At 39.2% G+C, this 53,352-nt stretch overlaps 3 protein-coding genes across 5 annotated transcripts; 1 reads left to right on the forward strand and 2 right to left on the reverse strand.

Moving 5' to 3' along the window:
- Positions 1 to 493: 493 nt before the first annotated feature.
- LOC147311967 (signal transducer and activator of transcription 1-like) lies at positions 494 to 10,567 on the reverse strand. Its single transcript, XM_086267631.1, has 24 exons — positions 10,438 to 10,567; positions 9,487 to 9,614; positions 9,159 to 9,303; positions 8,970 to 9,065; positions 8,476 to 8,553; positions 8,305 to 8,383; positions 7,668 to 7,756; positions 6,653 to 6,804; positions 6,385 to 6,549; positions 6,198 to 6,290; positions 5,605 to 5,664; positions 5,441 to 5,470; positions 5,265 to 5,352; positions 5,112 to 5,153; positions 4,843 to 4,926; positions 4,623 to 4,724; positions 4,397 to 4,532; positions 3,694 to 3,746; positions 3,531 to 3,607; positions 3,270 to 3,409; positions 2,920 to 3,090; positions 2,649 to 2,706; positions 2,485 to 2,557; positions 494 to 1,551 (listed from the first exon to the last, which is right to left on the reverse strand). The coding sequence occupies exons 2-24, from the start codon at positions 9,612 to 9,614 to the stop codon at positions 1,402 to 1,404; spliced, it is 2,289 nt and encodes a 762-aa protein (XP_086123757.1). The 5' UTR covers positions 10,438 to 10,567; the 3' UTR covers positions 494 to 1,401.
- Positions 10,568 to 11,302: 735 nt separating this feature from the next.
- On the reverse strand, positions 11,303 to 33,538 carry LOC147311968 (signal transducer and activator of transcription 4-like). 2 transcript variants are annotated; one of them, XM_086267634.1, is made up of 24 exons: positions 33,402 to 33,538; positions 33,115 to 33,299; positions 30,038 to 30,173; positions 26,056 to 26,154; positions 24,518 to 24,610; positions 24,353 to 24,431; positions 24,179 to 24,264; positions 23,912 to 24,063; positions 22,556 to 22,714; positions 21,486 to 21,578; positions 21,340 to 21,399; positions 21,210 to 21,230; positions 19,794 to 19,884; positions 19,634 to 19,678; positions 18,845 to 18,928; positions 18,658 to 18,756; positions 17,944 to 18,079; positions 15,796 to 15,848; positions 15,511 to 15,605; positions 14,562 to 14,698; positions 14,192 to 14,383; positions 14,040 to 14,085; positions 13,837 to 13,942; positions 11,303 to 13,098 (listed from the first exon to the last, which is right to left on the reverse strand). In XM_086267634.1, the coding sequence occupies exons 2-24, from the start codon at positions 33,240 to 33,242 to the stop codon at positions 13,075 to 13,077; spliced, it is 2,214 nt and encodes a 737-aa protein (XP_086123760.1). In that variant the 5' UTR covers positions 33,243 to 33,299; positions 33,402 to 33,538; the 3' UTR covers positions 11,303 to 13,074. The 2 variants fall into 2 exon arrangements, with proteins under 2 accessions (XP_086123760.1, XP_086123759.1); XM_086267633.1 differs by having other exon boundaries at positions 19,794 to 19,887.
- A 1,865-nt stretch (positions 33,539 to 35,403) lies between these two features.
- Positions 35,404 to 52,662, forward strand: wdr75 (WD repeat domain 75). 2 transcript variants are annotated; one of them, XM_086266837.1, is made up of 21 exons: positions 35,404 to 35,537; positions 35,801 to 35,930; positions 38,799 to 38,864; positions 39,379 to 39,478; positions 39,894 to 40,018; positions 40,795 to 40,865; positions 41,284 to 41,400; positions 41,511 to 41,599; positions 42,114 to 42,272; positions 42,512 to 42,571; positions 43,954 to 44,069; positions 44,149 to 44,324; positions 44,434 to 44,600; positions 44,806 to 44,986; positions 47,003 to 47,094; positions 47,290 to 47,385; positions 48,340 to 48,509; positions 49,512 to 49,571; positions 51,033 to 51,179; positions 51,292 to 51,383; positions 52,095 to 52,662. In XM_086266837.1, the coding sequence occupies exons 1-21, from the start codon at positions 35,452 to 35,454 to the stop codon at positions 52,306 to 52,308; spliced, it is 2,514 nt and encodes an 837-aa protein (XP_086122963.1). In that variant the 5' UTR covers positions 35,404 to 35,451; the 3' UTR covers positions 52,309 to 52,662. The 2 variants fall into 2 exon arrangements, with proteins under 2 accessions (XP_086122963.1, XP_086122964.1); XM_086266838.1 differs by having other exon boundaries at positions 44,434 to 44,591.
- Positions 52,663 to 53,352: the final 690 nt, after the last annotated feature.

Here is a 53,352-nt window from a genome sequence, read left to right on the forward strand (position 1 = left end):
TCTAGAGATATGGTTTGGCCTAGTTAAACAAAGTAAGTTGGAAAGGGAGGTTAAGATGTTAAACTGGGCTGCCTATGTTGTTGGTGATATACTGAGTGCTCACGACCCAGGATTCAGGAAGTGGGAACAAAAAGGAATAACAGCGATTTGTACAGTAATGAAAGATGGCCATTTGATGAGTTTTCAAGATTTAAAAGATCGGTATAGTCTAGAGAAAACCAATTTTTACCGGTACCTGCAACTCAGAGACTACTTTTCAAAGGAAATACGAAGTTCGCGTACGTCTTATGGCATCCTGAATTGTATAATTAAATCATACAGGGGCCTCCAATTCAAGGAGATTTCTGTACTATATAAAAATCTAAGAGAGAACACGGCAACATCAACTGAATACATAAAAAAGAAATGGGAGCAGGAAATAAAAACTGATATCTCAACTGAGGAATGGTTAGGTATGTGTGAAACCCAGAACACAACGACTAACTCAAGATGCTGGAGAGAATTTGGGTGGAAACACCTTACTCGATTCTTTATTACACCAAAAATCAAAAGTAAACAGACTCAAGACAGTTTGCCATGCTGGAGAAGATGTGGTAACATGGAAGCACATCATACGCACGTGTTTTGGGAGTGCCTGAAACTGCATAATTTTTGGAAGAACGTGAGTCTTGTAATAGGCAATATCTTGGGCTACCAATTACCACACAATTTTAAAACTGTATATCTTGGGAATATTAGAGAGTATGTTCTGTACGACGACTTGTATTTGACAAAAATCCTATTGATAGCTGCAAAGAAAGCTATAACAAGAAACTGGTACAAACTGGCTCCGCCTTCATCACGAGACTGGTTAAATATTGTTGGAGAAATCTATGCAATGGAAAAAATGACTTACATTCTCAGATTAAAGGAAGATATTTTCGTTGCTAAGTGGGAGAAGTGGACATTGTATGGCACCAAGGAAAATTAATGAACGAACAAAACATTTAAGGTCTATGACTCTGTATATCTATTGATGCATGCCTGTATAAAAGTACATATATAAGCTGGAGTATGTATGCTGCTGAGCAAAGGCAGGCATGCATACGGTAGTTGATTAGAATTGGCACCCACACCTTCTGTTCGCTTTAGTTCTGTTTTGTTTTGACTGTGTGCTTGCATGGTTATTTCTCCTGTAATGCAAAACATGTCTATGTTTAAACTGTGACAAAACTATCAATAAAAATTACAGTGTCAAAAAAAAAAAAAACTAAATATACCAAATATACAGCACAGTAAGAAAAACAGAATGTGAATACAAACTTTGAATTAAAATCTCATACACATTGATTGTTGCTATTTTTACAGTACAGCTTTTCTTTTCCAGCAAAGTGCAGCGTGTGATCAGCAATCCAGCAGATTTTAGCTGAAACTAAACTGATCGACAAAGAGGTTTTCAGGCGATGATGTCTGTAACGAAGCTAAAGTTGGGCAGATGTCCAGCTGAGATTCCCAGGACACGACTGGAGCAGGCGAGTCGACAATAAAAGAGAGGAATTCACTCAAGCTGGCCTGCAGTGAAACACAGAAGGTTTAGTTTAAGTTAGCTGCAGCAGGAAAGGGATAGGGTTTAAACCTGGAGATACTCAGAAGGTGATGCATGTGATGTGATGCATTCGATGTGTTGTGATTTACTTGCAACAGAGAGAGAACATTTAGGCTACGTTCACACTGCAGGCAAAAGCGCATCAAATCCGACTTTTCTGACCCTATGCGACCCATATCCGATCATGGTATGACAGTTTGAACAGCACAAATCCTCTCTAAAACAGCAATAAGGATCATTATTAGGCCATATGTAAATAACAAAATAACTTTATAACTTAAAGCAAAATTGGGAAACGTAAAGTCCGAAACAAGTCTTTATATTAAGGCCATCAGTCAAACAATACTGTTTGGTCTGGGTCTAAACAGAGCGCGTCGTGTGTGACGTCTTCTTTTACGCATGCGGGCCGCTTTGAGGGCCGTGAACGGTTCACACTAGAGCGTGTTTGCTGTCACATTTTATTTTTAGTGTGAACAACCAGACAAAAAAAAAAAAAATCGGATTTGATCAAAAAAAAAAATCGGAATTGAGCATTAAGACCTGCAGTGTGAATGTAGCCTTAGTCTCCTTTAAACATATTTTTTTCTTGTGGTCTTTTATGCAAATAAAAGAAATGGCTGTTTGAACACGGCACAAAGCGGGCTCATTAAAGACAACCTGTAAATTTTGAAATTATCACTGGAGGTACAGATACAGTGTTGGTGAGGGAAAATTACTGTGTGATCGTTGGGATCTTCTGTCGTACGTCACTTTTAGTATTCATGTTTTCAACAGGCTACAGCTAAATGGTAAATAAGCTGTTCTTAAACCAGATCTTTAACGAGATCCAGATCCCAACGAATTAAGTCTATTTAAAAGGGCTGCGGGAAAATAAACCTAAAAAGAAATAATAAACCTACACTTCTTTCCAGGTCATTGTCCATTTCCATCATGTGGATCTCATTGGGTGGAGAAGGAGGTGGCGTAGGATCGCTGTACAAAAACAAACAAAAAAAAGATTGTAATAATGAATAAAAATTAAATTCAGACACACTGCAGAAGCATTTTTGTTACTGTTACTTACTTTGATATAAAAGAAGGTATTCTGCGGTGATATCCATCCCCTGAAGGTTCTGATGTTTCTGGGTGGACAGATAGGATTGAGCTCATTACACAGAAAGTAAACTGGATCATCTCAACATTATTTGAAATGGTAAACACTTTATGACAGAGTTTATCTTTATCTTATGACAGAGTACCAGACAAAATTTATATTCACTGTTTTCTACAGGATTTTTATTTATTTATTTATTTAGTTGTAATTTTCATGGAGGAAGTGATGTGAGAGGTGATACCGGGGGATTTGTAGCGTCCGAAGGCGGTGTCTTTGGGGATGTCGGGGTAAAGATAGACCAGGGGATTTCTGCTTCGCTGGGATGCCAGACTGTAGCGGTAAATGATATCTGGCAGAGGTAACACCAACAGCTCTTTCTTGGTGTATGGCTGTACTGCATGCACATGAGGCTCTACAGGGGGAAAAACACATATCAATACAAAGCAGGACAAACCACTGCAGTCAGCAAACACACAATTTAAGGTAAATATACTTTATAGTGAATACATAATTATAACTATTCTATTTCCTCCAGCAGAGTTATTTAAATTGTCCTCAGTGGGCTCAGTGAAGACAGACTCAGAAACATACCATCGTTGGAGTGGTCGACCCAGCTGAAGGTGACGGCGCCGTCTCTGCTGCTCTCACTGAACCGGATCAGAAAAGTACCGGCCTTTTTTTCCTGCAGCAGGAGGCGTGTCCTCTCCCTGCTCACGAACCCCATGATGGATCTGAAAGTCGCACACAGGAAACGCCACACCCTTCCACATTAGCACATCATCCGTATATGACTGTAATACAACTTTAAGAAATGTTGCTAATCTAAGTTTGGATGTCAGTGTGAAGTCGTACCCATCACGCCAAAGATCCACCAAGTGTTTCTTGATTAAATCGAGGATGCCATCGATCCAGATCCAGGCATTTTCGTTCTGCCTCACAGGAAAACAAAGAGTCAAGCCCCTGTGTGCTTGCTGTCAGACTCAAGGAAACTACAGGAACTTATCTTAAGACCCACCTTGGAGAAGCTGCTCCAGAACACAGGATCATCATCATCTGCAGCAGCACCAACTGTTACATTTAAAAAAAAACAAAAACAAACAAACAAACAAACACATTACCATAAAGTGTTTTATAGTATTTATAAATTTTAATATTAGATAGTATAGTACATGCGTAATCATTGCACTATTTGTTTGTTTGTTTTTACCTGTGCACATATTTTTTATTCTTCATGTGCACGTTCAAATGTTTGCACATCAGGGCTAAGCTACTTTGTATTTTGTGCTAAGCCAACTATGTACTCTGCTTTTTACTGTATGCTACAAGCTAATAATGTATTTTCCATGCTAATCTATGCTAACAATCTGCTTTGCATGCTAATTGTATCATTTCAGTAAAAATAATAGTGATTTCCAAAATGCGAAAAACTATTTTTGTACTGGTCAGTACTGATTTTATATAAAAATATACATTTTTTAAACATGCAAGTAAATATTTTTTTTACTTTGATCCTTAGTGATATTGTTTTTCAAAACCAAAAAATATACAGAAACGTCAGGCTTTTAAGACTACACACAATATGCAAGATATATCTTTATATACACAGCTTAATAACTAAAATGAGCTCTAAAATTAACTCCCATCAACAACGCAAATGAAATATAAATGTCTTTTTAAAAAGTAATTGCAAAAAATTAGCTTAGATTTTATTTACTTACCCATAATTTTGTCTCTTAGCATGAAGAGCTGCATTTCATCGAGCCCTCGTTTGCCAACGGTCAAAAACTGCCAGCTCAGCACCTGTGACAGCTGCTCCCAGGTGAGAGGAGGAGGATTCAGGAACAGTGACAGGTCCTAAAGGGAAAAGTCACAGAACCACAATGAAGTTTCCTGACTTGTCTTAACAGATGTTACTAGTGTTTGTTGGCTGTGACAAAATTTTACCCAAGGTTCACTGGTGGACACCATGTTCCACCACATGATGGAGGCCCAGGCATTGGGGACTTGATTCGTGCTGGAGATGACGACCACGGGCAAGGAGCTGGCCTGGACCGACAGCAGAGGAGGAAACCAGTCAATAAAAGTACAAACCCTCCACCACAGCAACCATTTTTAAAGATCAGGACTAGAGAACGCCATCAAAGCTGAAGTTCATGCTGCTTACCTCGATGTTGCACGTTTGTCCTGCGTACTGAAACTCTGTCACAAACTTGATGATGTGCAGCTCTTCAGTGACTACCAGATGGTTCTAAGGGAAAAGAAAGAAAGTAACATGAGTAAGGCAGCAGCTCACGTCTCTAGTATTTACCTCTGCTTACCCTCAAGATTTTCCATCAAGATTTATAGGACTACATACTACTGAAACGTGTACAGTATAGTAATGCTCATAAATGCTCATGTGAAAAAAGACAATTTAAAATAAACTTCTCTTACCGCAGATGAGCTTTTGCTTCTTGATTTTCTTTCCTTGAGCGACTGAAAAAATATAATTTTTTTATAAGAAACTACAAGCTGTACTGTATAAAAGAACATATGAATGCACAATGGTTAAACATAAAGCTTTGTTAACGTTGAGGATTTTCATACCATGTGCCCAAATTCTGCCATCAAGCCTCCATCTGTGTCCTCGTCCAACACCTTACAGTCGTCTCTGTTGAAATCAAAGAGACGGAACCTGCGACAAGTACAAAAAGCATCAGTACTCATTTATTACAGAAATATAAACTTTCATAAATGTATATTTCAGATTTTAGTCTACCTACCCTTTCACTGTCTTGGCTTCTGCAACATCCCTTATTTTGGTGGGGAGAAAAAAGACAAAAGGTTTAAAATTTAAAAAAGGTCTTTTTAAAATAAAAGTTCAAAAAATAAATATTTCCATCTGAACTCTATGCCACTCTTTCAGACCAGCTTTTCTTTCACTTACTTGTCAAATACAGGTTTGACTCTGAACCTGCATTTGAATTCAGGGATGTTTGCCAGGAACCTGAAAAGAGAAAAGACATTTCTTTATGTTTTTTTTAGTTTAGCACTGGTTATTTTGGGCCCAGTAAACACGTAAAAAGGTCTAAGTAAGCTCATAAACTGCTTTCAGTCAAAATGTCTCATCTCAAAACGTAGCTGCTAACTCCTGTGCTTGTTAAGAAACAGTTTGTCTGTAAGAATAATTAGCAGGTAAAAGGAAAGTATACCTAATGAGGTCCATCTGAGACCTCAGAGAGAAAACTGCAGTCAAAATAAGATGAACGTCAGTTTAATAAAGAAATGTTTTAGTTTTGGGGATCAGACCTGACCCTAAACTGTGTAAAGGCCACAGAAAACTGTGGGCAATATAAAGTTTTCACTGATTTTCACATTTGACCCCGTTTTCCCCCAACATTAAACTGCTAACAAACAGACAGACAAACAAAAGGAACTGATTACATACTCCCATTACATTGAAGCGGTGAGTGACATGAAGTCCCAGCTGACATTTGGGTTTCTCAGACATACACGTGTATAAAGTCAGTGCATGCTTACCTCACTGTGATACTGAACTGCACCCCGGTCTTCAGTATCAGAGGACGCTGTGGAAATTTCTGCATGACGGGCTGTTTCTCCACCACCAGAGCGCTGCAATGCCAGACCACAACAGAACATGTCACTATTCATACTGTTGGTGCATCAGTGTGTGTGTGTCTATACATGTAAAAAAAGAGTGACTCACTTTGTGACTAGTTTTATTAACAAGGACAGCCCAAATTTCTCCATTTCTGGGATTGAAGTAGGGAGGCAGAAGGCAGGGTCAGTGCTGCTGTATTTGCTGTTCTGGTCTTGAAGTTTCTTCAGCTGTTCGCAGACTCCTAGCAGCACTTCGGCGACAGTCGAAAACCTGCACACAGAATAAAACAGGCACAAGTGCTGAGTGTAAAAAGTCAGAGGAAAAACAGATTCTCTTAGACATGCAAAGGTGAGCAGAACAAATGAGCTCTAACCACTTGTCCAGGTGGTCCAGACTGGTGTCATCTTGACTTCCAATGCAGGCCAACTGCTGCCTGCGCTTCCACTCTGGCAGCTCCACATCAGTGAGAGTCGCCACAACCTTTTCTGTCTGCTTTAAAATGTTAACCAACTGATGCAGCACAATCTGCAAGACAAAAAAAGAAAAGATTCATATGTGCGCATAAGAGAGGGAAGAGGTTTCACCATCTGACCAGTGCAGACATGATCTCTCACAGCCCGCAATAAAATCTGAACACAGCAAAATAACAGTTAAGGAAAGGTTACCCACCGTAACCCAAGGTTCTATGAGTATAACTCTGAGAGCTGTCATCTATGTTGCTGTTGGCTGTATCAGCTTATATGACTTATTTGCATTTCAAATGGCAACGTCTGAAAGGGGAAGACTGCTACGCAAAGTTGACTTAGTCCTACTGCCTATAGGTTGCTGGTTTGTTCAACCAATCAGTGCAAGGCATTTCCACCTATGTTTTTGCTCAAAAATATTTCCCCAGAAAAACAATGTTGCATTTAGTCATGATTTGGCAAGCTGCCAACATCAACATGACGCCGTGACAACATTGCTCCATGGTCACAATGCAGCAGTAACGTTACAGTACAGTGTAAATGCGATGTCACATTTATGCTGTAAAAACATTTACAATTACAGTTTTGTAATGTTACTGCGACCTAGTTTTACATTTCATGCTAGGATTAGGTAATTATGTATTATGTAATTTGAAACATGAAGTAGAACAGACCAATAGCAAATAATAGATGTTTCTACTAAACTGCCCCAACCAGTTTGTTTCTAGATTTCTATGCAAACAATCATGAAAGAAATCTATGACATGAACATTTTCTATGAAGCTTTCATAATAATTGCACAAAATATCAAAATGAATGTGGTTTATCCATTTAGACTAGTTGTTGTAGAGACCCACCCTTTGGCACATCCCAGCACACCCACTCACTTCACCAGATGCACCATATTATTATTATTTATCATACCTCCTTTCTTTGTGTTATGGAGACTGCATGTTTCTGACATGCCTGATCAACAATATGTTGGGACTGGGTCATATCAGTGTGCTCCTCCACTGGAAAAGGAAGACAAGACACTTGTGTCAAAAACAACTGAGTGACAAACCAGACCTGCCAATCCTGCCAAGCAACTCCTGGGCTGACAAATGGGACTGAACTAGTGGCCACTTGAGGTTGACTCTGACAGTGAGTCAGAGTCCCCATAGACTCCCATATTAAAATGCCCAAATTTACGCCACAACATCACCTTGTTTTCAGCCTGTTACAAAAAACAGGTTTAATCTTTGCAGATACTTCCCTCCTTCCCTACTTTGAAGGGCATGGCCAGTTTGACAGGTGACAGAGGCATCGGTAACTGTCAGATGTCTGCTGGGCTTCCGCTCAAATAACTTGAGTCACTGCAGTGTTTGTGCCTTTTTAACGATGGGCAAGGGCTGTGTTGAGTTACGGCCTCAGTTTTGATTAGTGAAATTTCTAGGATTTTATTACTAATCACACTGCTAAAATTAATAATTTAATGTCGTCCACACTTCAAAAACCAGTAGGTAATGGCATGGCGACTATGTCCATCTTTTATATACAGTATGTGGTCGTGCTATCGTACCTTTATTTTGCCAGGCCATCAGAATATAGTCCAGTTTTTCATTCAGACCCTCCAGTGTCTTGATTTCCTTCTTGGTCTCCTACATTAGAGTAAAAGTGCATTGGTTTAAAAACCAAGAGGAAAACATTTATCCTTCTTGGAAGGCTGAAAATAAAATCCCAGTAATCTTACCAAAGTCTGTTGCTTCAGTTCATTGACTTTGTCGTCCAACTCGCTCCAGCTTTGTTGCATGCTTGAATTATTGCAACTCTGACAAAAACAAGAAGGTTCTGTCACATGTTTGCAATTATTATCAAATATTTATTTATAATTAAAATTTATATTTACTTTTCCTTTCCTCTGGTTGTGATCACAGTTTCGCTCTAACGTGTTGCCATATTTGCTTTGCTATGACTCACAATGCTACGTTTTCTGTTAGCATGAGCAATTTTTACAGTTCCACCTACTCACTGGTCCGGGAAAATGTATTTCTGCCGTTAATTGTAACTCTCTCTATAAGCAACCCAGGCACATGTTTACAGTTAGTGTGCATCAAAGTTATGATTCTACTAAAATCTTTTCATATCTACTTTTGGTTAACTGCAGTGACCTTGGGACAGACCTGTCTGTGTAAATATGACTTAGGAATGAAACCAGGCTCTTCATTAGAACAGCATTTAACTGACCTGAGGCTGAGAGACCGAAGCCAGAATTTGCTTTTCCTCCTTCAGGCATTCAGACAGAATTAGGGCCAATTTCAGCGGCTCACCCTCGAAATGCCCCTAAGGAGCAGAAAGAACCACGCAAATCATTACTGGAAGTGCATTTTCAAATAATAAAATTTTTTTCTGCACAGAGCATCATATCTGTTCTACCAGCAGGTAGTCCTTCATCCTGGAAAAATCTGGCCCCTGCAGAATATTGTTCTCCTGAACAGAACGATACCACTGCTCTTCTAGAAACACCAGGAGAGCCTGGAAACAGGTTCTGGCTCTGTGCTCGTCCACAGCTGCCGAATCCCTAATGCAGAGAAACAGAAGATTTAACTACAGGACTGCATCTGTTTGCATGTGCTGAAAAACAATTTACGATTTCACAATCTTCCTTACATCATACTGTACAACTTACTATATTATTAAGTTAAAGCTCTTTAATCTTAGACCATAACTATTTTCCCTGCTCCTGCATCCAGCCCCGTCTTACCAGTCCTGGTTCTCGATCCAGGTGCTCAGATAGTGGCGAATCTCTTTGGGAAATCTTCTCTCGTACAGCTGGCAGACCCGGCTCTGGAGTGCAGAGTCCAGTTTCAGAAGGGCCTGCCACTGAGCCATCTGCAGTCACAAAGACACGAACCTCTTTTTACGAGTTCAGGGCCTCTGATTGGTCCACAGATGTGATAGGAGTCTTTACCGTTATTTTCCTCCATTTTATTAACAGAAATACATCTTACGCTAGAGTAATTTAAGATAAAGTTTTATATAGATTAAAAATCTGTTTTTACGTGTGGCCTGGCCAAGAGGGCAGCCATGACTATAACCATATATAATCATACAAATATGACTGACGCTCACTGAAAATGTGTACCGCCAATCGTCAGATCACATGCTGTAACAAGTGAATAACAAGTGCAGTTTCAAAAGTGATCACACTGACAGTTTTCTTAGTCCTTAAAAGCTGACTTAAACTCCCATGCAGTTATATTTATCTTATTTATCAGCCAAAGGGAATGTCTGTGGACACAGAGAACGTGGAAATCTCAAAATAATTCGAATAAGCACAGCACCAAAGTGAGGTGTGAGTAATGATGACCTGATTAGTTTTATGTGTTTATGTAATGCAAAGCGATTGTGGTGGCGTATTGATGTCGCCAGCTATCGGTAAATATAATGTAACTGAGCTCACTGGAAAGTTTTGCCCCGCTCTTTAATATAATCGGAGGGGATTTCCAAGAAATGCAACAACACCGCAGCAACTTCAAGAACCGAGGATTTTCATTTATTTACATTTGCCTTTTTAACAGCTTTTATCAGACAATTACCTACTTCTAAAAATCAGGATCGCGCACATTTTGGAGGAAAAGTGGGCCATAAGCTGCGCACAAGGCTGCCCGCAATAGAACTAAAGTTGTTTCTTTGCGCAGAAATCATGACTTACCTTGGTGGGTGGCTCTTTGTCGGACAGGTGAAAGCAGGACAAAAATCACAAGCGACCTCCAGCCTTCTGATCTGGCTGTTAATTCTTGCCTCAAGAACGAGGACGCGAACTTCCGTTGCACACGCCCACTCACACTCACCACGTGATTCTCCAGAACTCGTCCTGCTGAGTGCGTAAAGCTGGAGGCCGCACAGCTCGACATCCGGCAAGTCACAAAGTAAAGAAAAAATAACAACAGCCAGATGTTGAAACCCTGAAAACAGCTGTTTTCTGTGCAGGTTTCAGCTCAGTTTGGTGGGCTGTTGCACATCAGCGCGCATGAACCCGTTTTTATCCGTTTTTTTCCACAATACTTTTTCTTTCTGCACTTTTCTATTGCACTGTTGTGTCTGCACTGTCTTGTGTCTGTATCGGTCTGTACTGTCTGGTGTCTTTGTTTTGGATTTTTGCACCTTCTTTTCCCCACACTGTTAAATCCCTGTAATCTCTTCCCAACAACCTTTTTCCTATTTAGAAACAAAATTACCCTCTACAACATGGGTCTCACACTGGCAGCCCGGGTGCCACTATATTGACGTGAAGAAATATAATGCAGCTTGGCTCTTGAAGTTACTTTTTTTGTTAGGGAAGATTTGTTTGTTGAGTGCAATGCTAAAATAAGTTATTTAAAAAGCAAAAAATGAGTTAATATGAAGGCAGTATAAGAGAATTATTTGTAAGGAAAACTATTTTCACTAGCAGTCAAAAACTATGTCTGCATTTCATAAATACAAAAGAAATTACAGCAGAAGTGCTGCCAGATGTCTGGACAGAGAGTTCCAATGTGTTTATTTGGAAGTTCAATGAAAGGCTTAGAGAGGGGAGAAGGAAATTCGTTCACATTTGCAGTTTCGTCTTGTTGTACAATATTTGAAATTTGAAAAAACAAACAAAACACTGGGAATATTTGTGGGTGTTTTCTCATTCGTTTGTCCTACTTGAACACTAAAATGGTCCTCACATGAGATGACAGTGCCAGCAGTGGCCCACGGCTCATTTAAGTTTGAGAACCCTGCTCTATAATGTAGGCAACAAAAAATAGAGCTATGTTTTATTATCCTTCTTTTTTCTGCTCATGTTCTATTTAACTGATTTAAGCTGAACACATTTATTAGAATTAAAATTTATACTGAAATCAAGTTTATACTATGTTATTTTATTATTAATACAGCACAAGATTCAGTTGCCTTTGTACAAAAACAGCTGGTAGAAAAGTCCTCCAAAGAGCTACTTTTACATTCTTACTTTGAGTAAATATCAGAGACAGTACTTTTTTACTTGAGTAAAGAAGTTGAATCAGTACTTGGATTATGTTTTAAACACTAGCATCTGTACTTCTACTCAAGTACAGAATGTCTTACTTTTGGCACCTGCGTTACTAATCTGAAGATCCAGGGTTTGATCCCTCGGTCCTTCAGTCTGCATGCAGAAGCATCCCTGGACAAGAACAGACACTGAACCCCCATCCATTCACTGAAAAATGCTGTAGCTCCACCTACCACCCCCGCTTCCATGTTACTTTTCTTTAAACCAGAAGTGGCTATATTTGGATGAGAGGATGGGGAGCTGAGCTTTCAGCTCACAAGTTTCCTCCATTACTCACACAGGTGTAACTCACAGAGACAGAGTCCAGAGGTCAAATTCTGGGACTCAAAGGAGTGGAAATGCCGAAAAGACATTTAACACCTCCCTGTGTCTGAACACACCTGTCAGTCAAAGCACCAAGATTTACTTTTTATTTTGGCATTTTTGATCTTCTGTAATACAAAGTTGTACTTTTTAAGTCAACATATTCTTTAAAAAAATGTTCAGCCATGCTGTTGCATAATAACCTGACTGTGGTCAGAGGTTCACACATACAGTAAATAATCTGATTAGGAGTAATGGGGATTCATGAATAACATGGTATAAATAATGATTTATTCTTTATGATAATAATTTCTGAGCAGCAGCAGCAACACTGAGACACCTCAGCCGTGTTTTTTGCTGTTGTTGGTTTTTTGTTGTTGTTTTTTTTAACTTCCGCAAGAACCCAAATACAGCCTCACCCTTCAACAATCACCGAGAATCACGTGATTCTCCAGAAACGCCGTAAGTAAAAACCGCCAAGCAGCAGCTGTTACATGCCGACGTCTCACTTCCTACTGCTTTCGAAATAAAAGCACAAAACCTCGGTGCTATTTCAGTGAGGTGGCCAGCAGGGGGCAGGAGAGCTGAGCGACTGTGTGAATGAGTTAGACAAAGGGAATCAAAACACTACGTGTATTTAACTTTTTTGCCAATAACAAACAGGTAAAAGAGACAGATGCAGACATAAAGTATCAAAATAATGTCAACTACAAAAAACATAAACAAAACATGTTCAGATTGATTTATATACAATTCATTTCTTATAGAAAAACATGACTGAACATGCAAAATATTAAAGGCACAAAACCAGCATGATACAAACTTTTCTTTCATGGACAACAAAGCAAAATATGCTTTAAAAACACATTAACCACAAACTCTGTAAAAACAACACCCTCACGGGAGTCACGATATTGACAAAGGATTCAAAGAAGCTCCAGATGCAGATGTTTTTTTTCTTCCCTCTTTTTACTCTGAATACGGAGAGCTCATCTGTAAACGCAAAAAGAAGAAAAATATTAGCGGCATAACATCGGGACAGATTCAACAAATTCTAAGATTAAGCAAAAAGCAGTCTTCTGTTTCAGCAAGGCTAATCAGAGGCAGTCTTCAATTATTTAATCTCAGCCTGCGATCACAGGTCAACAAGAAATGTAATCTGATTACAGACAGACTGTCGGCAAACACAAAAAACAATTAAACTCCATTTAATCCAAACTTAAAATCCTAAAACATTGACTTCATGAATATTCACATCATGTCATGTGAGACAACTTTCCATCAGTGTGATTGATTACAACACAACAATTCATCAATCACTGATCAGTGTGCCATGTTTCAACAGTGTTTGCAGAAATGTCTCTGCACTGTTCTCAGTCTTTACGCTCAGGAGTTAACGATAATAAAAATGCTTGCTATAAATACAGAAAATATACAAAACCCAGCTTTTCGGCGTTTGCCACTTTGGTCCTAGTCGCAGTAATGTGTAATCTCTAACTTCTGATCTTTTATAGACTACGTTGACTTGAAACAAGCAGAATAATGAATTTACTGTTTTTATTATGAGGTTTCCAGAAGTTTTCCACATTTGACCTTTTTCTATTTTAGCTCTACTGCACAGAGCGATAAGAGTTAAGAGTTATAAGACACATACAGTGTCTTATTCATTTACAATAATAAAATGCATATTATTACCAGTATTATCCACTAAGTACAATAATGTAAACTTACGGTGTCGATGTCGAAGCACAGGTGCTCATTGAGCATGTCAAACTCTCCAGGTGTCATCGGGGGCTCCGGAGATTGACACGACCGCGGGGTGGTGCTCGCGTTGGAGCTGAAATACATTAAAAGAGACATTAAAATACATTTTGCCTGTTTTGAAATTCTGTTTAAGGTTAACTGAGCTCGACTTGACTGAAATATTAACTCACCGCATTTCTGAGATGGGGATCAGGGTTGATGGGATGTAAGGATGCACTGGAAGTTTAACAGAGGTTTATATTAATATTTAATTCGACCTGAGAATTAGCCTGAGAGTTTCCCAGCAAAAACTTGAACACTTCACCTCATAATTAGATCTTACCTTTGCTGGGCTGGCTGTTGTAAAGCCGCCCGAAGGCCTCGTCTTTGGGGATGTCGGGGTAGAGGAACTTGAGTGGGTTTTCGGGGACAACCCCGTCTGAGATTACTTTGTAGTCTCGAATGATGTCGGCGAACGGGAGCGCGCTGAGCCGGTTTTTAGTGTAAGGCTCCACAGAGTTAAACTTCACCTCACCTAGTGTGAAAAGTTACTGTTAGCAAACTTTGTTGTCCACTGTCAGCAAAGCAAGTAAAACCGCACAGATTTTCTATCAACAAAGTTTATTTAACGGTCTTATCATAGTTAAAGGTTTGGTATACATTTGCATTTTATTACCACACGTGGTCTGATGTTGGTTTATGGGAAATCTCACCGTTATCGCCGTGCTCCACCCAGGTGAAGGTGATTCCGCCGAGGTGGCTCTCGCTGAAGCGTAACAGGAACGTGCCTGGCTCTTTGTCCTTCAACAAGGCTCGCTCCATCTCTTTACTCACAAATCCCATGATGTAGCTGCGGAGGCGGAGAAAGACAAAAGAAATTTAGGTTTTTGGTTTCAGCCAGTGAGATCTGTTGTCCAATTTCACATTTTAGATCTGCCATTCATACGAAGTTTATCCTAATGCATTTTGAAGCTGCACATTTCTAAGACAGGGTTGTAGTCTACAGGTGATATCTGGCACCTGCAGACATCCATTGATGCTATTTTTTTGGGATAAAGCCTTTATAAAGGCGTCTAAATTTGGCTGACATACACACTTGAACTCATAATAATTTCTGTTGATTCAAACTCTAAAAAGACAAGAAATCCTCCCAAAAAACCCCTTAAAAATTAAAAAACCTCTAACTACTAAAGCAGCAGCATTAACAATAGATGTAAGCATTAATTACCTAATAGAAATGTATATTTATGCCACATTTTGTTTTCATTTAGTTCTGTATTTACATTCCATTTGAGTTTCCATGTATTTGTCCTTTCCATTTCCTTCTATGCAAATGAGGGCTTAAACTTGTCTCTGATTGGTTAACACCAGATGCTGTGCTCACGGCAAGAACGCATATTGATATTAATAAATTTAATGAAAATTTATTTTATTGTAATGTAATATTAAATATATTAATATTTTATAAATGTATCTAACTGTTCTGTCTTTCCCAACTGATGTTGGCAGTTTTGGTCCTTCATATATGTTAATGATAGCGGTTCATGTATCTAATAACCCTTTCATCTTTTTGTGGATTTGTTTGTTTGTTTGTTTGTTTGTTTGTTTGTTTTTAGAAACATTTTCTGTTTATGATCTTTCAGCCGGGACACGATGACCTACTTCTCATTCCAGACCGGCAGCAGGTGCTTCTTGATGAGCTCCAGGATCGAGTCGAGCCACATCCAGAAGCTGAACGGCTTCCCTGGAATATTCTCCTGTATGATTGGAAGAAAAGAGAGTGAGAACCTTCTCGGAATTTAAATTGAAATTAGATACGATGTGGGATAAAAATACATGACCAACATTAACAACACGGCAGAAGGTTTTATGACTGCCACTAGATGGCACAATAACACAGAAAATAATGGTACTATGCCGCTCATGCTCATATTATCTAAGACTCACCTTGGAAAACTTGGACCAGGACACTTGATAGTCGCTGCAGGAGGCATGCTGACCTACAGAGACAAAGAGAAACTATCATAAATGGCCGTCCCAGGAAAACAAGGTCAGCAGCTTTTTAGTTATTCTCTGAACTTGTTTTAGAAAATTCTTTGAACTCTGTGAGCAGCAGCACTAATGTACTAGTGTGACCTTCCCCGTGTGGGCATAAAGTGGTTTTACTACAGTTTCCGAGACAAACAGCATGTTGTCATGAAGCTTTGAGGTACGAGTTCTCATCAACAACAAACCCACCGAATCAAAACGCAGCGCATACGCAACGGCCTTTCATGGTGCCTTTTTCATAGGCTTCAATGGTAATCTGGGAAATTTCAATAAAAGGTAATATATCTTTCCTCCTGGAGCTTATTTATCTCATAGAGCAGGGTCTGTGGAATGATAATGAATATAAAAACCTGGTCATCTCTTCCTGCCTATGTTACATCCCGGTAAAGCAAAATTTTTAACCAAACAGGTAAAGGAAAGGAAAAGGATGTTTAGCTACAATAAAGATGAAAGTACAGAACCAATGTGAGAGAGAGAGAGAGATCTCAGGGTTTGTTTGTTTTTTGCCTTAATTCATTTATATTCATACAATTTACTATTTTCACACAGTGGGATGCTGAGCAGACAGATCAGGAGCAGGCGATATACAGCGGGGTGTAAAACTGTCTGCCCCATTCCTGATGTCCTTGTGTTTTGCATATTTATCACACTTAAATGTTTCAGATTATACAACTAATTTAATATTAGAGAACACAGCACGAGTAAAATATTTAAATGTAAATGATTATTTCATTGATTAAGAGAGAAGTTATCCAAACCCACCTGGCCCTGGTTGAAAAGGTGATTGCCACTTTTGTTAAATTGTGATTAACCACATCGTTTGGAAAGCAAAGTTTAGCGTCACTAAACAAACTCAGGCCTGATTACTGGCAGACCTGCTGAATCAAGAAATCACTTTAACAGAACCTGTTTGACAAACTGAAACTAAATACCTCAAAAAGCAACTTATCATGAGCAAAATGAAGACTGGAGTGGCCTGCTCAAAGTCCTGACCTGAATCCAATTGAGAAGCTGTGGTTTATGCTGGAAAACCCTCCAATGTGGCTGAACTGCAACAATTCTACAAAGATGAGACAACTTCCTCCACAGTTATTAGGTTTAGGGGGCAATCACTTTTTCACGCAGGGTCATGTAGGTTTGCATCTATATCCCTTAATAATAAACACCTTCATTTAGAAACTGCATTTTGTGTTTACTTGTGTTATCTTTGTGTATTATTTGAATTTTGTTTGATGATCTGAAACATTAAACTGTTACAAGCATACAGAAAACAGAGCAACAGAGCATCAAAGAAGCTTCAGCTTCGTTTTTAGCTTCTTTGATTTGTTGGGATCTGATTGGGTTAAAAAAACAAAACAAAAAACAAAACGCTGTTGTTCATCACCTTTAATGCTACTTTTGGTTTTTTAGAGTGATTTGTTTGACTGATCAGACCAAGCTCCCTGTTGTTTCACGTGAAGTCTGGCTCAGCTTGAAGCAAACGTGTTTGCTTTATGCATAAACTTGAGGTTGAGCGAGTAGCGGAAGTGGTCAGCAATATATAAGAACAGCCACGCTGGAAGGGTGATTCACTGGATTTAAATGAGGTAAGGCTTTTCATTTTTATAGACCCTCTGATCGCCCCTCAGAGTTTCTCTGCTATGCTGACTTTGACTTTATAGCTGGACCAGTCTGATACTTGGCTCGAATAACGTTTCTGGTTCTTCCCCTTTTAAACTGAGCGACTTTCTGGAGTCTCTGCACCACCTACATGCTTGAATATCTCTGCTGGCGTGTGGTTTCACAATGACAGAGGTGTCGCTTCACCCTCCATAAACAAGTAAACACTCTCCCACCTCTCTTTAGATGTTTCTGCCTTCAGCTTTAACTTTCTGTCCTAATTAGCTTGTTAGCTTGCAGTTGTCTTCTTAAGTATAATATTTTACTGTTTGCTGTGTTGGAAGATGTTTTTCCAGGTTAACGACTTTAAAGCCACATTTTTTTTTTAATGTATTTTTTCTTAATCTTCAACCTTTGCGAAAGAACAAAACTAAAAGACAAACATACCAAAGAGCTTTTCTCCCAGCATGGTGAGCTGCTCTTTGTTGAGGCCTCGCCCGGCAAAAGTGGAGAACTGCCAGCTGAGGACCTCAGAGAGCTGGCTCCAGCTGGCCCGAGGAGGGTTCCCAAAGAAAGCCAGGTTCTGTGGAGGACGATGGAGAAGGTGAGGGAGGCTGTGAAGCATAAAAAATGAAAACAAACATCTCCAAAACAGCTGGAGAACATGAGCTACAGTTACAGAAGAACCAGAGTAAATGGAACATCAGCAGAATTTGTTGTCACGCTCTGGAAGTCAAAGACTTGGAATTTAAGTCAGTTTTCTTCTTGTTTTATTTATGAACTGATGTTAAACTCAGGAGATGGGGGTGAATTGCAAGATTTATTTGTAATTTATGTCATTTTGATGCTGTTAATCGCGCATCTGTTTTGGGAAAACCAATTTTAGAGACTTGAAAAATGCAGAAATGCCCTGTGAAGATCCGCACAACAGAGGTCGACTGAAAAAATAAAATCTGTGTTTCTTTCTTTATTATTTTATTTTAAAGATAATAGAAATGAATTTATAAAAACAAAGGCTTTTAACAAAGATGTCCAGGTGTGTTCAAATAAGTTGAGCTGAAAGTGAGGTTATGTTTGATTCAGCTCAACTTATTTCATTTAAAACTTAAACTTTCAAATGAATGAATTTTCTGTTTTTAGAAGAAGTCCAGTATGGCTCACCCTCGGCTCATCAGTCAGGAGGTTGTACCACATGACGGAGGCCCAGCCTCCAGGCAGCTGGCTCACATTGGAAATCACAACGAGCGGCAGGGAACACGTCTAGAAAATAAAAATAAATATTAGTAAATTATTTTGTAAATGAACAGCAACAAAAACAAGTTTGAAATAGATCTGCTCTGCCGCTGACCTCCAGGTCGATGGTGAGGCCCTGCACCGTGAAGCAGGCCTCAAAACTGAGAGAGTGAAGTTCTTCTGTCACAGAGAGCAGGCCCTGAAAAATAAAACACTGAAACATCAACTGGCGTTCAAAGGCAGATTCATTGAATATGATGCACAAATCCATCTGAAGCAGCATTAATGGTCACTGCGGAGGACAGAAACTGCCAAATCAGGAGCAAATGATGCTATACATCAATTAATATGTCATTAAATACATTAAATATTAATTAAGCCTATACATTAAATAATTTACAAACTATGGCACTGATAGTTTTGCTTCAATATTTACTTACCTTTGTATTAATTCCCTAATTTATCTACTTTCCCATTCAATGTTTACATTTATTTAAATGTATTAGTTACATGATGTATTTCTGAATCAACCATGAAGCATGGGGTTGTGTCATGAAGGGCATCCAAAAGCAGCTGAAAATCAATTTAGGTCATATCTTATAAATGAATAAGACCTATATGGATTTAAAATAATGATTTATTTACTTTAGAAATACAAATAAACACAATACACTGCAAATAATAAAAATATAATAAATAAAATAGAAAATTTTATGGGAAGAAAATACTACAAATAGTACAAAAAATGCAAAAGAATACAATTTTTTTTTAAAATCAATTTAGATTATTTAAATAAAAAAAAAAATCCCTACACTTTTTGTGGACTTCATTAAATATGAACTTATTTACAGAGTCTCTTTTATTTGGCAGTTTTCGTCCTCCGTAGGTCATCTACATTTCTTACCTCGTTCCCTTTGGTGCCGTTGATATATTTCTTCTCTTTCAGCTGCTGTAAAACACAAACTCTGAGTGAGATGACTAAACACCATTTTAAATAAATGGTTAAAGGTTCAATGAAAGAACCAGTTAAACAACTGTCAAGATTTGTTAGAGTTTTGTCCTACCAGATGTCTGAACTCCACTGAGAGGCAGCCGTTTGAGTAGTCCTCAATGTCCATAACTTTAGTGTTGTTGGTCAGGATGAAAAACTGACGACTTCTAAGGAGAAAAGGAGAAAAAACTTGATTTTCTTATCAATGTTTACCAGCATCCATCTATAAGATGGACTTAATTCAGAGGATTAAGTGTTTGTGGATTGTTTTAGACAATAACATAAACCATATTTAAAATCTGTATGTAGTTTTCAAAATAAAACACCACTTATTTTACTGTAAAGGTTTTTAAATCAGGGCGATTTTAAGAAGGTTCAGCTGCAGACTGTCCTTCCTGCAATGTATAACACCGTATATAATCTGTCAATACATGTATAAATCTAAAACAGAGATCTATAAAAGAAAACCAAGCTGATTACATTTCGCTGTAAATTTTTTTGTTATAATTTGCGGATGAAATCTTTAAAGCCCACATATCTTTATGGATTTTTGAATAACTGACAAGTCAATAAGTTATAACAAAGTCAAGTACATTATGCGAGTGTTTCCTGTCTTCCTATTTCCTATTGCTTTTCCTGTCTGTTCCAGTGCGCGGTATCAGGCTAACACTACCAGAAGGTGGCAGTAAACACCAGCTGTTTAAACAGCAAAAATTGAAGAAGTGCTACTTCTATAAAAGTGAAGTTCAGGCAATTGGTTTTTAATGAACATCGAGTATTTTTGCTTTGTATCCTACTGAGAACCGAGGAAAAAAGCAAGAGAACAAGTAAATCTATCACGGCATGCCTGTATTCATTCACATCTCAGAAAACATTCTCAATCACTCACTTTTCTTTTCTTTTTTAATCCATTTGCTTTCAGTAAACTCCTATAGCTTTTAAGGTGACTTTAACCCAATAATATGTTTTTTCTGCATCTGGTTTTACAGGAAGTTAGAGGCAAAGTTCCCCCGAGGTGCATGTTTGGTTTCCAAGTGCTTTTTCAAACCATATTTACACCTGGTAACGCCAAACAAATAACACGCCAGTGAAGCCATAAAACAGGAAGCTTTAGGGCTGATTTTGGCTTTTAATCTTTAAGTTTTTACCCCCTTACAGACATTTCATTATTTTTTTTTCCAGTCTTGAATTTGTATGATGTTAAATCAGAGTGGATATCCCTGTATGAATACCTCAGGCACAGATGCTCCGCCCACCTGCTATTCAAACCTATCAGAAGTTGTCTTAAAGAGGAAGAAGCTAAAACAGGTTATTTCATGTAGAGAATTAAATGAGGGGGTTCTAAGGTCCAGTATTAGATAAAGTAGTATTATTTCACTAAACCATGCCTAACTACTGTATTAGCGAGCAGATTAGGTTGCTTTTAATCTGGTGCTGTTTCCTGTTCTCGGACATTTAGTAGTAGCACGCTTAGACAGTTTGTACTCACACTCTGCCCGGGGGGAGGTCCCTGCAGAAACACACAAGCACAGCACACAACATTTTTACCTTATTTTTATTCAAGCAATGAAGACAGGTTTACTGTGGGGTCCATTTAATAAGAAAATAAATCATCTTACTTGTCAAATGTTGTTTTCACTTTCAGCTGATAATCCACTTCTGGAAGTTTAACCAGGAGTCTGCAAGAAATCAGAATAAACTGAAACAAACTGCAACCCAACAGCAGAAACAAATCCTGAAACAACAAGATGTCACATCACCATACCTGACTTTGGTGGTGAACTGTACTCCAGTCTTAATGATGAGGGGTTTCTGTGGATGTGTGGGCATACATGGCTGCTTCTCCACCACAAATGAACTGTGAAAAAAAACCCACACCTCGATTTACAATTTCACTTTAACACCCCGAGCTTGAGAGAGAACATTCAAACCACAGCTGGCCGTGTTCCTCCTCCGGTAGTTACCACCTTTCGGTTTATTGTCTAATGTGTTGTCAGAAGCTGAAGCAGAGGAGGAAGTCGTGTTTTTCATTTTTCAGAGCACTGAAAGTTGTTCTGCACAAAGATGAATTGGGCTGGGATCCCTTGCACTGCTTATTACACATCTGCATCTCCTCCTCTCCCGTGTGGCATCCCTCAAGGCTCAATCCTGGGACCACCTCTGGTTTCATTATATAGGTTATCTTTCGGCTAATAACTTAACAGCTTCAGTGGTATCTAGTACCATTTCTTTCTTTCTTATCTCAGTGAATGTGTCACTAATTAATTAATTGTCCTTTATCTTACTCCTGGTAAAACTGGGGTTTTTGTGTTAGGCTCTGACAGTTTCTCTAATGATCACTACTTAATTAAATCACTACTCTTATTATTATAGATGAAGCTACACAGCTGTCAACAGGTCATTAAAATCATTTCAAGCTGCAGCAGCAAAGAGATATACACAAAAGAGAATCAATAACTGTGATTCAGCATACTCTAAGTAGATTCTGCTACTCAAACTATTGCACTTTTACTTCAATTTTAGTTTTGTTTAATAAATTAAAAGCATCTAAATACTTCTTTTCATAACAGGGTTTAATTTTTTTGTGCAGCTAATTTCAGAGGTGGGAAATAACAAAGTAAAAATACTTTGTTATTGTACTTAAGTAGAATTTTTAGTTATTTGTACCTTACTTGAGTATTTGTTAACACTTCAATCATTTCAAATTAAATATTCTTGTTCTGTGTCACCACATTTAAAAAAAATAAAAATCATAGAAATACCCCCACATGCAACACAGATTTCTTTCACAAATGCTAAAGGAATAAAATGTCTTCTGCTGAGCTGTGTTGGTACCTCTTGATGAGATGGTAGATGAGATATTTCACTCTCTCTTCCATCTGAGGCTTTTGCAGGGGTATTGGGTCGCTCTCATAGGTCACCTTCACCACCAGCTCCCCCAGTTTGTCCAGCTGACGCTTGATCTGGAAAAGGCTCTGGGCAGTCAGGGTGAACCTGAGAGAAGCGAAGAATAGGATGAGGGCAGAGAATTTATCTGATCTTTATTTAGTAAACTACTTAACTGACAACTGACAATTATAGAAGATCGTTTCTGCCACTGAAAAAGAGAAATGGCTGGCAATTAAAAATCGGGGCGATCGTGGCTCAAGAGTTGGGAGTTCGCCTTGTAATCGGAAGGTTGCCGGTTCGAGCCCCGGCTTGGGCAGTCTCGGTCGTCGTGTCCTTGGGCAAGACACTTCACCCGTTGCCTACTGGTGGTGGTCAGAGGGCCCGGTGGCGCCAGTGTCCGGCAGCCTCGCCTCTGTCAGTGCGCCCCAGGGTGGCTGTGGCTACAATGTAGCTTGCCATCACCAGTGTGTGAATGTGTGCTTGAATGGGTGGATGACTGGATATGTAAAGCGCTTTGGGGTACTTAGGGACTAGTAAAGCGCTATATAAATACAGGCCATTTACCATTTAAAAAAACAAAAACAAAGCGTTTTTCAGTCACAGAAACAAGCTTCCATAGTAATTATACTAACGAGTTAGCTATATAGTTAACCAAGTAATATTCGTGTCAAGTTGGGCGACATATAGCATATATTTTACAGTATATATCACAGGGTGTCATATGTACTGGGAAATTAATATTCAATCTATAAATAAATATTTATTAGAAATAATGTATACATTTATTTTTTTGTATAATGAATTTACTTCAGTTGGTGTTGGTCCTCCATATATCTATATAAAAGCAGATATACAAATGGTACTTAACTATTACAAATGCAACAGATATACAACCATATGTCCTGTTTACATAATTTATTAATATTATTTTAGCATTTTTGGGCTTCCATACAAAGTACTGGTTATGGACAAATCAAGTGTGTGATCATGTATGAGTTGTATAGTTTTAATGTTTTATTTGGGAACAGAATGGTGTGTATGTGTAAGTTTGGTGATGGAGTTTTTATTATGAATGAATGATGAATTTTTATGAATTATTATGTCTATTTTTATGCTTAAGGACAACAGATGGAAATTAGCCCTTGGCTATAATCTGGTATGTTTACATTCATGTAATTTTTTTTTTTTTTTACATTTATGTTCATTAACATGCACTGTCCTAAATAAATAAATAAATAGATAAATAAATAAATAATTAGCATTAGCAGTAAGGATTTCTGACTTTTTGTTGGAGGTCATTACCAGCTCTGCAGCTGCTCCAGCCCGGTGAGCAGAGGACCCCCGATGGCAGCAATCTGCTGCCTTCGTTTCCAGTCCTGCAGCTCAGGGTTTAGCTGAGAGGTCATCAGGTCGTCAATCTCTTTGATCACAACGTCCATCTTTGATAAAATCTCCTAACAAAGGCATAAAATACAGTGTTTATGGCTGATCAACACACTGTGAATGAATTTTTTTATTTGTACACCTGCATATATTTTTGTCACGTTTCAGAGCTTTGCATGTGCGTACCTTCCTTTTAAAGTCAAGCCGGTTTAGCATTTCCTGTAGTCTTGTTACTTCCTGTTTCATCACGTCAGAGTTTCTATCAGTTGATTCTGACACAACCACAAAAACAGTAGTATGAAATAAGAATTCTAAAATAGTAAATGACTTTTTATTTTTACAACTTGTAAAATGGCTCACCTCGAGACTGCAGGGTCTTGTAGCGGAAATCAAAGTCATCTTGCATGTCCTCGATGTATTTCACAGCCTGGTCCATCAACTGGAAACACATTTTTTTGTGTAAAATTCATCAATAAAATTCAGCTTTGTGTTTTCTCCATCCTGTATTGAAGGTGTTTGAGTTACCTGCACGCTGCCCCTGATGATCCCAACTCTGTTGTCCATGTTCTTCTGCCTCTCAAACGCCACAGAGTTCTGCAAAGACTTCTCCAGAGGACCCTGTAAAAAAAAACAAAAAAAAAAAACATTTACAACTTTGCATTTCTGAACAGACTGTAATCTTTATTTACTTCTGATTTAACCATATCAACATTAATGACATGACTCTCTCATATGTCTGTTGGTGCTGCTCCCACAGCATCATAACTAAGAGCTGTTGAAATGTTCAATTCAATTTTATTTATATAGCGCCAAAGCACAACAAAAGTCGCCTCAAGGCGCTTTATATTGTACAGTAGATACAGAGAATGTTGCAAATGTTGTGGTTTTGTGATTCAGGGTCATGTGGGGTTCATGTTCAATACAGTGTGTAATGAATGTTTTTTAAAGTTGCTTTTTTGCCATCTTTAGACAAGAAAACATTATTAACTTTGGGAAAATTCAGGGTGCCAGTGCATGAATAAAAAACATGTTACTCACTGGTTTTGGTCTCTGCAAACTGAAGACTTAGTTAAAGACTGGATCTTCATCATGTTTATGTCTTTGAGGCATTTTTTAACCAATTATCTGAGAAATACCACAGTTTATTTTGAGGTAGAGGCTGTCCACAGCTTTGGGGTGAGTGAATATTCACCATAGTATTATAGTATTAGCACGTAGCTGTGTCTGTGTACAGTTCATGGATGCAGCATGGTAATCAAGCTTTCTCAAGTTAGCTGAAAATTTAGTTAATATGTGGACATGTAGCACAGTGGCTACATGCATCTTTTGTATACAGTCGATTTATTGGACATATCGTGTACTGGGACGTGTTGAATATTTTTCTGGCACATTAAATTTTAACATTGCGTGGGTAATATTTTGGGAACAAACAGCCTCTGTGCACAGAGAATCTCTAAATGTTTAAACTCTAGCTATGAGTATCTGCATATAGAAGACCTCTTTCTTCCTCTGAAACCTGAAACCAGACTGAGTTTAAACCTGCAATAACAGATGTGTTGTGCCATCTGATGTGAGCAGAAGCTGCAAAGCATCACTGAAACGTTTTAAGGCGATATAGTAAACTTCTTTATGACTGCTTTAGTTTTTGGTCTTTACAACGTTTTTTTGCACGGATATTAGAAAGAAAAGGTGTTAATGATGTCTGTGTGCTGTGTAGTGCTGGGGAGGTAGTCCAAGGTGAGTTTATTACTCTTTATTGGCTCCAATAACAATAAAGTTATGGTGCATTAAACCCAAACAGTGAGCTAAGTGAAGCAGCAGTCTCTATGGAACAACCCAGCTTAAACAAACACAGTTATCCTGTTCACGGGAGTAGAAACACTTTAGTGATTACCGTAAAAAGCCAAACACTGATTGTTGGGAATAAAGTGAACTGGCTGGTTGGGAGGGTGGGGGTGTGAAATATGTTTTACAGTGTAGTCTTCCTGGTAGTGGCCCAGATTTACCAGCAGAGACTGTAATAAAGGGACTTTCCCTTCACTGAGGCAGACAATGTGACAAACCTGTTCTTGCATGCAGGCACTGGAGAGAATACGGCGCTCTTCCCTGAGACAGGTGGAGATGACTCTGGCCATTACAGCAGGATTGGTGGCGTATTTCAGCTACAGTGACGCAAACAGAGAAAATTTCAGTTATAAAACCCCCTGAGAAAAAACCTTCGAACCAATGATTTCCTAATGATGTGATCATTTGTGTAAGTAGGCTATAAAACCAACCACAGCATGATCAATACTCCCACAGTGTCTGTTTATCTGTGAAGAAGAGATGAAAAGGAAATCCCTGACAGAGCGGAAGCCCTTTAGTTCAATAACAAAGGAATGAAGTTGAACTGGACACAAAACGAGCATTCTCCGTGAACAGCAGCTGAGTAAATAAAGTCAGATATTTGGAGCTCATCCAGGTTCGACTCTTTAAGGGCAAAGAATTTAACCACAACATTTAGTTAAATATTAGAGAACAGATTCGAGCGTGTGAGCCTCATTTATAAACATGTAAAAGTTGCATAATCAAAATTGTAATGATGCAACTTGCACCATGAGGTTAAAAAATAAAATAAAAGAAGCAACATTAAGACAAACCTTGTTAACCTTTAGCAAATAACCCTAACTGAGGATTATTGTCCACTAGAAACCTTAGATTTCTTAAGTAGGGATAGACTTCAGGGCTCAAATTATTATTTTTGTTTTAAATTGCATTCCCTATCTATGAGTGCCACATTTATTTATTTCTCCATTCAATCTATCCATCTACGTTCATTCACTCATTAGCATTTTCTCCTTTTCTTCAAAGATGTATTTATTTCATTATTTTCGTAATACATTCCTTTTTTGCTTTTTTATGAGGCAAATCACAGAGTTATGCAATGACATTAATCATTAAAATAAGAAATTTAAAGTAAGTAAAACAGTAGAATCAATAGAAACATATATTGTATAAATAAATACCCACATTTATTGGTTTTAAAATCGTTAATGGCCTTTTGATGTTTTTTGGTTTGTTTTTTTTGCATTTGCTAAATATTGATAAGTGGGATTATATATTTTGTTTCTGTGCCTTTAATGACATATTCTTTTTCGTGAATTCGGTATTCTAATGATGCCTTTAATGGTATATTCATTCATTTTTTTAAAAATCAACTTATTTTTGATTTTGGCAGTTTGGCACCTCCATACATTCCTGCCAGATGCCTGTATCTTTAAATCTCTTTATTTTTAGACTATATATGGCTAATATATGCGGCAGAAGCCACAAACTTTCCGAAGCTGCATATCGGCCTCTACATACATTCAAATGCTCACTAAGAAAAGTACAAAAAACTTCTTCTGGAGGAAGAGGGAAAGTTTTTGTCTCGCCTTCAGGTGTGACTAATATTTCATCACTAAAACGACAGACTGAGGACGCACAAACGCACACACACACCTACACGCTCAGTCTTATGACAGCGGCAGTGATGCACTGGTATCCTTTCAGAGTTTGTACCGTTCACCAAGCTGACCTACATTATTCAGCAAAAATTCACTATAAATACTTCTCCTGCTGTTATGGGTACTTTACAGTCAAACCCAACACTCCTGACATTTTCCCTCAGCAAGCAGCGAAGGTCAGATTAAAAATGTGCGCCTACCACTGCGAGGGATTTCCCCTCGAAGAAAGACCCTGCGTGAACATGAATGGAAGAGAGATTCAAACATGAGCTAAAATCTCTCCTCTGTTACATGAACACATAACAACAACAACAACAAGCCACAAACACCGTCGACTATCGCACAGGAGTAGCTACTTCCTCTAAGAAGTGTTGACACATAACACATATACATATTCACAGGAAGCAGCGGTATGAGCCTCGAGGGTTCATTCTGCAAGAGGTATCTGTCTTTCTTCCAGAATAAAAGCGAGTGACGACCACAACCAAACTTCCTGAGAAGCTCCTCTGGCAGAATATACATCCTCAAAGGGTTCATCGACAGAGAGAATAACTTAAAGCGTTTATAGACAACAATGAAAGAAAGGAATTCAATGTGCAAAAGCTCTTTACTGACTTCAATTGATTAAAACAGTAGCAGCAAAAACAGGAGCTGCAGCTTTCAGGCAGCACACAAACAGAAAGCTGCACATTTACAGCAATTCCCAACTCGTGAGCACGGCAATTATTTTACTTCCCTTTCACCTCAGGCACATGTACACACCACGAGGCTACTTCTCCAAATTGAGGACGCTTTAATGACAACAGTTCAGGGAGTTCACGGCTGAACGTTTTCTCTGTGTTCAGTTTGTTTGAGGTGTGTGGATAAAAGTGCACAACAATAACAAGAAGCCACGGGCAGAGCAGCACTATAACCTACAAGTACTGAGCAAAGAATCCAACATGACCTCTTTTCTGAGCTGTACAAAGGAAACTCATGTAGAAACACCACAAATATCAACTTAAATGAGAATTAAAGCTGCTTAATCTGGACTGCCATAAATAAACTGCAGCTAATTACGAACTTTGCAAAATTCCCACAACTCCTGAATACTTTTAAGTCTGCAAAGTTCAGCTAGAAACTTCTTCTACAGATTTGCATGCAGTTGAATCCATGCTCACAGTTGTGGCTTCAACAAAAAAAAAAGAACAAAAAAAGCCTTTTCTTCGAATGTAATCATGAGAAATGATTAACATGCATATACTTCCTCAAAAACATCCTAAAGCTCCACAGCCTGTGCTGAATCATGTGATTTATGTAAAACTATCAGACTGATCAGGATCATCAGATTTGCTTTAATCAGCACGACACAAACATGAGTCTGATTTTAGATGCTGTGGGGCTCTCTGCTAGTAGCTTGTATTCTTTAGGTCTGATCAGTTGTGCAGAGAGTATAGCTCTGTACACGTCACAGTCCATTCTGCTGCTTATATCAGAAGTGACATCATCAGTAAACATAAGTGACCCGTTCCTGCAGCCATAAATGCCCAGGCCCACACTACCTCCACCATGTTTAACAGATGTTATACGCTTCAAATCAGATTTCTCTCCTTCTCCAAACTTTTATCTTCCATTCACTCTTGTAAGACTTTATCTTCTTTCAGGACTCCAGAATCCGGCCTGCCTTACCACAGACCTCACCTGGCCGTTAAGTCATCAGTCAACTGTCCAATTACTTTTGAGACTCTAAAAATATAACGTGTGTATAAAAATAGCTGTATCTCCTACACAGTTAATACAGAAATTGTTAAACCCCTTGAATTAAAGCTAAAAGTCTGCACTTCAGTCAGCTCTTAACTGTTTCATTCAAAGTAGTTATTTTTCAGTAGTTTTGAATTAATATTCATTTATATTTTTGGCAGTTTTAATCCACTATGGATAACAGTAATATTAATATTAAATAAGAAACTCAAATTTTTATTTTTGGCAGCCACCATAAATAATGTTAACTAGATAAATCACTATTAATTGAATATCAGCATGTATTATTAATATTTTTTATTTATGTTAACTTTTTGTATTTTTGTCATTTGCAATCTTCCATATAAAAATACCAGTACCTAACTAACCAGCTTTTCCTCCATATGCGATTTGAAACCCATATCTTTGTCATCTTTCTGCCATCACCGTGTGCCGAACGGTCTCATTCACTGCTGTGTAAACATGTATGTGACGCTTTAAAAGCACGTGTTGAGCTTTTATCTTTCCACATGATCACGTCTTAGTAAAAATCTCACCTGTTTCTTCTGTAATATGTGTCAATAAAACTGTGTGAGTAGAGCATACACACTTCCTCTATTTACACTACATCTGTCTGTCAAGGCTGCTTTCCAGTATGGGGCACATTAGGGTGACAGTTGTTTTTGTCATCTGTGGAGCACTCAGTAAGTGCATCATGTGAAAAAACAAGCATGTAGCTTCTAGCCTGTCCTAGAAAACAGGAAGTCTAACAAATGTTTGTGTTACAAAGGCAGATCTGAAGTGCTGAGAAATTAGATGTCTGGGGGAGAGGTGGACTCACTTGCAGCTGCTGCTGGATTATTTTCATGTTGTGTCGTTGCAGAAAGTTCTGCTCCTGCGAGCGCACCCTCTCCAGCTGGGTCAGCAGGTTGGTGAAGAGCACGCCAGCCATCGACTCGTCGTTCACCGCGGTGTCCCTAAAAGTATACAGAGTGACACATTCAGGAGATTCAGAGCAACAAAACCTGTGAAGAACAAAGAAGTTGCTTTACCACCTACCACAGGCCTTCAAGCTGGCAGTAGTTAAACTGTTACTTAAAAAGCCATCTTTTCCACATATCACTGTCTTAGCTAATTATAGGCCAATCTCCTACCTTCCTTTTATCTCTAAAATTCTTGAAAGAGTAGCTATCAAACAGTTAATAGATTGTTAAATCCAGATTCAAATCTAAAAATCTACTGCTACATACAAGGTCTTGAATAATCAGGCCCCATCTTATCTTAATGACTTTAGAGTACCGTATCACTCCATGAGAGCCCTTCGCTCTTAGACTGCAGTCAGACCAGTTGCAGATGGCTGCCCCTCCCTGTGCCTGGTTTTGCCAGAGTTTTCCTCCTCTTAAAAGGGAGTTTTTCCTTCCCACTGTTGCCAAAGCGCTTGCTCACAGAGGTGAGCAAGTTGTTGGTGTTTACTCTGCATTATTGTAGGGTCTTTACCTTACAATATAAAGTGCCATCTGGGAACTGCTGTTGTGATTTGTTACTATATAAATAAAACTGAATTGAATAGTTCCTTGCTCAAGAGTCAAAAAAATAGTGGTACTTTTGTCCATCCATCCATTTTCTTCCAATAAAGGGTTGGAAGACAATGGATAGGCTGCGCTCACCTACAACCACCATGGACAGGTGCCAGTCTGTCATAGGGCTAACACAGAGAGACAGACAGCCATTTACACCTATGGGAAATCTAGAATCATCTGTTAACTTAACCCCACTAACTGTATGTCTTCGGACTGTGGTGTGGGAGGAAGTCAGAGTACCCAGACAGAACCCTCACAGACACGGGGAGAACATGTCATGCCCCCAAAAAACCAAAAACTGCAGTTCCTTGAATGATCACTGAAGCCAGACTTCAAGAGTAAGTTTGTCTTCTTGGTTTTTCTCTCTTCTCATGCCGATAATGATGCCGCCACAGCTCTGTACCCTTCATTCCAGTACTTAGGGTGCGAATTCCCCTGCAGTATTCTCGTGAGCAATAGATGTCGCAATTGAGACAAAACTTCCACATTCGCACTGGTATTGTCTCTTCAACCCAGCAGAAGCACAATGGACCATTTTAAAGAAATCGACAGCTGCAGGACCGGCTGACACGACACCAACATGGTGGCTTGCTACAGCAGGTGTGACATCACTTAGGCGTACAGCGCCGTTCGCAAGGGGATGAATGGCGACATAACAGGATCCTTCTACTCCCAAGTTAAAAATCATAGACTGTATTTAAAAAATAAATGTAGCTACCATTACATAACCTATTTATTTCTGATATATGCATTTCTAGACTGAACTTAACCAATAATCTTTGAGGAGAAAAAGGTCTTTTAAGTTTTGAAAACAACAAGAAACATGTACCTTTTCTTTGTATAAGACAAAAAATAAGAAAACTATGAAAAATTATGTCTTCAATACATTTCTTGGACTTTTTAAATTGTATTTCTTGTGGAATAAAACTCAAAGGTTTGTAGCCTTATGTACATGTTATTTAGTGAAGGAATGGAAGAGCCTTCAGGCAGGTTCTCTCAGATCTGCCCAGCACCGTTGAAAAATGTACTTTAACTCAGACCACAATCATTCCTAAATCCTGCTGAAACCGAAAACTAAAAGCATCCATTTACTCTCCTTTTAGCTAAAAGCAAACACTCTGTGGGTGATAAATGATCACTGTTCTCGTTGATAAGGAAGAAGGTGCAGCTACAGCGGGTTTTTCACTGAAAAGAGCTTCCTGTAGGAAATGAGGTCTATGACGTGAAGTTGTGGGCTGTAAAACCAAGAAGTCATGGTTTTGATCAATCAGCTTCAACTGAACAAAAGTATAAACTCAGCGATTTGAACTCAGCTTTGTCAACATGTTTTTGATGCACAGGTGATCGTTTATGTTTGCACAAACTTTCACTGAGCTTCAGAAGACGTCTGGATCAAAAACTCCTGCCTTTCTGGATTTAAATTTAAAAAGCCTAGACCCATTAAAAATATAGATATCTATACACTTAAAATATTTGATAGACAATATTTCTGTCTTATTTTGCTTCAGAACTATTACATAGGATTATTTCCTTGAATTATTTATTCATCCATTTTAATTTCAAGTTACTCATTTCTAAATTATTATTTTTTCATCATTTTGCCTTACTCCATTTTTCCTCAAGTATTTTTCTTAAAGAATATTTATTTAGACATTTATGTTTTATTAAACAAATATAAACGGCTGACATTGTGAGTGTTTATGGAGGTGATTCTTTGCCAGCATATTAACACCAGACTCATATCCTAAATATATTTTCATATACTTATTATTTGGTTATCTTTAGTCTTATGTACAAGGTTATTATAGTCGACTAAAACTAATATAAAATGAATAAAATAAATATTTGAGTTAACTGAAATAAAATAAAAATATGCATTTTATTAACTGAAGATGATAACTCCATGTGACTGAGTCATGGGTTTATTTTGTACTTACATTACAAAAAATAAAACTGATACTAAAACTAAACCATCCCCACCCTTTGGAAGCAAACTACAACTTAAGTTAAAGCACAAATAAAAACTCACTTATATAAACTGCTATATTACAATCATTACAAAGAAAGAAGAATGAAAAGACAGACATATTTGGTAAATAGTAAATAAATAGTTCACAATACTTTGATAAAAAAGAAAAACATTAATATTACATGTTGTGTACTTAATTGCATAATTATTTATGTACTAAGTCATTAATTTGTGTATTTAGTTAATGTTAATTTTGGCAGCTTCAGTCCTCCATACCATGTGGTCTTTCAGCCTATGAAGACAGCTGCCTTTTTTTGTAATACAGACTTTTTTTTCCCCACACTTCTTTGCACATAGATGAAGACTCACCAGTCCTGAGACTCGATCCAGCTGGCCAGCCCCTGCCTGATGTCCATGGGGAAGTTATCGTCATACAGGTAATCTACCTGCTCCAGGAGTCTGATCTCCAGCTGTTGAATCTGCTTCCACTGGCTCATGATGCTGTGCCTTCGGACACCACGCGATGCACACACCCGTTATCACCAAAGAGTGCTCTAAAAACATGAATAACATGTTAAATATTATCTAAAATTACGGATTATTTATTGTATGTAATTATTTGATCGTTTAATGTCGCTTCTCCTCGTGTTTGTTACCTGAGATGTTTCCGCGCTGCCTTCCCGTCAGCTTTCATCTACCATGTGCACTTGTTTCCCTTGCGCTGACTTTCGTTTTTTATATGTGCCTCTCAGATCAGGAAGCGACCTCATTTCCCCTCAGTGGCTGTTCTCAGGTACTCAGAAGGCCCCTCCTCCTCCTGCCAATCACACACTCAGAATGATCCTAAACTTTTAGACAGGTAACAGGTGCAACTAGAAAAGTGATACTGTAAGGTTATATAAAGAAACAGACTAAGTTAGAGAAGTAGCTGAAATGAATGCATCATATTTATCTCAGCTGATTACATAAATCTTTAGATAGGTAATTAATGATCAAAAATTACTTTCAGCTAGATCACAAATTAATGATAAACAGTCTAAATGCCAACCAAACATAATGGATAAACCATAAACTGATGAAATCAGTGACTGTAAACAAACTTTTATATAGTAATTTATGGAAGTTTGTTTGCACCAGTTTTGAGTTATGTATCTTAGAATTTCAAGTTAACAGATAGCAGAAAATATGAATTAATTTTTTTTTTTAAATGGTGGAAACAAGCATCTATAGGCAATTGTTGAATTACACTAGCTAGATTAAATTATGAGTTAAAGGTGATAAATTATTTATGACTAGCTGAAAAACTGCTTGCTAACAGTTTGCTAACATTAAACCATTATGTTGCTTTTGAAGCTAGCAGTTAAATTGGCATTATGACAAAGTATCAAATTAAATTAAATTACTAGAAACGTTGATAGGTTTTGTTAAAGTTATACCAAGTGGTTAAGCTGTCTAACACTTTTAACTGACAGTTAAAATGGTTAGCTAAACGCAATGGGTGAACCATATACTGTAGCTAACTTTATCTATATTCTTAGGCAACATTTGACATTTAAGATTATTATACCAATAATAAAATAATTTACAAACCTTTTAAAAAAAAAAAAAAAATCAAACAGTTCAAAACACAATTAATGAGCCATAAAGTGTTGAAATGTGTTTTGATTTAGATTCTGCTGCAAAGGCAACTTTTTAAATACCTTGGTTAGTAGCTAAACTAACAAACTAAGAGTAACACAATCGATTAACACCTGTTATATTAATAGCTGAGACTGTTAACTAAATACAGTACATAAACCACAGAATGTATATCTTTAAATATATTGCTAATTTAAATCATAAATTAAAATATGTGTACTTTGCTAAAGATACAGTTAGCAGTTGTTCCTGTTAATTTTTCCATATTATGTACTGGGGTATATTTGTCAGGGGCAAAATCTTAGTACATTCATTTTTTTTTTTTAATCAATTAACACTTATTTTATTTTCTGTCTTTACCTTAATAAGACATTTATTTTGTCACTCTCTACATTATTGGCTTACATACCATTTATTCACTTTATTCACTTTTAGTCACTTACAGTTATTTATTCACCTTTCAGTCACTTTAATTTTAAAACTGTGTAATTTTAAAACTGTATATTCTGTGTATTTATTATTTCACTCTTATTGCCTGTTCTTATTGTCCTTATCTTCATCGTTATGGTGCCTTGTTGTTTGTTAATTGCCCCTTGGGAATAAATAAAGTCTTCTGATTCTGATTCTGTTTTTAATTTTCCAAATTCTTCCCTGATAAATAAAGTACATCTAATCTTACCTTATAACAAAAAAGCTTATGAAACGTAGAATGACTGATTAGGACAGAACTATACAAAAGAAGTGGCACATTTAAATAGAAAAGTTTAATAAAATTCTTGCTGAATAAAAATATAAATGTAATACAATAAAGAGCAAATAAAAACTCTAACCATTAAATAAACATTTTGTGGTATGACACTTTCTGCATATGTAACAAAATGGCAGAGGGTGGGGAACTTTTAAATACAATTAAAACATTATTTATTATTTATTAATTTGAAGTCATAAAAGTGCCCCGTGTATTTCTTACTGTAGCCCTCCTATCCAGCAGGGGGCGCGTGTTAAACGGAGTGGTGCTGACCGAGTGAGGAGCAGCGCTCAGAGGTGAGAGTTCACTCCGGTAAAAACATGGTTGAACACGGGGATATCCGCGTGGTTCACTGCGGCGGCAGTAAAATAAACTTCAGGGATCCTGTGATAACCCACGACTCCAGGTGAGCGAGTGTTTTAATCTGCCGATGTTTCATATTTAGTGGAAAGGTCTCGCGCGGTTCGTGTCGTTTGTGTTAGCCTCAGAGCTGAGGCTGTTAGCATTAGCTTGAGAAGCTGCTGGATGTTCCTGCTGCTGTTTACAGCATAGTATCAGCAGCTCGTCTCAGCTCCGTGACTCTGACTGAGCCACAGACCAAGACTGAGCTGTGTCCCGGTCCCTACATGTTTGTTTGATGTTTGTTTCCTCATATTTGTATCGCTGCAGGTTCCTTCTGTGCGCCTCCGGAGAGGCTGTGAAGGTGTTCAGCACCTCCACAGAGGAGTGTATCCACGAGCTGCGGGGTCACACCGGGCTGGTGACAGGTGTGCTGCTCAGACCCTCAAACCACTTACAGGTACAGTCACCTCTCCACCTAGAAAAACGACTTTTTTCAAGACGTCTTTATCCAGAAACTCGCTGATATTCATTTAATGTTAGAAAATACAGGAAAAGCAGAATAGCTGCTGAAGCCACTTTTTCTTTACGTGTAATTATTTATTTATTAAGTTTAGTTCAATCCCCCAGCTCTGATCAAACAAGAATCAGATCTCTTTTTATTTTTTTATTTATTTACTTACTCATTATCCTCATTACTCACTCTGTTGGTTCAGGCCAGAGGCAAAGTAAGTAAACTCTTGATTTTCTGTTCCTGAAAGAGCCCTAACTTAAACTCTGAGTCAGTTACGATTAGTGGTGCAACGGATCCAAGATCTCACGGTTCGGATCGGATCACGGTTTTAAGTCAGGGATGGGATCAATTTTCGGCTCAGCAAAAAAAGACAAATTTAACTCGCCATTTACTTATTTAGGTATTTTTTGCCTATTAAAAAACATTCAACTCAAGACTCATTCCTCGCAGTTATATAAAAACAAATTAAGGTGCAATATAGGGCAGTACAGGTCTTTGTATCTACCACTCCGTGGTAATATAATGAGCGGTCACAACGCTTTCTGTTGCCCTGGAGGTCCACCCATTAGGGCAACAGAAGATGCCTGGGACAGTTCAGGCATAACTTTAGACTTTTCGTGCTCATACATGCTTGGAACGATCTGATCACTGAAGTGGACGCGCAACAGGATATCATAGCGTGGCTCAAGCACGTTCATCATAGTTTAAACCCCCTTGTTTTACACAACGGAATACGGCCTCACGTCTGCAGCTAAACACTCCAATAGCTTTTGTAATAGCTTTAGCCCGGACGGATTGGGCAGCAAATGGCGCAAACTCCTCTGCTCCTCCTGGACTGCTAGCACTGGCCATAACTATGGCTTGACAGACTGACCACGCGTACCATGCACATACTTTTTTTCCTTCTTTTTCGAATCTTCGGATCACGTGTGTGCCAAACCGTGGAGTGGGATCGGTCCGGATTACGGATCAACGGTGATCCGTTGCACCACTAGTTACTAGGGCTGCCACGATTTGTCGACTAGTCACGATTACGTCGACTATCAAAATCGTCGACGACTGATTTAATAGTCGACGTGTCGTTTGAAGCTTTGTAAGATCGCAAAAGACGCAGGAATAATAGCAGGATTTAAGAGTGTAATAACGGACTGAAACAGAAGATGGCAGCACTGCATGTACAAGGATGCCAGCTGCCGTTAAACCCCGAAGAAGAAGAAGCAGCTGTGTCCCAGAATTCATAGCGCGGCCCAGCTTAGTTTCCAACAATGGCGGTAGCTAGTTAGTTTTAATATTACTCTTATTATTCTTTCTGGGTCACAAAATAAACGTTTAACATATTTTCAGGCGAGAATGTAGCTGTGTAAACCTCAAATATCGGCTCAGTTTATCAGGACACCACATATTTTCAAAAGCGCTCCGACGTTTTCGGAGACGTCTGTTACCCACTAGCTCGATAGCTAGCCGGGGGCTAGGTCACTAGCGCCGTGAGAACACCGGACTCCCGGCAAATTGTTTTCAAACCCACCGCCGTCTTTCGCGACTCAGGTTAAATATATATGAGTCACTTAGATAAATTAAAAATGTTGTTGTTTGGCTTTTTTTTTTTTTTTTAGTATTTTATTTGTTCCTGAGTAAATCGGTTTGGCTGAGATTAAAGTTATAGTTTTTACACAGCTGAATAAACGTCAAGCAGACAGCTGATTATCAGAAGTGTGAGATGCTGGAGAATATACTCCGGTGTCCTGTTATATTTTAGATAGCAAGGAGTTTATTAAACTTTACCAAAACAATCTGCAAATTTCATTAAAATTGAATAAACTATCATCTTGTCTTTATTTTTAGTTAGCACCTTAAAAGCTTAAAGCTGTAAGCTAATGATAGTTATATAAGAGCAGATGCTGCTGGTGCAATAAGCTGTAGTTTTACGTCCAGTGGATGATGATCTGATTAGTCGACTAATCGCATAAATAATCGGTGACTAGTCGACTATCAAAATAATCGTTTGTGGCAGCCCTACTAGTTACCATGGAAATTGAGCCTGGGAACCATTCCTGGTACCTGACTCCTTCCCTCCTGCTCCTCATACACTCACCTGCTGCTTTATTAGGTACACCTTTGGACCACCTTTTGTCTTCAGAGCTACCTTACTTCAAGGCACAGATTCAAAAAGCTGCTGGAAACATGCCTCAGAGATTTTGGTCCATGTTGACACGATAACATACAGATGTGTCTCTTGCAAATCCATGATGGAAATGGCCTGTTCCACCACACCCCTCAGGGATAACTCTGGGTTTACTGAGCTAATGCTGATCAACGTTTCTGGGTCCAAAAAGTTGGCTTTTAAGACTTTGAGTTTGTCCATCCATCCATCTTCATCCGCTTTGTCCGGGGCCGGGTCGCGGGGGCAGCAGCCTAAGCAAAGAGGCCCAGACCTCCCTCTCCCCAGCCACCTCCTCCAGCATATCCGGGGGAATACCAAGGCGTTCCCAGGCCAGCCGAGAGATATAATCTCTCCAGCGTGTCCTGGGTCTGCCCCGGGGCCTCCTCCCGGTGACTTTGAGTTTGTTAAACCTCCTTTTTAGCAGGACCCTATTTTTTTCCCTCACTTATTTTTTAATTGTTTTTATTCTCTGTATTTTTCTTTTTATTATTATTGTTTTTGGGTTGTTTTTTATATATATATATATATATATATATATATATATATATATATATATATATATATATATATATATATATATATATATATATATATATATATATATAAATACAGTTCATTGTTATGTCTCACACTGTGCTTGTGTTGTGCTGCAGGTTTACTCTTCATCACTAGATGGCACTCTCAGACTCTGGGACTTCACAGACGGGATTCTTATTAAGGTTGGACGTTGAGTCTTGTTGTTTCTCTCCAGTCTTTTCTGTCACTGTGGATCATCAAACTCCAGCTGCAACACACACTTTCCTATTTTCTCTGTTTATAAAAGTGAAATGAAGGGTTTATTTATTATTAGGCAGCCCTCAAACAGAGTGAGCAGGGCACCTGTGATCAGTCTGCGAACATGCAGATGATGCAGATCCTGTTCATGATAATAAAGGAAATGTGTTCTATCTTCTGTGCTTTGACTGCATAACTGAATTTTCTTGAGCTAACAGAAGTTTTTTGCATTAGTTCTGAAAGATTTCCTCTCGATGTCCTTGTGGGTGATTAATTTAACTAATTATATATATTTTTTGTAAATGAACTCTCATATAAATGAATTGTTTCACCTTAAATTAGCTACAAAACATGGAAATTCAGCAGAAAAAGGAGTAGAGGTGTTTATGATGAGGTTTGTGGGTCCAGTTTAAGAGCCCATGTTTCCAAGATGCATGACAGCTGTGCGGTCTCTTCTAGACTTGTGTCATTGGATACCCAATCTACTCCTTCTACGCCTCTGCCAAACATGAAAACGTCATCTTTATTGTTGCATCCATGCCGAGTGACAAAAGAGCGGGTAAGTGTGACATCAGAGCGCCATTCAGACTCCATTTGTGAAGTAAAGTTTCTAGAACTCAGTGTGAATCTGTTGCACCACCGTCTGAGGGGTAAAGGAAGAGTCCCCAAACAAGGTTTATTAATAAAGTGTGATATTTATTTAATCGCAGGCTACTGCAGGGTGACCCAAGGGGGAAAATAGCAGAGTGATGCTTCTCAGGGCAAGAAGTCAAATATTAAGAAAAAACTAGCCACGCAGATGCCTGTATGTGTCATACCTCTTCATGTTGAATGTTATTGCTTGTTTTGGAATAGTTTTAATGTGTTGGAGTCACCAGGTCGTCCTCGAACCAGCTTTAATATGTGGGAAGAAGAAGGTTTTTTTAGAGGTCACTGAATGGGAATGTGTGAAAAAGGCTGATTTGTGTTTGCAGAGCGTTTCCAGCTGGTTGCGGTCCATCTGCCACAGAGTGGAGATCAAATGGTGGAGGCTCAAGAACTTTCTGCCGTACTCAGTGGCGTCAACCCCAACCCAGCAGCCATCGCCTTTGGCAGAGGGGTACGTACATGCCGCCACAGCTGATACCAAGAACTGACTACTTCGACTTAATCTGTCAGGAACTTTAGTTTGACAACTGAAGTTTCTCGAGGAAACGGTATTTTAGAGGGGAGTATATGAGAGAAAGCTAATGCTTCTTCACTGCAGATTATTTTAGTGAATTAATGATCAGCTGTTCCCAGTGCGTCCCTCGTCCTCCATTAGCTTTCAGCTCCTTCGTCTTGGACTGCAGCCTGTGTTCTTTGCTAGCCCAGCACCACATGAACCAGTTCTTCCTCTGCTACAGGCTCTGATTGGAGTGACTCTACAGCTAATCACAGAACTATAAAAACAAGGACAACTGTTGCAAGCTGCATCCCAAAGTGTAGAATGATGTTGGAGTCGGTCTGACTGCAGGATTTTTTTTGGGGAAAGGTGCTGGGTGGTACTGAGGCTGGCAGGGAAAGAACAAGGCAGTGAGGAGTGGAGGTTGAGGTAACAGGCTAGCAGCGCTGCAACTTTCAAAATAAGAGCCAGGGATTGTCCACTAGTCAATGTTGTCAGAGAAAATACAAATTATTAAAGGACCAGACTTTGGTGACATGAATGTGCCAAAGAAGTCTGCCTGAGGAAGCAGAAATGTGGAGCTTGTGCACACTTCAGGGTGTTATAAGTCCAAAACTCTTTATCATTGTACTTCACTGTGTTTAGCAGACAACAGTTCAAACGTTACTTCAGACTGAAGTGTTTTAAATCCAAATGTGTCTGATGCTTATCGCCTGCTTTAATCTTCACAGGGAGAATTTATTGCTTCAGTGAACGACTTGCAGCTGGAGGTCTATTTCTTCAAGAAGCAGAAGTCGTACAGGTGAGAGTGAAGATGGTCACTGGAGGTGACTTAGATTTTTAAAATTCAGGCTCCTATTATTTATTTCTCCTGTTCCAACGCTGAATGATTATTTTAGAGTTTTGTTTAAGGCTTCAGGCCGCTCTGAATGCTCAGTTTCACACAGGAGAAAAACGTCTCTTATGTGGTCATATCAGTTGTGTTCTGTTTGAGAGGTAGAGCCAATCAGGCGAAAGTACTTCAAGTGTCAGAGATTGTATATTATTTAAACTTTTACAGCTGCTGGGCTAGATGTTAATTTTAAAAGGTTATCGTGTTAGTTTTATTTATTTATTTTTGTCATGGAGAGAAGCAGTGCTGCTGTCACACATGACAAAGGCCATGTTGTGTTGGCTGATGTTCAGTAACACCAAACATCTGTCCTGGTGCTGGTTTTTAGGTTTTTCCTGAAAGAAGACAACAAAAAGGGTGGCTGGAACACATTCACATGCGTCGCCTGTCACCCGAAAGATGACTGCGTCGCCACGGGACACGAAGACGGGAAGATCCGCCTGTGGTGAGGGACCTCGACTGAAACAAACGCAGATTATCGATGATCCAGATCTTAAACTTCTGCTGGTCGCTGGTTTTGCGTTGTAAAACTGACATTCCTGCTCATCCTTTTAGGAGAAACTTTAACCACAAGAAGGAGTACACGTACTCCACTCTGCACTGGCACCACAGCGCCGTCAGCTCGCTTTGCTTCACTCCAGAAGGTATTCATAGCTGTATTATAGTTATTACTTAGTTCCCACGATCGTTAGGAAGTCCTTAATAGTCTGAAATTGAAATAACAATTAAAATGGCATCAAAATATCTTATATTATACCTTTTTTGTGGGTATTAAATTTGCAGAAGTTGTGAGAGTCAGTAGAATAATTTTAAAGTTGTTTGCTTAACTTTCTTTGTGCTCCTTTATTTTTAGTAACTTGGATCAAAACAGTAGGGGTGATATTTATTTATTTATTTTTAATCAAATTATCAAAAGCACAATAAGAAAAGGAAAACATATCAACTAAACTCTAAAAAAAGGACTTTCTAAAAGTAAAAATATTGTAATTTTCTTGAAATCATCCATTTTTGCTACAGTTTTTTTTACAGAAAGTGTAAACCAACTTACTAACACAGCAAGTTCCACATGTATATATTCTTCCAAGGAACAAGGAAACAAACAGAAATCACTCCTCTGTGTGTTACGGTTTTAGTTATGTATTTATTTTGTATTGTCAGGGACCAACCTGCTGAGTGGAGGTGTGGAGTCTGTGCTCGTCCAGTGGAGGTACAACCAAGAGAGCGAGCGGGACTTCCTGCCCCGCCTGGGTGGCGCCATCACTCACATCACCGTCTCACCTGATGGATCGCTATTCTGTACCTCACACAGTGACAACAGTAAGGAGTCTCAGCCTGCAGGATTTCAATGCAGATACGCACAAATTATTGTCAGTGAAATTCGGTGAACATGGTCCATTCTTTCAAATCAAGTCGTGCACCTCTCAGATTTCACTAAATTGATTTCAGAGCATTTGAGTCACTCAAATAAAATGCAGTTAAACGGCTCAGGTTCCAAACTCATTTTCTGCTTCAGCGATTTTCTTGTTTATTGAAGGTTTTGTTTCCCTTCCTTATAGAGATCACCATCATCCAGAGTTGCGTTAAAGTGTCTGCTGTCATTCAGGGCCTGGTCAAAGGTGAGTACATACTGTAAGGTGACTTTTGAGCATGATGTATGTATAAATAATAAACACTAGTGTTAATTTAAGATGTGCTTTATTGATCCCTTCATTATAGAATGTAAAAGAAAGGAAGGCAGTGAGACAATAATTCTTTGCTTATTTTCTAACACAACACAAATTTTTAGCATCAGTAATACTGCTGAGGTGTATCTGACACTAAAAGTGATCCTAAAATGTGCGTTTGCAACATGTTTTTGAACCTGCATGAACATGAGCATGACTTTGAAATGCCATTGTTGGAATTTGTCACACAAATTGAAGCAAAATAAAGAATTGTCGCCATAGTGCTGGAAATTAAGTGAAAGAGCTCAGCGAATGACAGTTTCAGAATGATGCCGTAAGGAGTTTAAATATAAAATAAATTCAGGTGTGAAGTGGAAAAGATTTCTGCATCGCTCGGGATCAACATGCGGTTACCACAGTAACTGCGTCAGCTAACGGAGGAATCCAAACAGTGTGATTCAAATTCAAAAGGGCTGTGACGAAACGATACCACATTCGAGTCCATTTGCATAGGTGTATTCCCACACAGAGTGAAGGATTATGGGTACACAGCCTACACAGACATCCTCCACTAAACCAGCAGCATGAATCTCAAAGTGGATAACGCTGCGTGTAGGTGGAGTGGTTGGAACAGGAAAGCTGAGTTCACCATGCAGAGAAAACATGGCACAACAGCACAACCAGCAGACAGTGGAGATGACAGTTAGCAAAACACAAAAACATTCCTTCACCACAGCTAGTGCAATCCCAAATTTTCTCTCAGTTTAACATCTCATTGTCTGCTGGAAAAGTCCGGAAGCTAAGCACGGACATCAGTGTTCCCGACGGTCATAAATAAGGTCACTAAACTCATATTATTTCACATTTCTCACAATGATCGCTGGAACGGTCACACACTCAATGTGGTGGACAGCAGTCAGGTAATGTGCGCATGATGTCACATGAGAAACCACCACACTGAAGAAAAACCACAAGTAGATTTGAAAAACAAAGTGCAAACCAATTAACTTTATCTTCACATAAAACGCAAAAAGAAATAGAAATTTACTTTGTTACCATGATAAAGGTGTTAAAACAAAAGAAGCACCAAAAGAACCCATTTGAACAAATGCACCAAACAGGGAAAACCAGTAACTGTTGTTGACTGGTGATGTGAGACTGGAGGAAATGTAGTTTTAAAAAAAAAAAAAAAGTACCTTTTGAGTTTCTTTATGCATTCATCACCTGCCAATAATGTGTTTTCATAATTAATGACATAAGTTTGTATCAGAAAGAAATAAAATAATGTCTTAGTATGTGGGGTTAATCCTCCTTAAACCTGTTTTCTTGTTCAGGCGACAGCATCGGGACAGACTTGATGATGGATCCTCGCAGCAAAGCTCTGGTGCTAAACGGGAAACCCGGACATCTGCAGTTTTACTCGCTCCAAAGAGACAAACTGCTGTACAATGTAAGCTCTCAGCAGGTCTCACACACGGGTGGATTTGAAAGTGTGGAAACTAGGTTAACATTGTCTGTTTCTCCCACAGCTGGACATCGTGCAGCAGGAGTACATTCATGAATCGGGCCTACAGCAGTTCGAGGTGGTCAAAGCGGCGTTTGACGCCTCTGGCTCGTGGTTGGCGACGGTGGAGGAAAGACATCAGAAAGCTGCTGAGCTGGAGCTGAACCTGAAGCTGTGGGCTTTTGATGAACAGACGCAGAGGTACAGATGTTACAGCTGTTTGTCTGTGGGCTGCAGGGTCAGTCAAGGTTTCTCTTTCATGTGATGAAAATAGTGTAACAATAACCAACCACACCCCTGTCACATGCAGTTTTGTGCTGAACACGACCATCTCGGCCCCCCACGACGCCCAGATTACCGCCATGTGCTTTTGCCAGCCCACCGACAGCCAGACCACCCTGCTGGTCTCCACCAGCAAAGACGGACACTTCAAAGCCTGGCAGCTCGCTGCTCCAGCCCACACAGAAGGTACAGACGGTAAGCAGTCAACCGAAAAAGCCAACCACCTAAATTCTCATAATATTAACTGTTTAATGGAGGTTTTTAAGTTTCTACCAGTGTGCTTTTCAGAACATCACATTGAACATGAGGTTTAAACCAAATTAGGCTTGCTTTTCTTTCCCCTTCACACAGTAATTCAGCTTATGTCTGTCTCTCTCTCTTTGTTTCCTCTGACTTGCAGATGAAGGTCCTTCCTGGTTATGTGATTTCGTCAGTGCCTATCACGGCCTGGTGCCCGAATGCTGCAGCTTCTCGGCTGACGGCTCTCTGCTAGCCGTCGCCTTTCAGGAGGTGGTGACCGTGTGGAGCCCCTCCACCTGGGAGCTCCTGACAACCCTGTCGCAGCCGCCGGGAGCTGTCAGGTCAGCGCGTAGACTCATACAGAACGGGTCAAATATCAGCACCGTCACGGTGACCGGTTTAAGCTTGTAGCGTTAGTTAACCCCGTCAAGTCTCCTCATTCCTCTTCAAAGAGCGTAGACACACACAGAACGGGTCAAATATCAGCACCGTCATGGTGACTGGCTTAAGTTTGTTACAAGTGAATAGTTTGTTACAAGTTATTATCAAAACTTGCACAAGTAAAAAGCCAATAAGAGGAATTCCCCGACACATCTGTGTAAACCTGTTTATCAGGTTTAACTGGTGAAGATGCATCTCTTCAGCTGCTGCCATCAGTCAGACAGATATTTCAAACAGACGCGCTAAAGTTAGAGCTGTAGGCTGACAGACCAGTTGTTGAATTTGCCAAAATTTGAATTTTTTTCAGATTTTTTTGCATTATTATAGATTAAGCCGTTAAATAATGTGTCGTAGTGTCATAGAGGGTTTAATAAAGTATTTAAAAAAATTAACTGAAGAAATGAGATAACCAAGTTAAAGTCCAAAAATGTTTCCTAAAATGTCAAAACCTCAAACTTCACAAGCAGTGACATCGCGCTCTCATTATTTTCCATTAATTTTAAGTTAAAAAATGTCAAATTGAATGTGTGTTGTTTAGTAACGATTCACCAAGATCAGTCACACTCCATGTGGTGTTATAACCACACGTTAAAGATGGAAAAGTGGTCAGCATCACTGGCGGGGCAAATTTCACTGGCTGACCAGCTGTGGTCGCGCCCTCGGGCGAGAGCAGGGGGCATTATCCTCGTAGCTGAGAGGTTTGCTGGACGAGGATTTGTGTCGTGGTGCTTTATTTTCAGTTCAACCATTAAATGACTTTCTCTGAAAGCGGTTTTAGAAATAAGTGCACCATGTGTGCTTGTAACCACGGTGATGATTCACAAATTAGTATGCATCAGCGCTTTGGCTGTGTCCATCTTTTATATACAGTCCAGGTGAGTACGTAGTGTAGAGTTTTTGTTTTAGAATAGAATAGCCCTTTATTGTCACTATACATGTTATTCACAGTGTTTACCGCTTGACAGTAAAACCTGTGCAACTCGAGCAACAGTGGACATTTGGCTAAAACGGGGGATGTGCTCCAACGTTCACTGCCAGCAGCTGTTCTGAATGAGTTAAGCAGGTTTTCCCGACAGAAGTTCAGAGCTTTGTTTCTCAGAGCACCGAAGGATTTTTAACCTTCTGTGCAAAAACGAGCACTGTCGTTTCGTAACACTGCTCAAGTCTCCAAAAATGTTGGCACGTTTCCCCCTCAGCTGACAAGAGGCCCACAGAGGTCACTGAGGACGTGAAACTACTGCTGCTGGTTTCTGTACCACTTTTTTGAAATAATCCCCGAAAAACAGAGTCAGCTTTTAGCACGTTTGTAGGAAAAACAAAAAGAGATGACTTGCATTAAAATGAAGGAAACAGAATGTTAAAATCACTTGAATATTCATTACTGGACATTTATTTTTGTTTCCTCTCACATGAATCTCAGTTTGTCTGAACTTAAAGTGCGTAAAAGCCTCTCTGGCCAAAAAGTCAGTCACCCTCTGACAGCTTTCTTTAAATAAGCACACAGTTTCTGTGTAATTTCAAATTCAGATGTGAAGAGACGGACAGATGTTTAGACAGCTGCCCGTTGCTACCCCTTACATAACCACCACCTATAGATGTCCAGAGCTGAGTCACCAGATCTCAGTCATTAATAATGTTTGCCCTCGCCTGCTGAGGGATAATTATAATTACAACACTTTACCTCATCTGAGTTACTTTAAAAGGAAAACATTTGTTTTTATAATAGGAATGTCTGTTTGTGATTTTCTGTGCTCTTAACTCTGAGTGGGTCTTTGCATGTTCTCATTTCAAGTTCCTAAGTGCAAAAGCTAATCCTGAGAAGTATGCGTGGTGTGAGGAGCTGGTTGGTTGGGAACTGCACTTCAGATTGTTTAACCACGAGATAAATAAAAAGGACCTTTTTTCCCCTCCATTAGTGATCTTTGTTTTGGGCGACTGAGCTGTTCCAAGTATCTGCTGGGAACCACCGCCAGCAATCTGCTCTGCTGGAACCTCCTCACCTGCTCTTGTAAGACTTCCCCCTATGTACAGACTTGCTCTGTGCAACTTAAAAAACTATTTTTATCCCAAAAGTCTGAACAGATTCTAACATATCCTTAAAACTTAGGCTCTCAGATATGAGAGGTCTGTTGACTGGTTAAAAAAATTGCATGTCTCCATCTGTTTTTCCCCTCCATGTCTTCCTCTGTGTCCGATTTGGCAGTGGAGTGGACCACTTCCATGGATGTCAGGCGGCTGGTGGCCGACCCCCTCTCCGAGAACATGGCTGCCTTTTGCTATCAGAGCGGATCCACTGACCGTAAGCTTCAGACCGTCCACGTTAAAACTGCACAAAAGGCATCTGAGAACTCTAACTTGATTGGCTCATAGTGGTGCTGTAACCTCAAGATTGGACCCAACAACGAAGTCCAGTTTAATTTGACTCAAATAAAAAGGCCACTCTGGTTCCTCAGAATCAGAATGGCCTTTTAATGCAGAGTTTAGACACGAATGAGGAATTTGTCTTTGAGTCGTTGTCCAAAAAACAGTCGTATAGATTGGTATATATAGTGTATGCATTTCCCTCACAACAGACAGACACACGCACACAATTAGAATGCATACTAGCTACCTGCAGATGTAAGCATGGAAATTAAGAAATCTCGCAGAAAAGAACCAAACTGTGTTTACTCACAGCAGCAAGTCAATATGGAGGACCGAAAGTGCCAAAATAAAAATAAAATTGTAGTAGTACTTACTTTTCAATAATCCCACCAATGAAAAAAAGAAAAGATCAGATATGTTTGGCTTTATTAGTAAATTATTCTGCCACCAAATTCATCAAGAATTGATATTAAAAACTAAATGTTTAAGTAAAATGTGACTTAAACATATATTAAACTGAGGGTTTTATTTCATTTTTAATTAATCCCCGATTCATTTTTACTCATTTATTTGGAAGTTCATTAATTTAATTATGTATATATTCACCAATTAACAATGGGAAACTTAATTAGCAAGTTAATAATTAGCTGTATTTATACAGTCTTAAATAAATGCACAGGCAAAATAAAATTTTAGCCCACATTTAATAAATAAAAAGACTAAATGTGATTTTTATGTTATTTTTGATGTATTTAATGACAGGTTAATACATAAACCTAATTGGTAACTCATCCAATAATGTGGAAGATAAAGGTGCTGTCCACACACACTTTCTTTTGTGACTTTTTGAATCGTTTTATATCACTGTTTCTCTCTTTCCTGCTTTCAGTGTTTGTGTTCAAGCCCAGCGAGCCTCGGCCACTGTTTTCCCATAAGGCTGTGTGCTCGGGGAAGGTGACTCAGGCCGTCTTCGCTCCCAGGGAGGAGATGCTGGAGAGCTGCGAGGAGAGCAGCCAGTGGCTGAACCGCTCTCAGCTTTACTTCCTCACTCAGCAGATGGTAAACAACATTTCAACTTCTGCTGAAGAAAAACAGAACGAGAAGTCGACATAAATGCTGCTTATGTGCCGGGTCGGCCTGTTTTTTATTGGCAGGGAGAGTCGGTTTAAATCATAAACACTGCTTTTTATTACTGTAATATAAAATATGCAAGTATATTTAAGGAACTCTGTTGGATTTGAGTCTGAAAGAAAAACTCGTGAGAGTTGTGAGTGCTCTAAAGCGAGCGCTGCACCTACAGGTTGTTTGGCGCCTTGCTTTGTTGCTAATTATAAGGTCAGTCAGGTCACTAAAGGCATGGCGTGTCTTGCAGGAATGTCATAGCTCAATAGCTCAGCTCTTTTAGAGCCCCCCCCCCCCCCCCCCCCCCCCGAAGCCTGAAGAGTCTCTCTTCTAATTTTAGGACAAAAGATGAGACCTTTACATATGTGACATTCCTACACCTCCATCTGACTGAAGGTACAGGAGTGGCTGTAGATGTGAAAAATTCAGCTTTACAGTCCTCTGAAGGTGCTTTAGAGGTGCTTCCAGTATTTCCAAGGGGGAATAATGAATGTGGCAGGCACAGGTGTTTGAAAGTTAAAGGACAAAAATGGCTCCAGAATGAGTCCCAGCTTTACCGTCCTGAGTTTTGGTGTCTGCTCAAACAGCTGTTTTTTGTTGTTGTTTTTTTTCACTTTCCAAACTGACTGACAATCTGTAGTGTATCTGTGTAAAAGCTTCGTCCCTGCGGGACTGAACCTGAACTAGTTTCCACAGCACTGAGAATCACTCTGGACTTAGTGGAGAGATAAGATACTGGCCGTTTATCCCTCCCGGGTTGCAGATGACCTCGTAACTGATAGTTTTTGTAAACATCCTTATCTAAACTCAAAGTGTCTGCAGTGAAGAATTAGTTTATACAGTCAAACCAAAGGAAAATTATTTGATAAATAGTTTATGAAACGCTTTCATCGTGATAGAAATAAGTACTTTATGCTGACTGTGGACTCTTCCCTGCAGGATCTTATGACATTCACCACCAAAGCCGAGGAGGACAGGCTGCTGGCATCCAGCAAACAGGTGAGCTCCTCCCATTGGTTTTGCACCAAACATTTGGACTTTTATTTGACCTTGTAACACATTTTTCACTTTAAAGTAAGGACCTGCCCACACACTTTGATCTGATTGTTTTTATGTTCAGAGCTTGTGTGAATTAGGGGTCAGTGCAACCACAATAATAGACTTGATGTTCAGAACTTCCTGTTCCAAGTGCTGGGTGGTGTTTATAAAACAGCAGTGAGCTGGAAAGGTACTGCAGAGGGTCTGAGAAGGTTTTTACAGTAAATATATTATTTAGGTAAAGTTTACCTGAAATATTTTCTTATAAAACAAGAAACTGAACCAAGGTGCAAAATTAATCAGAGTTATTCTTAATTTTCTGTTTGGAGAAAAGCTCAGAAGAATCAGTGAAAACACAAGGAAGGAAATACTTCGTCTTCAGCCTGTGTGCAGCTGGGTTTAAATGCTTGGTTGGGGCACAGAGGAAGATCTTGAGATTCTGAAATGAGCCGTGGAAGTCTGAAATTTAGGAATGGTCGTTTTGCAGTTTCCCACGCACACATTTTACTTTGGTGGGCCGCTGGGGCTAATTTTAGCATTTATTATTTAAGTAGACACTAGAGAAGAGAGGTCTGACCTCTGGCTGTTGAAAGTTCAGTTGCTCTTACTGTCTCCTATTTTAACCACCAGCGATGACAGTCCTCCTTTTGCTGTGAGGAGCTCCTGCGAGCTCCTACTGAGGTGGAGGACTCAGTAGGATTAAACAATGCTAAAAGTGTGTGGGGTAGGATCTAAATCTGTGGGAAACAGCTAATAAAGAGGCCCGTGCAGTCTCTCCATTAATCTCCACGGTTTACCATGGGGTGACCAGATCCCAACATGTGTGGGGTATGTTAGTAAGACGTGAAGCACGTGTTCGGTTTAAATATGACTGTTACAACTCCCTCACTGAGTAAATATTGTAAGAGGAAGCCAAAGTTCAGTCTTGTGTCTTCTTAATGTTTTCTCTTTTCATCCTAACAAGGTTTAAGTTGTTGAGGAGGACAGAAGATGAATAAGCTGAGTAGTTCCACATAAAGCGGGACACCTGGCCTCACAAAGCCTAAACATGATGGAGATTAACCCTAATCTGGTCACTGGCCACCTGGTAGAGGTTAAATTACCCAGGATGCTGCATACTGGGAATGTTTAGTGGTTTTGAGCTATAGAGAGACCAGAGTTGATACCTGAGAGTGAACAGTGAAGTAAAACATATCAAATAAAAGTCAAACTGTGAGCTGGACTGAGGATTTGTTCCATTTGTTTTCTTCGGGAAGGAACCCGGAGGGTGAAAGAAGTCCATTGTTCTTATCTGAAGTTACAAAACCCTCCAGTGAAAAAGCCATCTGTTGATCCAGCTCCTTTCCCAGCCTCAGATCTGAGAAATGCTCCTCTGCTCTCAGTTTCTCATTAATAACACGTTTCTTGCTTTCCCCTCTCAAGCTTGTGATTGACGACAGCGTAGCCATGACGCCTTTCTATCTGCTGTTGGGGAAACACAGACAGCAGCAACAGGAGCATCAGGACTCCGACAGCAGCCTGTGGGCGGAGAGAACGGCGCTGCCGCAGACCTCTGCCTCCATGAAAGAGGTTGGTTGGTTGTCCCTCCAGGGATCCCGTCCCTTTTGTGCTGTACATAACCACAGATGATGGCGTTTTAAGACTTCATTGTTGTTGCTGTTTTTTCCCTTTTTTTCCCCAGCTCCTGCAGACCCCAGCTCACGTGCTGCCCTCCACCTCATACCTGTGCTCCATGTTTGTTCAGTCTCTGCTCATCTCTGTCTCAGACGCCAGGTCAGTAATCCAGCTTTTACTGAATAATTGTTGAAGCCGCTGCAGTTGTTTGTTTCCTACTGAGCGTATACACAAGATGTGATCAGACCTAAAAAAAGTCAGAATCCATAACTGGTTTAAATTTGTCAGATTTTCGCTCAAGATCATCTTCCCAGGTATCTGCAGACAGCTTCTGGCGTGGCTGCTATTTGTCGATCTCTCAGTGAAACAGAAAACACAAAAAATGCATTCAGCAAGCAGGGAAAAGGTTTTAAAAACGATCCACACATCAGTTTAAAATAAATCAACATCAGACTTAAGTGCAGCACCCAGACTGGAATACAGACTAGACATGATGTAAAAGTGTAAATATTTATAAGAAAGATTCATAATGAAAACCTTTGAGAAAAAAAATGAACATTTTTTCCTGGCGAAACTTTAAAATGAGATGCCAGGGCTCGGTCTTAAAAGGCGAGAGACTGGGCAATATTAGCATTAAGAGAAGATGATAAAAGATTATTCAAATTAGAGTTTTAGATTTTCAGACTCTTTTAAGCCTCGTTTGGTCTGATGATCTCAATGTGGATTAAGAAAATATAATTGAAACTGAGGCTTCACATGATTCAGCAGCACATGTGAAACTGAGGTCTGTTTATCTCTAAAAATATGCTGAGTCACATTGGTGTTGATAATTTTTTTTGGGGGGGGATTTTGGTGTTCTCGTGGCCTCAGGGAGGAAAAGGCACATGCAGAAGAGGAAATGGAGAGCGAGAAAGAGGAAGAGGACTCTGAGGAGGAAATGGAATCCAGCAGGTCCAAACCGGAGCTGGCGGCGGCAGCGGCGACAGAGTCGGACACCCCCGCTCTGACAAAGGCTCAGGCGAGAGAACTGAGGAGGGTGAGGAAGCTGGATCACAGCTGGCTCGCAGGCCTCCTGGACTCCTAACCAGAGCCTGTACGAGGTTTCCACCAGCAGCTCGGACGTTTTCTGTTTTATACCATTAAGTCAAAGTGGGCTTCTTCCACTTTGTCTCCCTGACTGGAAACAAATCTCTGTGCAAACACAAAGCACATATTTGATTACACAATCCTCAAGTCATTATTGGACAAGTTTATGACATCCAAACAATGGAACCCCTCCCAGCTTTTCCTCCGCTGTTGTACAGCGAGCGCGAGTTTCCACCAGTTTTCTTGCCAAAACTCTGGACTGAATTTTTGGTCTGGATTCTTTTCAATCCTCAATTGTTTTGTCTTATTCTTTTTTTCTTTTTTGGAAAATAAATATTTGTACCAAACCAGAGTTCTGCTGCTTCTAGGTTTTTTTTCACTAAAGCATAAAAATATTTCCTCTTATCTGTTCTCTCAGCATGTTTTCATGTATACAAAAAGCTGCAGTATCTGCTGTTTTTGAGAAATGTGACATTTCCACTGTTGATGTTCCAGCTGCAGAGAAGCATCCCCGCCATGCTCAGCATGGTGGTTTCACAGCTTAAGTACTCCATAAGTGACACTATGAATAGGTGTTGAGTTGATCTGATTCTCCTGAACTTATGAAGCAACAAGGCACCAAAAAAGCACAGGATTTTGACCCACGTTTGTGTGCTTCAAAGACCTATAACTATGAAAATATTCACAGTATGAAAGGAAAGTTTTGGCTCCATTAAATATAATGAAGTTGCTGAGAATCCCGACTTCTCTTTAACCATCCAAACGTCGCTGCTGTTTTAGTTTTCGCTCTCCGTTTACGTCCAAAGTTATAGTAGAGCTTTTTTTTGGTTGTTTTTTTAACTTCTAGTGTTTTAGAAGTCGTCCCGTTATAACATGGTTTATCGTCTTCATTATCTAACACACTAATCCAGACGGGTCATTTCATCAGGAAGTAGGATTTATTTATTTATTTTTCTCTTTGTTTTAACTCCATTTTATTTTGGAAAACACTTATCTTTCCGGGGAATCTGGAAATTGTAGCTACAGTTATAACCTTGGCTAC

This window comes from Aulonocara sp. 'chitande type north' Nkhata Bay, linkage group LG16 (assembly GCF_057382095.1).
Source record: "Aulonocara sp. 'chitande type north' Nkhata Bay isolate Kocher_YH1m ecotype deep benthic linkage group LG16, A_spYH_male_GT1.1, whole genome shotgun sequence".
Classification (NCBI taxonomy): domain Eukaryota; kingdom Metazoa; phylum Chordata; class Actinopteri; order Cichliformes; family Cichlidae; genus Aulonocara; species Aulonocara sp. 'chitande type north' Nkhata Bay.

Bases quoted from the DNA above. Each gene is read 5' to 3' on its own strand.
- LOC147311967 (XM_086267631.1), bottom strand. From the start codon at position 9,614: ATGGCTCAGTGGCAGGCCCTTCTGAAACTGGACTCTGCACTCCAGAGC. The intron at 9,304-9,486 runs GTAAGACGGGGC...TCTCTGCATTAG, and splicing joins TGGATCGAGAACCAGGACTG to GGATTCGGCAGCTGTGGACG. The intron at 5,154-5,264 runs GTATGAAAATCC...ATATTTTTTCAG, and splicing joins TGGCAGAATTTGGGCACATG to TCGCTCAAGGAAAGAAAATC.
- wdr75 (XM_086266837.1), top strand. From the start codon at position 35,452: ATGGTTGAACACGGGGATATCCGCGTGGTTCACTGCGGCGGCAGTAAA. The intron at 40,019-40,794 runs GTACGTACATGC...TAATCTTCACAG, and splicing joins CCATCGCCTTTGGCAGAGGG to GGAGAATTTATTGCTTCAGT. The intron at 48,510-49,511 runs GTAAACAACATT...TCTTCCCTGCAG, and splicing joins ACTTCCTCACTCAGCAGATG to GATCTTATGACATTCACCAC.
- LOC147311968 (XM_086267633.1), bottom strand. From the start codon at position 33,242: ATGAGCCAGTGGAAGCAGATTCAACAGCTGGAGATCAGACTCCTGGAG. The intron at 18,080-18,657 runs GTGAGCCATACT...CGTCCTCCACAG, and splicing joins TCCTGACTGATGAGCCGAGG to AACCTGGCTTTCTTTGGGAA. The intron at 14,384-14,561 runs GTGAGATTTCCC...TTTTCACACTAG, and splicing joins GGTGGAGCACGGCGATAACG to GTGAGGTGAAGTTTAACTCT.